Below are 67236 nucleotides of genomic sequence, written 5' to 3'. Positions count from 1 at the left end.
GCGGACCGGGGACATCTTTAGAGGTAGTTGCTGGTTCTGGCGGCTCTTCTCCGTTGTCCGCTAAAGCCTTTACCAGGTAGCGTGCAGCCATACTGCTGCCACGCTGTTCCGTGTCCTTCTCCATCACGCTTCCAGGGCTTTCTCTACAGTGCCTCCCGCACTTTCCCGCCAGCCATCTCTGGGGCGGATCCGTCCTGGTGACGGGCATCTTTTGTTAGCATTACAGTCTCTGGAGGGGGTGGATCCAGCTTTCCCGCCGGTTCTTGAACTCCACCCATAGCAACACATCTTCCTCCTTTATCCGCCTCGAGGAGCAGCAATGGTGGCCATTACACAAATCAATTTCACACAGTCCCTTATAATCCATGGCGCACAGGACCCATTCCAATGGGTCGGTCCATCCTGTTTGTGACGCCAAGTTGGAGCGCCCCAACAAGGCATTGGGGTACTCGGTACCGGGTCCGGTCGGATATTAAAGGGGATGTCACGGTGGCTGCGACCTGGTCCGTGGCCCTGGGCTTCCAATAAAAGGGGAATTGTAAATAAGTCTGTTGTGACGTCACCTGTGGTGTTCGGTCAATTGTGGGATCGACGCTGCATTAAAGGGGTCCTCTGGGGGATGTTGTTGCAGAAATGATGGTAACGCTTCCCACAGGTGAAGCAAGGTCCCCAGAAGTTCTGAAGTGTATGGCGATGAAGGTGTAGGCAGGTAAAATGAGTAAAGGACACAAGTTGTAAGTCTTTACCTGGTTTACTGTAGTTAGCAAGCCACAGTCCAGGGTACCAGGCATGGGTGATGGTATGGCCCGGCCGCTCGGAGGCAATTGAAGATTCCCTTTTCCCAGTCGAGGTCCGTGAGCCTTTCCAACTAGCGCTTGCTGTATATGAAGTCCCTGCTGCCTGAAGCTTTCTGCAGAGTCCTCCATTCCCCCTGTCCTGAGACAGGTACCTGCATGACGGGCAGCTTGAGCCTTTTTATAGGGACTCTATCATGCCCCGGGCTCCTCAGGTGCTGCTGCGTCTCAGGTGTGGTGTGGGTCAATCCAATAAAGTTCTCAGCCCTCCAGTTCTGCCAAGTGTCCTACAGTTCCACTAAGGCCTCGGGCTCCCGGTACTGCGTGTTGCGGCTGCGACCACAAAACGTGGCCGAGCCGACACCTCCACGTCGCCAGACCATGACGACGTGGGAGAGCGTCCCAAAAAGGAACGCAATGTGGACCCACTGGACCACAGAGTAACCTGGACCTACCCAGACTAGGGAACGGTAGCGAGCAGGGTCTGTGGCAGCTGAGCATGTGAACAAGATGTAGATATGCAGAACTAGACTACACCGCACAACTTCAGGTATGAAGAAACAAAGTTTACTTAAATGATAGCACAGTACATAACAAAACATAATGATGTCAGGATCCCGATTCCACATGACAAGGAAGGGTACACGACTCAGACGTCAGACGATGCCAGGAGTCATCACGGGTTGATGCAGTCCAGGGTCATCTGGCACGGGCATACTAGGACGGCCAATCTCTCAGGCCTCAGACATAGCACAGGCTCAGCAGGAGAACATCAGACACCGATCCCAGAAGGACGTCATCTCAGGGTGGACCTCAGGATCACAGGCGGGACATCAGGATCACAGGCAGGACATCAGGATCACAGGCAGGACATCAGGAACACAGCCAGGACATCAGGAACACAGGCAGGACATCAGGAACACAGGCAGGACATCAGGAACACAGGCAGGACATCAGGAACACAGGCAGGACATCAGGAACACAGGCAGGACATCAGGACCACAGGCATAGATGGACGTCTGACGATGGCAGGAGTCATCACGGGTTGATGCAGTCCAGGGTCATCTGGCACGGGCATACAAGGACGGCCAATCTCTCAGGCCTCAGACATAGCACAGGCTCAGCAGGAGAACATCAGACACCGATCCCAGAAGGACGTCATCTCAGGGTGGACCTCAGGACACAGGCAGGACATCTGGAACACTGGCGTGGCAGCCCAGGTCATCGGCTGGGACACAGGCACGGCAGCCCAGGGAATAAGGACATCGGACAACGAAAGGACATCAGGAATACCGGAAAGACACCTGGGACACTGGCGTGGCAGCCCAGGTCATCGGCTGGGACACTGGCGTGGCAGCCCAGGTCATCGGCTGGGACACAGAGGGCACAGGACCAGGTAGCGGAGGTCATCAGGTTCATAACTTCGGCCGTCAGGCTCCGGACATCAGACCTAGGAAGGAACTCAAGCGTGATGGTGCTAGCTCCGCTGGACTGGAACTGGGCCAGACAGGGTTAGCACCGCATGGAAGACTGAGCACAGAATAGTAAGCGCTCAGCAAGAACACCGAACTCCATCTTTGAAAGATGAGCCCGGAAAGTTCAGTCACAGGGTGCGGGGTGCCAGACACAATAGGACTTAAAAAACATAACAGAGACAGGTTCAGACAGGATCAGGTACTGGATATTCAGCCTCCAGGATAGGCGGATCTGGGTACTCTGCCCCCAGAACAGGCGGGTAAACAAGACACAAACGGATCTGGATATACGGCCTCCAGGATAGGCGGATCTGGGTACTCGGCCCCCAGAACAGGCGAGAGACAGGCATCAGCTCTCCCAGAACATACTGCAGACAGAACGGGAGCTGGATACCTCACAAGGCAAGACACAGAAACACAATGCAATGCTCTGGCAACGCCCAGTAGCAAAGAGGAAGTTTATATAGGAGCTGCTCCTCAGCAATAGGCTGAGGAAGCAACACAGGTGCACACTCAAACCCTGATAAAAGCAGGGTAGGTGTGGCCGCGCGCACCCTAAGCACAAACAGAAACCATTATAGCACTGATAGCACAGGAACTGTGGCCTAGGGCACCTGGCAGCGGCTGCTAGCCTGGACACACGTGAGAAGCCATGCACCAGCTGCAGAGGACCTCGCAAGCCAAGGCTAGCTTCCAAGCGGCAGCCAGGGACCGCACATGCGAGTGGCCATGCAGCAGAGCAAAGTCATCACAGCACATGTACAGCTACGCAGCGGTGGCAGGGTACTGAGCAGCATCCATACAGGTAACACACAACAGTATCCCTGCACATTAGGGGGAGAGGAGAAAGGGTTAAAGCAGAGAAATGCAAAAGTAACGCCGAAGAAACGAGGTATAAACCCAGCGGCGTTACACTGCGCTTCGGCTCTGAGGGTGCCCGGTCACAGTTCCCTCTGAGCCCTGTTCCTCTCCTTCGCTCCTTTCCTCTGAAGCTCCACCACATACAACCCTTCAGGTCTTTTTCCTTCCAGAGGCTGCAGCTCCCTCGTGGCAGCCACTTCTCTCTGTCTGTTCTCTCAGACTTCCTTCTCCTTCAGTGTCTCTATCAGACTGCCTTGCTTGGTCTCCCTGGACCAACTGTCTCGCTCCTCCTCTGGGTCAGGATACATATAGCTTAGGGAAGCTCCCCTGAATCCGGGTCCTGAGCTCCCCCTCCTGGCCTGGATTTGGAATATGCTGCATGTGGGTGCCTTACCTGGTGAAGAGAACTCCATTGCCTCTGAGCATGATATTACCCTTCCCGAAGGGAAAGCAACATCACTGTAACAATCGGTTACCTGGGGTGTTACATGCAGTACCTGGCTGTTCCTATCCGGTACTAAATGAAGTATTTATCCCAGAAAATTATTGCAATTACACATTTTTTGTTATACACATTTTTATGTCCTTTGTGTGTATTGGAATAACAAATGAAAAAAGACAAATTATACATACAGGTACTCCTCTCAAAATTAGAAAATCATCAAAAAGTTAATTTATTTCAGTTCTTCAATACAAAAAAAGTGAAACTCATTTATTATATAGAGTCATTGGAAACAGTGTGATGTATTTCAAGTGTTTATTTCTGTTAATATTGATGATTATGGCTTACAGTCAATGAAAAGCTAAAAGTCATTATCTAAGTAAATTAGAATAACTAACAAAAAACACCTGCAAAGGCTTCCTAAGTGTTTAACAAGATCCCTTAGTTTGTTTCAGTAGGCTCCACAATCATGGGGAAAACTGCTGACTTGACAGATGTCCAGAAGGCAGTCACACATTCCACAAGGAGGGTAAGCCACAAAAGGTCACTGCTAAAGAAGCTGGTTGTTCACAGAGTGCTGTATCCAAGCGTATTAATGGAAAGTTGAGTGGAAGGAAAAAGTGTGGTACAAAAAGGTGCACAAGCAACTGGGATAACCGCAGCCTTGAAAGAATTGTTAAGAAAAGGCCAAAAATTTGAGGGAGATTCACAAGAAGTGGACTGCTGCTGGAGTCATTGCTTCAAGAGCCACCACACACAGACGTATCCAGGACATGAGCTACAAGACAACACCAGAAGAATCTTAGCTGGGCCAAGGAGAAAAAGAACTGGACTGTTGCTCAGTGGTGTCAGGTGTTGTTTTCAGATTAAAGTAAATTTTGCATTTCAGTTGGAAATCAAGATCCCAGAGTTTGGAGGAAGAGTGGAGAGGCACACAATCCAAGCTGCTTGAGGTCTAGTGTGAAGTTTCCACAATTACTGATGGTTTTGGGAGCCATGTCATCTGCTGGTGTAGGTCCACTGTTTTATTAAGACCAAAGTCAGCACAGCCGCCTACCAGGAAATTTTACAGCACTCCATGCTTCCCTCTGCCAAGCTTTTTGGAGATGGAAAATTCATTTTCCAGCAGGACTTGGCACCTCTCCACACTTTCAAAAGCACCAATACCTGGTTTAAAAACAACAGTATCACTGTGCTTGATTGACCAGCAAACTCGCCTAACCTTAGCCCCATAGAGAATCTACGGAGTATTGTCAAGAGGAAGATGAGAAATACAAGACCCAACAATACAGACAAGCCGAAGGCTGCTGTCAAAGCAACCTGGGCTTCCATAACACCTCAGCAGTGCCACAGGCTGATCGCCTCCATGCCACACCGCACTGATGCAGCAATTGATGCAAAAGGAGCCCCGAACAAGTATTGAGTGCATTTACTGAACAAACATTTCAGTAGGCCAACATAATGGATTTTAAAATCATTTTTCAAGCTTGTGTTATAAAGTATTCTAATTTACTGAGATAATGACTTTTGGGATTTCATTGGCTGTAAGCCATAATCATCAACAGAAACAGAAATGAACACTTGAAATAGGTCACTCTGTAATGAATCTATATAATATGAGATTCACTTTTTGTATTGAAGAACTGAAATAAATTAACTTGTTGATGATATTCTACTATTGTGAGAAGCACCTGTATGCCACTAAATGGTTTCATTGGGAGGCCTTTTTCTCCTCCCCATCATACGGAAATATATTGAGATGACCATGTTATGTGAACCCCTTTGCATCAGATAACGCTTACCACAAATATTAACCTTTATAACTCTGGGGTCCCTGACTCCTTGATATCATTAATTATATTTTCACAGCGTTTCCACTCCCAATGTTGTACTACTATACTCTTTTTCACAACTTGGATTATCTTATTTGTGATGTAACCTGCAGTTAAATATTGTACACAAGACACTGGATGTATGCAGCACACAATGGAGTCTTATTGTTCTAATTGTTTATTTATAGTGTGTGTCATAGAGAAAATGTAAAATCCATAAAGACATCTCCAGAGAGGGGGCATATCCCCCTCACAGTGAATATGTGGAATTAATTATAGCTGAGGAAGTGAGAAACTAATTATAATTGGGGAAGTGAGGGACCTGACACTTCCACCTCAATTGAATAGGCACCTCCTGCAGCGACCAGGTAAATACAGCAGGAGATTTGCCATCAAAACTTGATTTTGTTTATTCAGAGATGGGGAAGTACGCTTCCCAGGCTAGAGCTTCCTCTGATGAAAGCACTAGTACCCAGACTTTTTTGAACCAGTGGTCAGTGATGAATATTAGGGTTTGTGTAACGGGCTGGGTGGTGGAACCACTGTGCAAAAGCCCAAGGAAGACCTGGAGGGGCGTGACTAGGAGCCTCACCCAATCCAACCACAGATACGCAGCAGCTAACAACACCACAGACCGTGGAGAGACAAGGGAGGTGATCCAGGTGCTACTCCAGGACTAACCTTGGATAGATGGCAGCTGACCAATAGGAGCGGATAGCTGGAATGGCCTGGGGGAATGTCCAACAGATGCAGGCAGATAGAGAAGATGACAGGAACTGCAGGTGCAGACAGGACAGTCTGACGGAGATGAGCACTGATGGGTGCAGCTGGCTCTGCTGCCATTGAGGTGAGCACTGGCGGGTGCAGCTGGCTCTGCCACCATTGAGGTGAGCACTGGCAGGTGCATCTGGCTCTGCCGCCATTGAGGTGAGCACTGGTGGGTACAGCTGGCTCTGCTGCCATTAAGGTGAGCACTGGTGGGTGCAGCTGGCTCTGCTGCCATTGAGGTGAGCACTGGCAGGTGCAGCAGACTCAGCTACCGTTGAAGGAAGTACTGGCGGGTGCAGCAGACTGAGATGCTAGTACAGGGACCTGAGAATGGACAAGCATGTTAGGAACAAACTCACGACATTGCACAGGCACCTCCATGTTGGAGGAGGTGGTTCAAATAGCAAGAGACCTCTTAGCTATTGGCTGGGGACACTTTAGAGCAGTGTTCCCCAACTCCAGTCCTCAAGAGCCACCAACAGGTCATGTTTTCAGGATTTCCTTTGTATTTCACAGGTGATGGAATTCCTGCCTGTGAAGGTGATGCAATTATCACTTGGGCAATACTAAGGAAATCCTGAAAACATGACCTGTTGGTGGCTCTTGAGGACCAGAGTTGGGGAACACTGCTTTAGAGGAACGCGCGCGCGGCCCCATTAAGAAATAGGAAGTGTGCGCGCTCACACTCTAAGCACAGTGCCTGGAGACCTGCCAAGAGTGCGGGCACCCCGGGCAGCAGCAGACCCAAAAGGAGCAGGACGGAAGCCTTGGTGGTGAGTACGCTGATGTCTCTGCAGGGAGAGAGGGACTGCAGGTAGAGATACGGGCGCTACAGCACCGCCCCTTACGCCCCCTCTTTTTCAAACCTGTCAGAAATTTCTCCAGGAGGAGAGTGGGATGGATGTTCTCCCTGGGCTCCTAGGACCTCTCCTCAGGACCAAACCCCTTCCAATCCACAGAAAAGAAGAAAAATGCTAAATAAATTGGCGATAGTAATTTGCAAACACGAGAAACCGCTGAATAGCCTTAAGACCGTCTGGACCGGGCCACTTCATGACAGCGGATACCTTCTCGGGATCCATCTTCAGACTGGTCTCAGAAACGATGTACCCCAGAAACGGAAGGGAGGACTGTTCGAAGACGCACTTTTCATATTTGGCGTAGAGACGGTTAGTTCTTAACCTTGGTAGAACCTGGCAAACGTCCCTTCTGTGTGTTGGCAGATCAGGAGATACTACCAAGATGTCTTCCAGTTATACTATCACATACATATTGAGCAGGTCCCGAAAGATGTTGTTCACCAGTTCTTGGATGATGGCTGGAGCATTACAAAGTCCAAACGGCATAACGAGATACTCGTAATGACTATCGCGGGTGTTGAAGGCCATCTTCCACTTGTCTCCCTGGTGAATTCGAACCAGGTTGTATGCCCATCGTAGGTCAAGCTTCGTGAAGATTCTGGAACCCTTCAGGGGATCAAACAGCTCGGAGATCAGGGGTAGGGGGTACTTATTTTTTACTGTGATTTGGTTAAGGCTTTTGTAGTCAATGCTCCAGCCGGAGATGAGGATTTCTGGATAAATTCACTAGCGAGGTTCTCTTCTATATACTTAGCACATAGCGCAAGTCTCGGCCTGGGAAAGGGGGTAGCTCCGGCCTCGTGGAGGTGAGGTACCCAGCAGGAGGTCAATCGGGCAGTCATTCAGCCTATGAGGTGGCAAGGTCTCAGCCTCCTTCTTGTCGAAGACACCCATATACGTCCACTATGCCGCGCGTAGGCCAGGTAAATTAGCAGGAGAATTAGGAGACCTGACAGAACGAACGGGAGCAAGGCACATTTCATGACATCCTGAGCCCCAACGGAGTACTTCTCCAGACCTCCAGTCCAGAACAGGTTCGTGGTTTTGGAGCCACGGGAGACCTAGAAGTAGAGGATAAGAGAGACCAGACAGCATGTGAAGAGAAATCTTCTCCGAATGCAGCGTCCCCACCTGAAGATCCACGGGCTCCGTGATGAATTGGATGGTCTCGGGAAGAGGCTTTCCATCCACTGAAGAAATCACAAATGGAGCCGAAAGATGTAGGACCGGAATCTTAAACCGCTCGACCACAGCCTGTTGAACAAAGTTACCAGCGGAGCCAGAGTCCAGGTGGGCCAATTCAACAAAAGACCCTTTGCCGCAGGAGACAGATACACTCAGGGTCAACAATGGAGAGGTAGAAGACTTGCCCAGGGTAGCCTCTCCTACCGACTCTAGGCACTGGCGTTTCCCGGTCTTTTGAGGCAGGACCGAATAAGGTGTTCGGAGCTGCCGCAGTAGAAGCATGTCCCTTTGGCCTGACGATCCTCTTGGCGGCGCTTGGATACCTTCTCCTGGTCAATCTGCATAGGTTCAAGTGAAGAAGTCGCGGCAGGAACTTGCCTAATGATCAGTCGTTAGAAGGTGGGAGTCAAGTGTACCGATCTTCTCTCACGGTTCACCTCTTTTGTCCGTTCCTGGAACCTAATGTCAATTTGGTTTGCAAGAGACACCAGGTCATCCAGAGAGGTGGGTATCTCACTGCCTGCCAGTTCGTCCTTGATTCGCCCGGAGAGACCTTCCCAGAAGGTTGCCACCAGAGCCTCATTGCTCCAAGAGAGTTCTGAAGACAAGATACGGAAAAAGACGTATACTGGCCCATGGAGAGGTTACCTTGGCGTAACCGGAGCAGAGAAGAGGCTGCAGAAAAAAACACAACCGGGCTCATCGAAGGCTTCCAAGGAGGACTGTAGGTTCAACACTAACGGATCCCCTCTTTCCCACAGACGATTGAGTCATGCTAGGGCCTCACCAGATAGGTGTGACATGATGAAGGCCACTTTGGCTCGGTCCGAGGTGAACTGATGAGTCAGAAATTCAAAGTGCAGCATGCACTGGTTAATGAACCTCTGTCACTGGGTGGGATCTCCGCCAAAGCGTGGAGGAGCTAACAGATGTGGTCTGGAACCTGGTGCATAACTGGCTGCCTGGTGGGTCACCGTGGTGGTAACTGCCGCCTGAGAGGACATGGAAGCGGCCAGTACTGCCAGCGTATCGAGACGAGTATTCCCAGACCGTAGATAGGATAGTATCTTGTCCTGCTGATCCTTCTGGCGCGGACCTCCTGGTATAGGTCCGAGATGGAAGATGCCTTGGAGCCAGGGGATTCCATGGCCTGTGCAAACTGTAACAGGTTGGGTGGTGGAAGCACTGTGCCAAAGCCCAAGGAAGACCTGGAGGGGCGTGACTAGGAGCCTCACCCAATCTGACCACGGACACGCAGCAACTAATGACACCGCAAATGGTGGAGAGACAAGGGAGGTGATCCAGGTGCTACTCCAGGACTGACCTTGGGTAGATGGCGGCTGACTCCTAGGAGCGGATAACTGGAATGGCCCGGGGGAATGCCCAACAGATGCAGGCAGGTAGAGAAGATGACAGGAACCGCAGGCGCAGAGAGGACAGTCTGACAGCCACAACAAATTTTAGGCCACGCCTCTGACCACACCCATTTCACAACTAGTCACACCCATATCCACGCCCCAACCATACCCATTTAGCACTGCTGATCACACTGTTTCATAAACAATAATTATAAACAAAAAAATATGGCCACACAGTGCTCCATACTGTATAATGGCCACACAGTGCTCCATACTGTAGAATAGCCCCACATGATGCTGCATACAGTATAATGGCTACACATGATGCTCCATACTGTATAATTGCCACACATGATGCTCCATACAGTATAATGGCCCCGCATGATGCTCCATACTGTATAATGGCCACACATGATGCTCCATACTGTATAATGGCCACACATGATGCTCAATACTGTATAATGGCCCCACATGATGCTCAATACTGTATAATGGCCACACAGTGCTTCATACTGTATAATGGCCCCACATGATGCTCAATACTGTATAATGGCCACACAGTGCTCCATACTGTATAATGGCCCCACATGATGCTCAATACTGTATAATGGCCGCACAGTGCTCCATACTGTATAACGGCCACACATGATGCTCAATACTGTATAACGGCCACACAGTGCTCCATACTGTATATTGGCCCACATGATGCTCCATACTGTATAATGGCCCCACATGATGCTCAATACTGTATAATGGCCCCACATGATGCTCCAAACTGTATAATGGCCATACATGATGCTCAATACCGTATAATGGTCACACAGTGCTCCATACTGTATAATGGGTCCACAAGATTCTGGGTATGGCATAATGGCTCCACATGATGCTCCATACTGTATAATGGCCACACATGATGCTCAATACTGTATAATGGCCACACAGTGCTCCATACTGTATAATGGCTCCACATGATGCTGCGTACAGTATAATGGCAACAGTTACCCCACCCCATCATTGCCTTCTCCCCAACCCCCATCACTGCCTTCTCCATCACCATACACACACCTCTCACCATGCTCCTTTGCAGCAGCCAGCAGCTTCCTCTCCCGCGGCGCTGAATGATGTCATCCAGCCGCGCCGCTGACTGCTCCAGTACGCCACTGATAAAGACCTCTCTGTGCTTCCTGTGCCAGTCAGTGTCAAAGCGAGGATCAATATCTGCTCCGATCCGACATAGCTAGCGATCGCGCAAGCAGTTTAAAGCGGCAGTACATTTGGTCTGAGGCCATGCGGGAAAAGGAGGATCCCAGCAGGGACAGTGGGACAGAGTCTCAAAATTGGTTGGGAATTATGCACATGCAACTCCGCTCCATACACACATGGCTCCGCTCCGTACACCCGCGGCTCTGCTTGGCACACCTCGTACACACGCGGCTCTGCTCCCTACACACGCGGCCCCGATCCGTACACCTTGTACTCATGCGACTCCGCTCCATACACATGCAGCTCCGCTCCGTACACCTCGTACACACACGTCTCCGCTCCGTGCACCTCATGCACACCCGGCTCTGCTCCGTACACCTCGTACACACGCAGCTCCGATCTGTACACCTCGTACACCTCATACACACACGATTCAGCTCCATACACTTAGTACACACGCGGCTCCGATCTGTACACCTCGTACACACCCGGCTCCGCTCCGTACACCTTGTAAACACGCGGCTCCGCTCGGCACACCTCGTACACACGCGACTCCGCTCCGTACACACGCGGCTCCGATCCGTACACCTTGTACACATGCGGCTCCGCTCTGTGCACATGCAGCTCCGCTCCGTACACCTCATACACACACAGCTCCGCTCCGTACACCTCGTACACATCCGGCTCCGCTCCGTACACCTTGTTCACACGCGGCTCTGATCTGTACACCTCGTACACACCCGGCTCCGCTCCGTACACCTTGTACACACGCGGCTCCGCTCCGTACACACGCGGCTTCGCTCCATACACCTTTTTCACATGCGGCTCCGCTCCGTACACCTCGTACACACCCGGCTCCACTCCGTACACCTCGTTCACATGTGGCTCTGATCTGTACACCGTGTGCACCTCATACACACAGGGCTCCGCTCCATACACTTTGTACACACGCGGCTCCGATCCGTACACCTTGTACACACCCGGCTCCGCTCCGTACACCTCGTACACAGTTACCCCACCCCCATTATTGCCTTCTCCATCACCACACACACACCTCTCACCGTGCTCCCTTGCAGCAGCCGGCAGCTTCCTCTCCTGCGGCGCTGAATGATGTCATCCAGCCGCGCTGCTGACTGCTCACATCGCTGCAGCTCTGGTACGACACTGATAAAGACCTCTCTGTGTCTCCTGTGCCAGTCAGTGTCAGAGCGAGGAGCAATATCTGCTCCGATCCGACACAGCTAGCGATCGCGCAAGCAGTTTAAAACGGCGGTACATTTGGTCTGAGGCCATGCGGGAAAAGGAGGATCCTGGCCGGGACAGTGGGACAGAGTCTCAAAATTGGGACTGTCCTGCTGGATCCGGGATGGTTGGGAGTTATGCACATGTGACTCCGCTCCCTACACACACGGCTCCGTTCCAAACACCTTGTACACACGCAGCTCCGCTAGGCACACCTTGTACACACGCGGCTCCGTTCCGTACACCTCGTACACACGCAGCTCTGCTCCGTACACACACGGCTCTGATCCATACACCTTGTACACATGCAGCTCCAATCCGTACACCTCGTACATGGATCGCCCCCAGTAGGGCAGTGGGGTACTCGGTACCGGGTCCTTCGGTTTTCAGTGGGGATGTCACGGTGGCTGACCCAGTCCGTGGCCCTAGGAGCGTCCGTTATAAGTGGGGGAAAGGTCTTTAAAGGGATAATGTTCGTGACGCCACCTGTGGTATTCGGTCAGGGTGACCGACGCTGCTTAGGGGTCCGCTGGGGTGATGTGATGGCAGCTAGATGGTATACCTTCCCACAGGTGGTGTATCCCCAGGGCTTCCCAGAGTGTAGATGATGAATGGGGTGAGGCGCAGTGAAGAACGAGGACAGAGGGTTGCAGTCTCTTTACCTTTACTGAAGGCTTCAGCATCCACATTCCAGGGTACAGACCACAGGGTAGGCAGAGTCCGGCCAGTGTGAAGGCAAATCCAGAGTCCCCTTAGCCAGGTGGAAATCAGTAGCCTTCCTCTAGTGCCTGGGTGTTGTAGTACCTCCCTGCTGAGCTTCTCGGTAAGGTCCTCACAACTGATGTTGGTGTTCTAGATGTTAAGTCTCTTTCTCTCTGTCCCCCTGATGGTAAGGATAGGACAAACCCGTATGACTGATGACCTGAGGCTTTTTACAGAGACTTTATCACGCCCCGGCCCCCATAGTTGCCACTGTGCCTCCTGGGTATAAGGTCGGGCAACTAATATGGAACTACCTGTCCTGCCGGTCGCTGGAGCCAGGCCTGGAGACGATGACTCCCTCGGTGTTCTGGCTACCGGATCCTGCGCCTCAGAAAGGAGGCAGCCTTTTGCAGGGCAGAACTCCTTCTGGTTTCCTCTCCTTTTGCTATGACTTCGTTTCTCACTCGCTACAATACAATTCTTTTCCAATGTCTCTTTCCTAGGATGCTGCCGCACGTGGGGCAGGCGCAACTCCGTGGCCTTCTGTCTAGGCCTCTGACAGGATCCCACCCCTGTCAGGGACCCACTACCTGAGTGAAGCTCAGATAGCAGCTTACTGGGTAAAGCCCAGCTCGCTTCTGCCTAACTTGCTATCCAGCCCACCAGTTTTACCTAATTGTGAAGAGTGCCCTAATAAATAGGAGCATAGCTCCACCTGGCGGACTGGAGTATGAAGTGTGTTGTGTGGTTTGTGATACCTGGTAAAGAGATCTCCTTTATTGCCTTCAGAAGTAACATCACTCCCCCTGGTGGAAGAATAACATTACTGCAACGACCAGGACTCTGGGGCGCTGGATACACACACGGCTCTGCTCCATACACCTCGTACACACCCGGCTCCGCTACGTACACCTCATTCACACGTGGATCTGATGGATGGTGCTTTCCATGCCATGTTTCATCTTAATAGACAGGTAAAATCACGTTAAGAAACAAGATGACAATATCTAACTTCAGGGACTTCCAGGGGCGAAGCTATCCTGTAAGTTGGTGATCTCATAAAATACAAAAGACCCAGCACATCCCACAACCAGCACCCACATGAGCTAACCAAGGAGAGGTGTGTGGGCGTAACCTTGATCTAATGAAAAGCAGAATTTGGGTTTGATAATTTGTCAGTCCTGGAAGATACAGCTCGCTGTGGGTTCTGTCTATTCCTAAACAGTAAAGAAAAGATTAACCAGCTCACCCCAGCTAGGCATTCCAGGAGACATGAATCTGCAAGGAACCACTTGTAGCCATGGAAAAAAGGAGATGATCCAGCTTCCAAACTTTAGGTTAAAAATGTTCTTTGTTAAAGAACGCAATGGATGTTCGAAACGCGTAGCTGTGTCTACACTCATGATAGAATCTACCTTTTAACCTAATAAATTTTGCAACCTTGGAAGCTGGATCATCTCTTTTTTTTTCCATTTTTAAAGAGTGCCTCCCTCCGCTAAGCTCTGATACATTTCTTTGACATCAGCTTTAGTAATTCTCTTTCGTTATTCCTTTTTATTTTATGTAATTGTATCTATCGTATTGTTTTGTTTCCCTTTGAATACTTTTTAGAAACGCTGCCTACCTTTATGGATTACATGTATAAAATGTAAGAGCTCTGTTCCTCTTGTTCTGTAAACCACACCCTGAAGCCATACACTACCAGTAACGGGTGTCCAATCGGCATGCATAAACGATTGGTGGTGGCAGCTAGTGTTTCCTTTTTCTTATTGTAGAGTTGGCAGTGACCGTACTCGTGTGTGTGTGTATGTATGTATGTATGTATGTATGTATGTATGTATGTATGTATATATATATATATATATATATATATATATATATATATATATATATATGTATATATATATATATATATATATATATATATATATATATATTTTCCATAAGCTAGAATCGGAGGTGAATATGTCATACGCTTACTGTGAATTCCCCAATAACTGATCTAGTAATGGAAGCAGCCATGGCTATATAACTGTCCTGATGATTGGAGGCAGCGGAGTGGCATTTTTTGACAGACTGGTGACAGCGGTGGGGTCTGTAGGATTTTCCCAATATCATCCTTGCCAAACTGGTAACAGTGGGATCTGCACTATTCCCCCTGCTGTTATCTGTGACAGAGTGTTAAGGAGCATTTGTTCCATTGTATTTGACTTAATTACTTTTTTTCCTTTGTTTAATGCTGTATGCTATCTTCTGAAAATAAAGGACTCTGAAGAGGACTGTACACAAGAGATGTCTCACAGTCTGACAGATTTGGAGCTTCACTGCAAGGAACAGTGGGCAAAGATTACCAATTCTAGATGTGCCATGCTGATATACTCCTACCTAAAAAGCTTGAATGCTGTTATAAATTCAAATGGAACTTACAAAGTATTAGTATAAGGGCTCATACTCAACTGCGAGAAACTCGGATGAGTCTCGCACGTCAATACCCTGCACTGCACCCGGCACTCAGATCGGAGCATGTGGCCGCATAGGAAAACACGCAGCCGCACGCTCCGCTCCTGAGTGCCGGCAGCAACGCCGGGTATTGACGTGCGAGACTCATCCAAGTTTCTCGCAGGTGAGTATGAGCCCTAAGGGTGTGAACATTTATGCAACCACATTATTTTACAATTTTTCTTTTTCCAGTAGATGAGATTTCAGTTTATTTTACAGTAATTATACAGTTTATGGGTAACATTAAAGGTGGAAAAGTTCTAAAATTATTTCGCTTGGTTTGATTTTTATTTCAGTGACCAAAACGTAGCATTTTAACAGGGTTGTGCAGACCTTTTATATCCACTGTACCAGAGTTATATGGAAATTAGAAGATAGAAGCTGGATAAAGTGCGTCTGTTTTGCCCTTGGGGTTACCAGCTGTCTCTGACAGGTGGAGGTCCAGCCTGTTCCTTCTAGATTGCAGGAGCATTAAAGCAAATACGTCAAAAGACATTGCTGCAAAATTAGGACCCTCACAGCCTGCCATCAAAAGATGGGGCAAAAGGGTTGCATGTCCACAGGTATGTAAAAAATGTAGGATAGATGTGGTACCTGCATCTATTGATGTCTCCTCATGGCCTCCAATTTTTTTTGCAGGAAAAGTTTAAGTTGTCATTCGCACTATTTGGAGGTTTTTGATCGTAGTTTTTATTTTAGTGTAACAGTCATTTCAGGAGAACTTCAACAAAATGTTCATATCTGCCTTTGGCTCCTCCTCACTCCCCTCTCCATTCAGTTTTATGGGTCCCAATTATCATCCCCCATCTCAGTAATGGGAAAATGTGTATTCACTGAAGACAGATTTAACTTGTGAACAGTGGTATAACTAAAGACCGATAGGCATTTTTTCTTCTATACACTTTCTTTACTTATGTTATTAGCCAGATACATGTTATAAATCATGCAAATTAATCATTTTTCTCATTTGCATGCTGTTAGAAAACAAGACATTGAAGAATCTTCACATTCACTTGCATATTGAGGCTTCCTGAAGAAATAAAGTAAATTTTCTCCCGGTAGCTGTGCTTTCAGTGCAGCAGCCAGCTTTAGAACACTACTAACCTGTAGATTGACCCTATAGCTTCAGGTTAATAGCTTTTGGGGACATGCCAAGTTCCTTTTAAACCCCAGGGCAAACACCCTAGGTTTTCAAGCAGAGCACACTTCTTTTATTGTGTCTTTTTTTACATTATTTCTGTCTAGGTTTTTTTCTTACTTTTTATAATAGGGAGAGGACCACTGTGAAGAATGGACCTGTCAATGTTTTGATGGACAGCTCAGCCTTCCAATATGAGTCTGAGAGATGCTGAGATTCTTACAGGTATTCCCTGTTCCAGGTGAATAGCCAGCCACTTAGGCTACTTTCACACTAGCGTCGTGCACTGCACGTCGCTATGCGTCGTTTTGTAGAAAAAACACATCCTGCAAAAGTGCGTGCAGGATGCGTTTTTTCTCCATTGACTTGCATTAGCGACGCAGTGCGACGCATTGCCACATGTCGCAACCGTCGTGTGACGGTTGCGTCGTGTTGCGTCGGACCGTCGCCACCAAAAAACGTTGCATGTAACGTTTTTTGGTGCGTCTTGTCCAGCATTTCCGTCCGCGCATGCGCGGCCGGAACTCCGCCCCCTCCTCCCAGCACCTCACAATGGGGCAGCGGATGTGTTGAAAAACAGCATCCGCTGCCCCCGTTGTGCGGCGCTTCCACAGTATGCGTCGGTGCGCCGCAACGTCGCATAGCGACGTGCAGTGCACGACGCAAGTGTGAAAGTAGCCTTAGCCAAGCTGTCAGTCCCAGATCTCTGCCAGACTTAGCATCTGCTCAGTGGTTTGCCTTGTATTTCTGTACTCTGTTTATTGATCTACTGCTGCCTGACCTTGGACCTCATTCTGACCATCCATTTGCCTAGCCTCTTTACTTTGGTCTGCTGTCTTCATGGTATTCTGACCTCGGACCGTGACTTGACTTCGCCTTTGTCTTTCCTGTTTAATCTATAGGTGTTCTCTTGGTATCTGACCCCAGAACGTTTCATTACCCTGCCTCACTACCTGACCGTGAGTAGTGACTAGCATCACAGAACCAGTTACTTCTTTTAAATGCTTTATGTCTTTGGAAATCTGAAGTAGTTAAAGAGAAGATCAAAAGACTGAACATACAAACACCAAGTTGTTTTTACAGAGCAATGCATATGTTTATTACTTTTAGTTTTCTTTAGCACTTCTTTGTATGGGTTACAGAGCGGACCCGCATGAAAAAGACATCATGATACTTCAGAAACTTTGTTATACCATGCCTGATGAAGAGACCCAAGTAGTCTTGAAAGCTTGCTTTGTAACATCACTTACGGTATTTTATTTTTGTAGCCATTAAAAATTATCACAACTACAAGATTATTATTTTGTTTCGCCCACTGAGAACAATTAGCTGCTGTTAGGAAAACTGTGGGTATCAGAAGGGAGCTGAGGCAATGTGGATTTGGAAGCTCAGATTTCACTAGATTTTATTTGGGATAGGGAGGTGGTGGGTGGGGTGTGCATGTTGCTTTTGAAAAGCCTTTGAGCTACCTGTGATGTGGAAACCCCCTATTTTCCCCGTTGACAGATTACACACTTGTGTGAGGACTTGTTTTTTTGCAGGATGAGTTGACGTTGTTGGCACCATTCTGGGGTTCATAACATTTTTTATTGCTTTTAAGGCTAGGTTCACATTAATCAGGTGCTCTACGATTAGCACTTACATCAGGGTTTTTGTCTAAATCCCTAAAAAAACAGGATTAAGATGAAACCCCAAAACTGAACAATTCTATATAATGATGTAGATTAAATCACTTTGAACTCTTATCTGGCATCTGATCCGATGGTATCCAGCTTGCAACTATGCTCAAACACACTTTTGGGTGCTTAAAAGATGATTCATAAGACAAAAACCATTGGAACAGTCGAAAATCTCTCTATCTGCCTCATTAGAGCAGGGCCACCACAATCCAAAACAAACGACAACACAAAACTATCAATATATTTATACAATTCCAGGAGAAAAATAATCCCTTAAATTCTATAATGCAAGGCTCCAAGAAATGATGTCTCAGTATTAAAATATTTCATCAATTAATTTTACAAGGGCTCAGAAGGATATATAAAAACATTAATATAAATGTGATACTCGTTCATGCCTGCGGCTCTCGCTGGGACCGAAAGGGATAAACACACCTTGTTGTTTATTACCAAGACCTTGCCCTGAGACCCAGGAAGAGAAAACCGCAGACTGTTATGATCCTTAGTGGTTGAGGATCACAAATTACTCCAGCTAAGTAACAAACATAGGACAAGCTCTTGGGAGGTGGCAAACTGGACTGACCGCAAATCTGAACCTATCCGAACACACTAGAAGTAGCCGGTGAACGTGCCTAAAAATCCTAGACGTCTCGAGCCAGCCAGAGGAACTAACTACCCCTAGAGAGAAAGAAAGACCTCTCTTGCCTCCAGAGAAATAATCCCCAAAGATATAGAAGCCCCCAACAAATAATAACGGTGAGGTAAGAGGAAGGCACATACACAGGGGTGAAAACAGATTCAGCAAATGAGGCCCACTAATACTAGAAAGCAGAAAATAGTAAAGGGGTCTGTGCGGTCAGTAAAAAACCCTTACAAAATATCCACACTGAGATTTCAAGAACCCCCGCACCAACTAACGGTGTGGGGGGAGAAACTCAGTCCCCTAGAGCAACCAGCAAGCGAGGAGATCACATCTTAGCAAGCTGGACAAGAAACATGATGAATGCTGATAAAAAATGAACGGACAAAAACTTAGCTTGTCTTGGAGAGACTGGGAGCAAGGTAATCACAAGGAATCTGAAGAGCACTGAATACATTGATAGCAGGCAAGGAACTGAGTATCCAGGTGAGCTAAATAGGAAACCAACCAAGGATAACGAACCAGCTGATGCAGCCAACCTGCAGAAAGACAACACTACACAGTACCGCTTGTGACCACTAGAGGGAGCCTAAAAATAGAGTTCACAACAATACCCCCCCTTGAGGAGGGGTCACCCAACCCTCATCAAGACCCCCAGGGCGATCAGGATGAGCAGCGTGGAAGGCACGAACCAAATCGGCCGCATGAACATCAGAGGCGACAACCCAGGAATTATCCTCCTGACCATAGCCCTTCCACTTCACCAAATACTGAAGCCTCTGTCTAGAGATACGAGAATCCAAAATCTTCTCCACCATGTACTCCAATTCTCCCTCGACCAGCACCGGAGCAGGAGGCTCAACAGAAGGAACCACAGGTACCACATACCTCCGCAACAAAGACCTATGGAACACATTATGAATGGCAAACGATGCTGGGAGATCCAAACGAAAAGACACCGGGTTAAGGATTTCCAAGGAGAGGAGACCTTCATAGGAACATACCGAGAAGACAGCCACACCAAATCCCCAACACGAAGTCGGGGACCCACACCGCGGCGGCGGTTGGCAAAGCGCTGAGCCTTCTCCTGTGACAACCTCAAATTGTCCACCACATGGTTCCAAATCTGCTGCAACCTATCCACCACAGAATCCACCCCAGGACAGTCAGAAGACTCAACCTGACCCGAGGAAAAACGAGGATGGAAACCAGAATTGCAGAAAAAAGGCGAAACCAAAGTAGCAGAACTAGCCCGATTATTAAGGGCAAACTCGGCCAATGGCAAAAAAGTCACCCAATCATCCTGATCAGCAGAAACAAAACATCTCAAATAAGTTTCCAACGTCTGATTAGTTCGCTCGGTTTGGCCATTAGTCTGAGGATGGAAGGCCGATGAAAAAGATAAATCAATGCCCATCTTAGCACAAAAAGTCCGCCAAAACCTGGACACAAACTGGGATCCTCTATCAGACACAATATTTTCAGGAATGCCGTGCAAGCGAACCACATTCTGAAAAAATAGAGGAACCAAATCGGAGGAGGAAGGCAACTTAGGCAAGGGCACCAAATGGACCATCTTGGAAAAACGATCACACACCACCCAGATGACAGACATTTTCTGAGATACTGGAAGATCCGAAATAAAATCCATGGAAATGTGCGTCCAATGCCTTTTCGGGACAGGCAAAGGCAAAAGCAAACCGCTGGCACGAGAACAGCAAGGCTTAGCCCGAGCACAATCCCACAAGACTGCACAAAGGAACGCACATCCCGCGACAAGGAAGGCCACCAGAAGGACCTAGCCACCAAATCTCTGGTACCAAAAATCCCAGGATGACCCGCCAACACCGAAGAATGAACCTCGGAAATAACTCTGCTGGTCCATCTATCCGGGACAAACAGTCTCTCTGGTGGACAACGGTCAGGTCTATCCGCCTGAAATTTCTGCAGCACTCGTCGCAAATCTGGGGAAATGGCAGACAAAATCACTCCCTCTCTGAGAATACCAGCCGGCTCAGAAACTCCCGGAGAGTCAGGCACAAAACTCCTAGAAAGTGCATCAGCCTTCACGTTCTTCGAACCAGGCAGGTATGAGACCACGAAATTGAAACGGGAGAAAAACAGCGACCAACGAGCCTGTCTAGGATTCAGGCGCTTGGCAGATTCGAGGTAAATCAGGTTTTTGTGATCAGTCAAGACCACCACACGATGTTTAGCTCCTTCGAGCCAATGTCGCCACTCCTCAAATGCCCACTTCATAGCCAACAACTCCCGATTACCAACATCATAATTCCGCTCGGCAGGTGAAAACTTTCTTGAAAAGAAAGCACATGGCTTCATCACAGAGCCATCAGAGCTTCTCTGCGACAAAACAGCCCCTGCTCCAATCTCAGAAGCATCAACCTTGACCTGGAAGGGGAGAGAGACATCTGGTTGACATAAGACTGGAGCTGAAGAAAACCGGTGCTTTAGTTCCCGAAAGGCCTCCACGGCCGCAGGAGACCAATTAGTCACATCAGAACCCTTCTTGGTCAAATCCGTCAAAGGTTTAACCACGCTAGAAAAATTAGCGATGAAACGACGGTAAAAATTAGCAAAACCCAAGAACTTCTGAAGACTCTTAACAGACGTAGGCTGAGTCCAGTCATGAATAGCCTGGACCTTGACTGGGTCCATCTCCACAGTAGAAGGAGAAAAAATAAAACCCAAAAAGGAGACCTTCTGTACTCCGAAGAGGCATTTTGAGCCCTTCACAAATAAAGCATTAGCACGCAGGACCTGAAACACCATCCTGACCTGCTTCACATGGGACTCCCAATCATCAGAAAAGACCAAAATGTCATCCAGATAAACAATCATAAATTTATCCAGATATTCTCGGAAGATGTCATGCATGAAGGACTGAAACACAGAAGGAGCATTAGAGAGTCCAAAAGGCATCACTAAGTACTCAAAATGGCCTTCGGGCGTATTAAATGCTGTTTTCCATTCATCTCCCTGCTTAATGCGCACAAGGTTATACGCACCACGGAGATCTATCTTAGTGAACCAACTGGCCCCCTTAATCCGAGCAAACAAATCAGACAATAGTGGCAAGGGATACTGAAATTTGACTGTGATTTTATTCAGAAGACGATAATCTATACAAGGTCTCAAAGAACCGTCCTTCTTGGCCACAAAAAAAAATCCTGCACCAAGAGGGGAAGAGGATGGGCGAATATGTCCCTTCTCCAAAGACTCCTTTATATAACTCCGCATCGCGGCATGCTCTGGTATAGACAAATTAAAAAGTCGTCCCTTAGGGAATTTACTACCAGGAATTAAATCCCAGTCACAATCCCTATGAGGGGGCAGGGCACTGGAATTGGGCTCATCAAATACATCCTGGTAGTCAGACAAAAACTCAGGGACCTCAGAAGGAGTGGAAGAAGCAATAGACACCAACGGAGTATCGCCATGAATTCCCTGACAACCCCAACTTGACACAGACATAGCTTTCCAATCTAAAACTGGATTATGAGCCTGCAGCCATGGCAGACCCAAGACGACAACATCATGCAAATTATGCAGAACAAGAAAGCGAATCACCTCCTGATGTACGGGAGTCATGCACATGGTCATTTGCGTCCAATACTGAGGCTTATTCTCAGCCAATGGCGTAGCATCAATTCCCCTCAGAGGAATAGGAAATTCCAAAGGCTCCAGGACAAAACCACAGCGCCTGGCAAACGACAAATCCATCAGATTCAGGGCAGCACCCGAATCCACAAAAGCCATAACCGGGTAGGACGACAAAGAACAAATCAAAGTACCGTATTTTCCGGCGTATAAGACGACTTTTTAACCCCTAAAAATTGTCCCAAAAGTCGGGGGTCGTCTTATACGCCAGGTACGGCATGTGCAGGGAGCGATCCTGGATGTTCCCAGGGTCTGAAGGAGAGGAGACTCTCCTTCAGGCCCTGGGATCCATATTCATGTTAAAAATAAAGAATAAAAATAAAAAATATGTACATACTCACCCTTCCGAGAAGCCTGGCTCTCACCGGTGTAAGCGTCTGCCTCCGTTCCTAAGAATTGCAGCGTGGAGGACCTTCGATGACGTCACGGTCAGGTGACTGGTCACATGAGCGGTCACGGACCAATCACAGGCCAGTCACCTGACCATGACATCATCGAGGGTCCTTCATGCTGCATTTCTTAGGAACGGAGGCAGATGCTTACACCGGTAAGAGCCAGGCTTCTCGGAAGGGTGAGTATATACATATTTTTTATTTTTATTCTTTATTTTTAACATGAATATGGATCCCAGGGCCTGAAGGAGAGTCTCCTCTCCTTCAGACCCTGGGAACCACACGCTGTATAAGATGACTGGGCATATAAGATGACCCCAGTCTTATACAGCGGGCATATCCCAAATTCCATATTTTATATGGAAAAGTTGGGGGTCGTCTTATACGCCCAGTCGTCTTATACACCAGAAAATACGGTAACAGACAAAATAAACTTAGGCTGTATCGTACCAATGGTGACAAGTTTAGCGATTTTTTTTAAACGTTTAGAGCATGCTGAGATAACATGAGTAGAATCACCACAGTAAAAGCACAACCCATTTTGACGTCTATGACTTTGTCGCTCAATTCTGGTCAGAGTTCGGTCACATTGCATAGACTCAGGTCTCTGTTCAGAAAATACCGCCAAAGGATGAGCAGATTTGCACTCCCGCAAACGCCGATCAACCTGAATGGCTAAAGCCATAGAATCACTCAGACTTGTAGGGGTGGGGAACCCCACCATAACATTCTTAACGGCCTCAGAAAGACCTTCTCTGAAATTTGCAGCCAGGGCACACTCATTCCATTGAGTAAGCACCGACCATTTCCGAAATTTTTGACAATACACCTCTGCTTCATCCTGACCTTGAGAGATAGCCAGCAACGCTTTTTCTGCCTGATTCTCAAGATTAGGCTCCTCATAAAGCAGTCCAAGAGCCAGAAAAAACGCATCTACATTAAGCAATGCAGGATCTCCTGGCGCCAGAGAGAAAGCCCAATCTTGAGGGTCGCCACGCAACAAGGAGATAACAATTTTAACTTGCTGAGCGGAATCACCAGAGGAACGAGGTCTCAGAGACAGAAATAACTTACAATTATTCTTAAAATTCTGAAACCTAGATCTATCTCCAGAAAACAACTCAGGAATGGGTATCTTTGGTTCTGACATAGGGCTATGAATAACAAAATCCTGAATACTTTGCACCCGTGCAGTAAGATGATCCACACTAGAAGTCAGAGTCTGAACATTCATGTCTGCAGCTGAGCTCAAAACCACCCAGAGTTCAAGGGGATGAAAGAAGCTAAACAGACTGCAGCAAAGGAAAAAAAAAAAATGTACTCAGGTCTTCTTTTTATCCCACTTCTGCGATGCATTAAACACTTTTTTGGCCTGCTATACTGTTATGATCCTTAGTGGTTGAGGATCACGAATTACGCCAGCTAAGTAACAAACATAGGACAAGCTCTAGGGAGGTGGCAAACTGGACTGACCGCAAATCTGAACCTATCCGAACACACTAGAAGTAGCCGGTGAACGTGCCTAAAAATCCTAGACGTCTCGAGCCAGCCAGAGGAACTAACTACCCCTAGAGAGAAAGAAAGACCTCTCTTGCCTCCAGAGAAATAATCCCCAAAGATATAGAAGCCCCCAACAAATAATAACGGTGAGGTAAGAGGAAGGCACATACACAGGGGTGAAAACAGATTCAGCAAATGAGGCCCACTAATACTAGATAGCAGAAAATAGTAAAGGGGTCTGTGCGGTCAGTAAAAAACCCTTACAAAATATCCACACTGAGATTTCAAGAACCCCCACACCAACTAACGGTTTGGGGGGAGAAACTCAGTCCCCTAGAGCAACCAGCAAGCGAGGAGATCACATCTTAGCAAGCTGGACAAGAAACATGATGAATGCTGATAATCAAAAAATGAACGGACAAAAACTTAGCTTGTCTTGGAGAGGCTGGGAGCAAGGTAATCACAAGGAATCTGAAGAGCACTGAATACATTGATAGCAGGCAAGGAACTGAGTATCCAGGTGAGCTAAATAGGAAACCAACCAAGGATAACGAACCAGCTGATGCAGCTAACCTGCAGAAAGACAACACTACACAGTACCGCTTGTGACCACTAGAGGGAGCCTAAAAATAGAGTTCACAACAGCAGACACTAGACTCAACATCACCTACACCTCACCACACTTCCAGTTCTTGTCATGGAACGTGGATGGCCTTAACACCCCTCTTAAACACAACCAAGTATTACCGTAAATTCACCTGAGACGATTCTTGCCAGATGTGGTCTTTCTTCAAGAGACACGTTGGAGGGCTGACAAGCCTGGTAAATTATGAGCACCCTGGATAGGCGATTGCTATGCTGCCTTGCATACTTCATCATCACGCAGAGTAGTCATTCTTATTAAGAAGGGCCTGCCATGTTCCATTTAAGATTCTATTAGCGACAGAGTAGATATTTGATTCTGAAAGTGGAAATAACTGGCAAAATATACTTCTTTGTCAATCTCTATGCTTCCAACCACAACCAGCAATATTTCTATGCATCGATTCTCCAGATCCTACCTTAGGCCGCTCCTACCTCCTCTCCACAGTCCTCAGTAGCCACCGCTTCCCTCCACTTCATGGAACAGCTTTCACTTTTTACCCAACGTCATGATTCCCACATCCACCCAATACTGATCTTAGGCTACGTTCACATTTGCGTTGCGTCGGGCGCAGCCACGGCGACGCATGCGTCATGCGCCCCTATATTTAACATGGGGGGCGCATGGACATGCGTTGTGTTGCGTTTTGTGATGCGTTTTTTTGGCGCAAGCATCAGGGCGCAGAGGACGCAGCATGTTGCATTTTTTTTGCACTAAAAAAATGAACGCATGCGTCACAAAACGCTGCGTTTTGCATGCGTTGCGTCGCAGACGCAGCACACAACAACGCAAATGTGAACGTAGCCTTAGATCATGCTCCTATTTCACTATTCCTGACTTTAACGGTTCCAGTCCTCCGGGCGCAACATTGGTGGTTTCTGTCCTACCTGGCCGAATCAGATAATTTCAAAGCCTTAAATTACACTGAAATGACTTCCTAGATGATAATATCGCCCATACTGATGATATCCCTCTGATTTGGGCCACTTCTAAGGCTGCTACGAGAGGCCGTATCATCAGTTATGTCATGTAGGAGGAAAGCACACAAAAAGAAATTCAACACTTTACATACCTCCCTTCTTCAGACTCAAACGATGCTTGCCTTGTCCCCATTCCCTGATGCACAACAAGCTTATTCTATGGCCAAACACCTCCTGGACTCTTTTTATACATTCCCAAACACACTGGCAGGTCCAATTAACCCAAATTTTATCACTGGGGAAATAAGACGGGCAAATTATTAGCTACCCTAACTAAATACAAGTAACCCTAAAAGCCAATTAACCCCTTCATGACCAAGCCTATTTTGACCTTAATGACCTGGCCATTTTTTGCAATTCTGACCAGTGTCCCTTTATGAGGTAATAACTCAGGAACGCTTCAATGGACCCTAACGCTTCTGAGAATGTTTTTTCGTGACATATTGGGCTTCCTGTTAGTGGTAAATTTAGGTCGATAATTTTTGCATTTGTGAAAAAAACGGAAATTTGGTGAAAATTTTGAAAATGCCGCAATTTTCAAATTTGAAATTTTTATTCTGTTAAACCAGAGAGTTATGTGACACAAAATAGTTAATAAATTACATTTCCCACATCTACTTTACATCAGCACAATTTTGGAAACAACATTTTTTTTTTGTTACGATGTTATAAGGGTTAAAATTTGACCAGCGATTTCTCATTTTTACAACAAAATTTACAAAACCATTTTTTAGGGACCACCTCACATTTGAAGTCAGTTTGAGGGGTCTATATGGTTGAAAATACCCAAAAGTGACACCATTCTAAAAACTGCACCCCTCAAGGTGCTCAAAACCACATTCAAGAAGCTTATTAACCCTTCAGGTGTTTCACAGCAGCAGAAGTAACATGGAAGGAAAAAATGAACATTTAACTTTTTAGTCACAAAAACGATCTTTTAGCAACAATTTTTTTTTATTTTCCCAAGTGTAAAAGGAGAAACTGGACCACGAAAGTTGTTGTCCAATTTGTCCTGAGTACTCCGATACCCCATATGTGGGGTAAACCACTGTTTGGCGCACGACAGGGCTCGGAAGGGAAGGAGTGCCATTTGATTTTTTGAATGAAAAATTGGCTCCAATCTTTAGCGGACACCATGTCGTGTTTGGAGAGCCCCTGTGTGCCTAAAGATTGGAGCTCCCCCACAAGTGACCCCATTTTGGAAACTAGACCCCCCAAGGAAGTTATCTAGATGCATAGTGAGCACTTTAACCCCTTTCTGACCTCGGACGTACTATCCGGCGGTGAGCCCGCATCAAAGCCGGGACATGTCAGCTGTTTTGAACAGCTGACATGTGCCCGTAATAGGCGCGGGCAGAATCGCGATCTGCCTGCGCCTATTAACTAGTTAAATGCCGCTGTCAAACGCAGAGAGCGGCATTTAACTACCGCTTCCGGCTGGGCGGCCGGAAATGATCGCATCGCTGACCCCCGTCACATGATCGGAGGTCGGCGATGCTTCAGAATAGTAACCATAGAGGTCCTTGAGACCTCTATGGTTACGGATCCCCGGCAGCTGTGAGCGCCACCCTGTGGTCGGCGCTCACAGCACACCTGCAATTCTGCTACATAGCAGCGAACATCAGATCGCTGCTATGTAGCAGAGCCGATCATGCTGTGCCTGCTTCTAGCCTCCCATGGAGGCTATTGAAGCATGGCAAAAGTAAAAAATAAAAAGTGAAAAAAATAAAAAAAATATAAAAGTTTTAATCACCCCCCTTTCGCCCCAATCAAAATAAATCAATTAAAAAAAAATCAAAACTACACGTTTGGTATCGCTGCGTTCAGAATCGCCCGATCTATCAATAAAAAAAAAGCATTAACCTGATCCCTAAACGGCGTAGCGATAAAAAAATTTGAAACTCCAGAATTACGTTTTTTTGGTCGACGCGACATTGCATTAAAATGCAATAACGGGCGATCAAAAGAACGTATCTGCACCGAAATGGTATAATTAAAAACGCCAGCTAGGCACGCAAAAAATAAGCCCCCAACCAACCCCAGATCATGAAAAATGGAGACGCTACGGGTATCGGAAAATGGCGCAATTTTTTTTTTTTAGCAAAATTTGGAATTTTTTTTCACCACTTAGATAAAAAATAACCTAGTCATGTTAGGTGTCTATGAACTCGTTGTGACCTGGAGAATCATAATGGCAGGTCAGTTTTAGCATTTAGTGAACCTAGCAAAAAAGCCAAACAAAAAACAAGTGTGGGACTGCACTTTTTTTGCAATTTCACTGCACTGGAATTTTTTTCCCGTTTTCTAGTACACGACATGCTAAAACCAATGATGTCGTTCAAAAGTACAACTCGTCCCGCAAAAAATAAGCCCTCACATGGCCAAATTGATGGAAAAATAAAAAAGGTATGGCTCTGGGAAGGAGGGGAGTGAAAAACGAACACGGAAAAACAGAAAATCCCAAGGTCATGAAGGTGTTAAACCCTCAGATGCTTCACAAATTGATCCGTAAAAATGAAAAAGTACTTTTTTTTTTTTTCACAAAAATTTTCTTTTAGCCTCAATTATTTCATTTTCACATGGGCAACAGGATAAAATGGATCCTAAAATCTGTTGGGCAATTTCTCATGAGTACACGATACCTCATATGTGGGGGTAAACCACTGTTTGGGCGCACGGCAGAGCTCGGAAGGGAAGGAGCGCCATTTGACTTTTTGAATGGAAACTTAGCTCCAATCGTTAGCGGACACCATGTCGCGTTTGGAGAGCCCTTGTGTGCCTAAACATTGGAGCTCCCCTACAAGTGACCCCATTTTGGAAACTAGACCTCCAAAGGAACTAATCTAGATGTTTGGTGAGCACTTTGAACCCCCAAGTGTTTCACAGAAGTTTATAACGCAGAGCCGTTAAAAAAAAAATCATTTTTCTTCCCTCAAAATTATTTTTTAGCTGACAATTTGATACCCCATATGTGGGGGTAAACCACTGGCACACGTCGGGGCTCGGAAGGGAGGGAGCACCATTTGACTTTTTGAACGCAAGATTGGCTGGAATCAACCGTGGCGCCATGTCGCGTTTGGAGACCCCCTGATGTGCCTAAACAGTGGAAACCCCTCAATTCTAACTCCAAGACTAACCCCAACACACCCCTAACCCTAATCCCAACTCTAACCATGACCCTAATCACAACGCTAACCCCAATCCCAACCCTAACCCCAACACACCCCTAACCATAACCGTAACCACAAGCCTAACTCTAACCCCAACACACCCCTAACCCTAATATTAACCCTAATTCCAACCCTAACCCTAAGGCTATGTGCTCACGTTGCGGATTTGTGTGCGGATTTTTCCTCCGACACCGTTTTTGAAAAATCCGCAGGTAAAACGCACTGCGTTTTACCTGCGGATTTAGTGTTTTTTTGTGCGGATTTCACCTGCGGATTCCTATACAGGAACAGGTGTAAAACGCTGCAGAATCCACACAAAGAATTGTCATGCTGTGGTAAATACCGAGCGGTATTTTCCGCACCATGGGCACAGCGGATTTGGTTTTCCATAGGTTTACATGGTATTGTAAACGTGTTGGAAAACTGCTATGAATCTGCAGCGGCCAACCCGCTGCGGATCCGCAGCCAAATCCGCACCGTGTGCACATAGCTTAATTCTATCCCCAATTCCAACCCTAAATTTAACCCTAACCCTAGTTGCAACCCTTACCCTAATTGCAACCCTAACCCCAATTCTAACCCTAAAGGTACCTTAACACTCAGCAACTTTACAACGAGAACGACAACGATCCGTGACGTTGCAGCGTCCTGGTTAGCGATCTCGTTGTGTTTGACACGCAGCAGCGATCTGGATCCCGCTGTGATATCGCTGGTCGGAGCTAGAAGTCCCGAACTTTATTTGGTCGTCAGGTCGGCGTGTACCGTCGTGTTTGACAGCAAAAGCAACGATGCCAGCAATGTTTTACATGGAGCTAACGACCTGTGAGAACGATAAGTGAGTCACTGTTACGTCACAGGATCGCTCCTGCATCGTTCTGGAGCTGCTGTGTTTGACGTCTCTACAGCGACCTAAACAGTGACACTGCAGCGATCGGCTCGTTGTCTATATCGCTGCAGCGTCGCTGAGTGTGACGGTACCTTATCCCTAGTGGAAAAATAAATATATTTTTATTTTATTATGTTCCCTACTTATGGGGGTGATAAGGGGGGGGGGGGGGTTACCTGTCAATGGACTACTTGCTAATTAAAATACTTGGGAGTACAGTTGACAAGACATCGCATCCTATCCAAATTTTGCGCCTAAAGAGGAGAAACGGATCAACTATTTATACCGCTCATTTATCTGGGAGGGAAAAAAAATCCCCGTATAGCCTTTAAATTACTCCAACAGCTGAAGAGAAATGGGGGGATAAACTTCTTTGATATTAGACACTATAACCTAGCATCCCTATTCCAGGTGCTGGTGGATTGGCTGGGAGGGACATCATGCTATACCCAATACGACCTGGAGTGCTGCCCTCTTACACCTCTTATACTGAATTACTGGCTGAGATAAGGATACCGTCACACATTGAAATTTCCATCGCTACGACGGTACGATTCGTGACGTTCTAGCGATATCGTTACGATATCGCTGTGTCTGACACGCTACTGCGATCAGACACCCTGCTGAGAATCGTACGTCGTAGCAGATCGTTTGGAACTTTCTTTCGTCGCTTGATCACCCGCTGACATCGCTGGATCGTTGTGTGTGACAGCGATCCAGCGATGTCTTCGCTTGTAACCAGGGTAAACATCGGGTAACTAAGCGCAGGGCCGCGCTTAGTAACCCGATGTTTACCCTGGTTACCAGCGTAAACGTAAAAAAACAAACAGTACATACTCACCCGTCGGTGTCCTTCAGGTCCCTTGCCGTCTGCTTCCTGCTCTGAGTGCCGGCCGGAAAGTGAGAGCAGATCACAGCGGTGCTGCGCTCTGCTCTCACTGTACGGCTGCACTCAGAGCAGGAAGCAGACGGCAAGGGACCTGAAGGACACCGACGGGTGAGTATGTACTGTTTGTTTTTTTACGTTTACGCTGGTAACCAGGGTAAACATCGGGTTACTAAGCGCGGCCCTGCGCTTAGTTACCCGATGTTTACCCTGGTTACCCGGGGACTTCGGCATCGCTCCAGCGCCATGATTGCACCGTGTGACCGCAGTCTACGACGCTGGAGCGATGATTATACGACGCTGCGACGTCACGAATCGTGCCGTCGCAGCGATGAAAATTTCAATGTGTGACGGTACCCTAAGAGCAAACCCACTCCTGGTGTCTACATGGAAGGCATGACAGAAAATAGGATTACAGTTTTATCTCTCTCCCCGGGTGTCTCCTCTTTTCCCACCTGTTGAGAACCCCTAATTTCGACATGGACATTCTCACCCTGTCTTTTTTCGGGGGCACTCTCAAGGTATAATATCTTTTAAACACCTGGTCCACTTAGTGGAATAGAGGAGATACAGTCTAAATACCCTACTGCCATATTCCCTTCTTTCCAATACCTACAAGCTAAGAGTTACGTAACAAAAATACCAGCACATCTTCCTGAGCAGGAGTGGAGACCATGCCTGCTTAGATGGTTCACTAAATCAAATTCCTTATCTGGCCAAATAGCCACCAATTACTGTATAATTTCATCCATGTTGCCCTGGATTATGAGCAATCCCAATTTCAGGTAACAAAATAGCAGATCAAGAACCCCACCTTGTCCTGTGGCGCCATTCTGAAAACTTTAGTTCAAGCCCACAAATTCCTCCCTTCAGCCCGTCTTCTAAAAATCTGTCATAGATATTATTTAACTCAGTAAAAAGGTAATCGAATAGGGCTATACACAACCTCTAGGTGTTTTAAGTGCTACTCCCCCAAAGCCAATTTGTTTCACTGCCTGTGGACCTGCCCGGTCATTCGACCCTTCTGGGTCAGAGTGCAACAATTCACCACCACGCTCCTGATGAGCCTCTATGGGCCATCTTTGGATATTTAAAGCCAGATAAATACACAAGCTCTCCAGTGGCCCGTACTCTACATTTGGTGGTGGCAGCTGGTATTAAAGCCATTCTGCAGGTATGGATTCACGACCAGGCTCCTCATTTCAAGATCTTTCTAGACAAACTGTCGTTTCTACTTCAGATGGATTGGGCTGAGGCCTCCTTACATAAAGAGGGAAGGGTGCAGTCCTTTTTTTGAAACTTGGGAAAGTTTCATCTCCATACTTCCAGAACGCATTCAGGGTGACATTAGAACTTGTTTTCAACCAACAGTGTGGTATCAAGAGCAACTACTAGTACGAGAAGCGTCTATATAGAAATATTTTTAGGAGACCCACAGAGTAGAGATGCTTCTGTGTGTTACGGGTTAACGCTGGTGTCGGTGGGTCCTGCACAACTCTCAAAGAGTTTACGTTTTAGTTTATTTTCCTTCTAAATCAATGTAATTATACCTGAATAGTTATTTTGCTACCCACCATCTCATAACAGCATAGCATGCATATGATAATAGGCTTTGGTCAATTTTTGTCATCAGTATGTATCCTTCAGGTAATATTTGCACTGATGCATGTATGCAATATATTCAATAAAAACAGTCAAAAAAAAAAAAAAGTGATACTCGCCCTAATCGATTCCCCTGCCCTATGATTGAGCCCCTTGAAAATTTTATTCTTATCCATGGAACACCACCTTTAAGATTTGATGGGTAATACCAGCAGTTACTGGAACAAACATGTCTTACAGAAGTACTGCAGTGTGTGAACAAGGGACTCAGAAATGAGTTGCCTTAGTTATTGAAAATAGCAGCTTTAAGACTGGATGGAGTAAAGCCGGGAGTGGATCCGAAAAGGTAGAAAACTACAAATTACAGACATTTACTGCTTCTCTTTCTTTTTTCTACTCATGTTCTGGACTCAAAAGTTATGATAAATGGTGCATATACACAAAAAGCAAAAAAAAAAAACAACTTTAGACAGAATTAACACACCAGTTTTGTTAAACAATGTTTTATTCTTCACTGAACCTGGGTAATATTCAGACAAGCATTCTTTTCTTAAATGTACATCTTTAAAGTCAATTTGAAAGTGAAATTCAAAACCAATTGGCAAGCAAGTCCTAACATAAGAACCATCGTTGAAAACCTGCTGTGCGAGACGTTTAGCCCAAGGTTGAAAAGATTCTTTAAACATGGAAACCCATAAGAAAACTTAACTTATTTATACAAAACTGTTCTGTTGCTTGCAAAGATTCCTTCTGCGTCCAGAGTAAGAATGACAAAGGAGACAAAAACAAAATAAAAAAACAAGTAATTTACATAATTCACTAAATAATCCCGATCTGCACCGACACCAGAAGCCTTATTAATCCCATTATCAAACCGACAAACAGTTGACAACTTTGTTTTTTTACCCGCAAAACAAAATGGTGTAGATTTCGAAGTGTAACTACATTGAAACAAAGCCTAAAAAGTGTCATCAAAACTAAAGAAAAATGTAAAGCGTCGGGAGCAAAAATATGACATCAGCGTATGACCCCAAACTTCCTAGTATATAGCAGTTTTATTTCAGCCGAGACATATAATGTAAAGAAACGTATAATGCTTCCCCCCGAAAAACAAGTAGAAAATTACCAAGGAGGTGAGATAACTATTAGACAAATAATGAAAGATCAGTGATGAGCAAATGTGCTCGTAAAAGGTGTTATCCAACCATGCTCGGGGCCTAACCGAGTGACTTTGGTGAGCTCGAATAATACTTTGGAGTCCCCGTGCCTAATATGCAATCACCGGATGTGTTGCGGCTGTCAAACAGAAGCGAGACATGCAGCTGTACGATCTTCAAGATACTTTTTGAGCACGCCAAAGACCCTCGGTTAGGACTAGAGCATGCTCAGATAACATCTTATCCGAGAACGTTTACTCATCACTACTGAAGGTTTTTATTGCCGCAGCTGAATGATTTACATCTGTTAGCCAGCATAAGTACACATGGGGGTTGCTAGGGAATCCCCACATGTAATCAAGCTGGCTAACAGATGTAAATCATCCAGCTGCGGCGAAGAAAACTAAATCTCCGAGCACTAAAAAATACTCGGAGGACACCCGAGCATGCTCAGGAAATCTCGAGTAACGAGTATACTCGCTCATCACTACTGAAGATCCATTCTACAACATGGCGGCATGTTCATCTCGGTTCATTTGCTCAATCAGGTTTTTATGAGGTCAAACATACAACCTGTGGATAGTGGCATGAAAGTGTGATCTACTAAATACAAGTCGTTCTTTTAAATTTGTTAGTTCCTCGCCATCATCCTCTTCCCAGATATTTCATGATCACTATACTCTCCGATAGCAGTTTATAAGATGTAATACCTATGCACTGATGATCATTTGCTGGCTGGTTGATTATGGTAGGATTTGTGGATAATCTGATATCCCCTCCATCCATAGAAATAACATTGGGACTTATCACTCTTGGCCATACTTGTCCATAGCTAGCTTTAATGTTGGGTAATCGCTAAGAATGAATAAAATAGAATACACCAACATCAGCAAAGCAGAAGAATAATAACTTGCCACAAGGTTTCTGACAATTTACTGATGGATGAAGACCATTAAAAAGTCTTGTCTCATTACTAAAATACCTTATACCTGGAAAACTTTGTATCAGAAGGTCACATTTCCTGTCCACCAGGCAAAGAAAACCCTAAAATTGCCTTCTTTGCATAGTAGGGAATGAGAAGAAAGCAAATTTCTGCAACTATAGGCTGGGGATTTAAAGCAAGAGAGAAAAATAAAAACCAGCGCAAGTTATTAATGGTCTCGGAGAGGCTAGAAAAAGAATGCATGGCTGCTTAATATTACAGTGCCGCATTGTCCATGAGTGGCGTCCAGTACTGCAGCGCAGGTTGAGGCTAGGGCTACACGGTGATGTGCTGCGAGACACTGAAATCGCTGTGTTGCATTGAGACGTGGCACCCAAGTCATTTACTTGTTCCGTTGAAGGTTGCACGCAACTCACTTGCCATAGACTTCAATGTAAACCACATGTGACTGTGACTTATGTTCGATTTGGCCTTTATTTTTACAGAAAAAAAAAAAATCACAGCTCTAAAATGCAACGTGCCTGAAAAATGCTGTTGTGCAATACGTGTTGGTGGGATAGCCCTAGCCTAAGGTTCACCTGCAATACCACACACAACCTGCTGACAGGTGGGGTGATGTTTTCAGAAAAAAAAAAAAAATAGTCCTGCGTTTCTAAACCACGAAACCCCTTTCAATGTTTGTTATGGACAATTGAGCATGTCTAGGCATCTAATCTAGAAACAAAGCTTTTACCAGTGTACGACTCTCTTGCAGGCAGAACTTGCTAGATAATAGTGAGGAGCGAGTATGCTCGGATAAGGTGTTATCTGAGCATGCTCAGGTGCTAATAGAGGATCTTCGGCATGTTCGAGTCCCCGCAGCTGTTCGACAGCCACAACACATGCTGGGAGTCCCAGTCTGTTATGTAATCCCTGCATGTGTTGTGACTGTCGAAGAGCCCCTAGACATGAGCTGCGGGGACTCGAACATGCCGAAGACACTGTTGTGTGAGTGTGCTCGAATAACACCTCATCTGAGCATGCTCGCTCATCACCAATAATGAATTATTAGAAAACACATTGGACAGAGCACGACAATTTTCACAGGAATTCAGGAGAATGACATTTGCTCAGGACAGATGTTATAGATTACATCTCTGTGGCTTATTTTGAGCCATCTCATCCATGAACCTCTTTGGCTCTTAGTCTTCATTATAACAAAATGCAAGAGTAAAGTGGTAAAAAAAGAAAAACAGAACTAGATATACTTCCAATCCGGACGGTAACACAACACAGATCGGGTTCTAGGATCTTCCCAAAATGTCACTTAAGTTTCATATCAAGGGGACTTTCCTGAAGGTAACAAATGCAGCAGGAGGTTTATTTGTGCTACAATGAGCATTTCCCCAAAACAAAAATTGCAAAATTAAATTTTAAAGTTGGTCTGGCCAAGATAACAAGAAAGGGAGGTTCTGGGGGAAAATTTATATTATTTTTTGGGACCAAAAAAACAACAAAAAACACAACAGGTGCAGCTTCCTAAACAACTCGTCGTACTTCGAAAAATCTCTTCAGATAGTAGATTTGTCCAAGTGTCATAGCAACAAGTACAAGGGCTTCAAAAAATGACCAAAGCACCACCCTGCTGTTCGTGTTGTCATTGACTGCGGAGAGAAGAGAAGAATTAGTGCAAATTGGACAAGATACGTATGAAACACGCATTAAAGGGGTTGTCTACTACTGGTCAACCCTTTTTTAATCGCTCCACTGTGTAAAATAAAATAAATGTATACATATACCCAGACAAGTGCCATTCCTCCGATGGCAGCGCCGCATCCCCAGATGGTCAGTCTTCCGTCAGAAAGGAATAAACAGTGTTCTGCTGCTCTGACAAAATACGGAAGGCTATAGCGGATCAGAAACTAACTGACTGCAGCAGTCACGGGACAATGTCTATGTTCAAGGGAATCCGTCAGCAGGTTCTTCCTACCTTATCTGAGAGCAGCCTGATGTAGGCAAAGAGAAGCTGAATCCAATGATGTATCACTTAGATTACTGGGTGCAGCTGTTCTCAGTCAAAGCTTTTAGATTTAGAAAAAAGCAGAGCTGAGAAAGCTAACCCCGCCCACCCCCGGCTCTTCATGCACAAAGTCCATAGACAGTGAGCTGCTTATTACAGGAGGGGGCGGTGCCAGACTAGTCCAGCAATGTTAATCTCTTAGTGATAAATCATTCACAGTTAGTAAAGAACAGTAAGCACTTTGACAAGTGACACATCCTTGAATTCTGTGTTTCAGCCTCCATCTCCTGTGGTCTTCAGATTACAAAGCAAAAAACTGCGGACCGATTCCCTTTAACTGACCACCTGGTATTCAGGTAATCAAAGATGTGGATAACTTGCACTAATGCTGATGTGTCCACAAATAATTCCAATATGCAGTGTAGAAGGCAACACAACAGCACAATTTATTCTCATACCATTTCAAAGTTCTCAGACTTCTTGAGGAGCAAACAAAGATTGTACATAGTAGCAAGGAACAGACTTAAATAACTCGTACTTAACTAGTACAGAAAGTTTTGCTTACAGAGAAATGTCATATTAAAAATTGCTAATTGCTATGATTAAAGTGTATTGGAGAAAAATAATAAAGGGAATGTGCAAAATAATGTTTTGGAAAAAAAAAAATCCATCGAAAGAAATTGAAAAACATTTATTCTGAAAGGTGACTGTAAAAACTGAATGGAATATGCACAGGGAAAGGGAAAAAGCCTTCATTAGGCTGAAGACACAGGAAGGGAAAGTTCCCAGATGAACTCTCTGCTGAGCGTGAGAAAGGTATTCTGACCACCGGGAACATGGCGCCAACATTGGGGAAAAGGCAATCGTCTGGGAGGTAAGTACAGAAATTCTTTATGATATGCTGCAGTGGAGCCATTAATAAATAGGGTGGTGTCATTGATAGCATCCTGATAGCCCTTGTCTATAAGATCTAAACCCTACACAGCCCATGTCTATATTTATTTCATAGTTAGAAAAATTCACAGTTTAATGTTTTTACTCACTTGTGACAAAGAGAAAAGCACAATTTCTAATAATATGTATGGACATAGACTAACATCACTTCAGGAATACGAGGACTCACTTGCTCTGTGTATTCTTTCCCGCACTTCCATGTATTCTTGCTCGTGCTTCACCGCTGTCATGGCCACGGCCAGTTCATTGATCATCTCCTCCAGCTTGTTCTGGTGCGCTGAACAACACGTGAACAAACAAGTCGTCACATATCATGGGAAAAATCACACAGTGAACGCATGGCATGGGAGAAATGCACTGACAGACCACAGTAACAGTAACTTATCCAGAGTAGAAATATACCAGGAGCACACAAGGAAAACTCAGTAATTCCGCAACACACAAAGCATGGCAATAATAAAGCACACGGGTCATTTATTAGTGACACACTCACATAATACATCCTTCGTAGCTCTGCTAGTGTGCCTTCCTTCCATAACTCCGATCACAAATTATAGCCCCCACCGGATTACCTTGGCCCTGGTTCATCATTCCCAACAGAGACAGACTGCAAATAGCAGGCATTCTAATAGTGTGATGGTCAGGCATGCGCTCTGATGCATCATTTAAAGGGTATCTATCAATCTGAAAGCAGCATGATGTAGGGGCAGAGACCCTGATGCCAGCGATGTCTCACTTACTGGGCTGTTTGCTGCAGTTTGGATTAAAAACTATTATCTAATGCAGATGCACAACTGTGCTTGGCCTTCCTGGCAGCAGGTGTACTAGTCCTTTAGTTATAGTCTCCTGTTGATAAACCGTGTATATATATATATATATCAAGCCCAGTAGGTGACATCTCTGGAATTGGGGTCTCTGCCTGCCCATCATGCCGCTCTCAGATTGGTAGCAAACACCTGGAGCCATTGCCTGCACCCTATGGCACCGACTGCACAGTGACTGGCTGTTCTTCCACAGCTACATAGACACTGGACAGCAAGGCACGGGTCCTACCGCTGCTTCACTATGATGTATCCTAGTCGTGGACTTGGAGCTAGGAGGAACAGGGTATTAGGGCCCCCGTTCCTTCCAGTTTTAGGAGAAAAATGCTTTAAAACAAAATATCCATTAAACAGAAGTATGCCATCCCCAAAACTCAATTTAAACTATTTATATGGTCCTATAGGTGACGGCCACTGGCTACTGTGTGATCCTGTGTGCAGCGAGCAGGATGGCAGACAGGGAGGAGTGCGCGCCTGCACGGACACCGTGTGCACCTACCCCGTATCGTCTGTGCAGACATGTAGGGCTGCGGATACAATTCAGGCAGCTCCCCACCGCCTGGATATTTATGCCCTGCACTGGAAAACACCTTCAATAAAAGTTACAATTTCCTCACTTCCCTTCCGACAGACCAATTCAAATGAAAATACCAGCAACCACCTCTAACATGAGATAAGTATATAAGAACGTTGAGCTTAAAGGGACTGTCAGCACAAAATGACTGTTCAAACCAAGCACAGGCACTAGGCGCATCATGGTGTGGGCAAACATTTAACTACACCTTCTCACCTACTTGTTTTCCCCCTACACCTCTGCTCTGGCTTGATAGAGGGAGAACAAAAAGGTGGGAAGAATTGGCCCCGCCATGATGCACCGAGCGCCTGTGCTTGGTTTGAACAGTCATTCTGTGCTGTCAGAGTTCTTCTATAAAGAAGCAAAGATTTTTCTACCATAGTAAGTGGTGGCAAATAGCTAAGGTAAGTCAGTATTTCCTGATTGGTAGGGGCCTGACTAATCTATATGATAAAGTTGTACCCTGCCTCCGGTGATGACGCTTCATTTTATGTGACCCCTGCAGCTAATCACAGGCTGCAGCGGTCACATTCAATGAGACATCATTGGAGGCGACCGGGCTGTACAGAGGCTAGCAGGCAAATTGCAAAGAAACCTAGAAGTGCAAGTTGAGGGAAGTGGAATATTTTTATTTCTTAGATTTTATCTGTAGCTGCAAGTTCACAAACAAATCAGCCCCAAAATCTGTGCGATTTCGAGCGGATCTTCAGTGTTGGTGTCTCTGAGGTCTCCCATGTGAACATACCCCCACTCAAGACTAGCTGGAAAACGGGAGTGGTTTCCCAATAGGAAAAATATCACTCACAACTAACAGTAATATTGAGCTTCGACTTAAAACAAATCACAGCAAACAGCATGCCAACCGGGGTCAGCACAATGCTAGTTAGGCGCGTGCCAGCCACACCAGGCCCATCACTATCCGCGCCAACTCACACCACGGCCATGGCAACATAGAGATTAGGGTTAGGTGACAAGAAATGACTGTATAGTAGTGTTAATGTGCATGTTGTCAGGCGACTCATCAGACAGCAGAAGACATACCGTCCCAAGTATCTCCTCCACCTGGGGGAATTGGAAAGATGAGAACACATGAAGGGAACGATGGAAGGTTTTTTTTGTTTTTTTAATAACTACTGTCACTTGGAGCAGACATATCTGTCTTGATGGACTAATTCTTAAAGAATTCCTGTAATTTACCGAAAATAATTGCGTTTAATACTTAAAAAAAAAAAGGTTGCGTTGCTCCATTGCAGATTTTCACTTCAGAACCAAGGAAGCTGAGGGAATTTTCCAAGGTAGTAATCTCATTTTTTCTTTCCTTAGGGAATGTGTCCACGTTCAGTATTACATCCGGATTAGCTGTGGATTGAACGCTGCGTACAGCCACAGTGTCCAACCCGCAGCGTCCAGATGTTACAGCATAGTGGAGGGGATTTTATGAAATCCCGTCTCCACTATGTGTGCGAACACGCATCCAGCGGCCCTGGGTTTACGGACATGCGGCACGTCTTTTTAGAACGCAGCATGTCTGTTTACCTTGGTAAATCACAGGGCCCTATGTATGGGGTGCGGGGATTCCGGATGTTTGCAATGAACACATCCGGAATCACCGCATGTACAGAAGGGGGCGACGCTTTGGTCGGAGCGGGTTTTCCGCTCCGTCCAAAGAGCCGTCATTACGGACCGTGGACACGCACCCTTAGGCTCCTTTCACACAGTGCCATCATGCACATTTGTTGGTCCCGTCAGTGCTTGCATCTAGATCCCCCACAAAATGGGATTTGGATGTATGCGGCCATGGGCTCATAGACTATAATGGTGCTGACATAGTCAAAGTGTGTTCTGACAGGCACAATTTTCAGGCGTCTACTGTAGGCGGACACTCAGACATAGTGACTGTGCCCGAAAATGATGCGCTGACGTGGGCAAAAACGCCGTGTGACAGGAGCCTTAGCAAGGGACAGGTCCTCTTTAAGACCGGAGTATTTTCACGATGATTCACCCTGGTGACTCCATAAAGATGATATTACTGGCAGACGAAAGCAGTGAAAGCCTCAGTGATCATATCTCTAGAGAAAACCTGTTTGCCAGAAATAGGGACAGAATGGGTTGGATCCTTTGACGCTTCTTTGGCAGTTGCAAATTCTTCTAAATCTTGTGCCTATGGATAAACTTAAGGTTTTTGCTATGTAATCTGACAGCAGCATAATGTAGGGTTAGAGACCCTGATTCCAGCAATGTCACTTAGTTTAATGAGTGCAGCATTTGTGATAATCAGTTTTCTCTGACACAGAATATAGCGGAGCTCAGAATGTTGAGCTGGGCATCACCAGCCCACACCAGTGCTTAGCAGCTTTCTGTGTACATTGCATATTGATATAATGCTGCTAATCAGTGGTGGGTACGTGGTTGGACCAGGGGGCACTAGACATCTAGTCCTCTTGTGATAATCTCCTGATAATAAAACACTAACTGTACTGAAACAGCAGAACACAGCCTAGCAAGTGACACATTGCTGGAATCAAAGTTTTAGCCTCAGCATCAAGGTGCTCTCATATTACATGGCACAAAGGTACTGACAGCTTCTCTGGACTTGTTCTGAGCCCTCAATGGTTAATAAAGAACACTATACATATATATGAAGTAACTCACCCTCTGTCTCCATGTCCTGGCCCTTTGGGGCTTCTCCTATGTCAATAGTGAACATCACTATCTTCGGAGTCATGGTTGACATTCTGTTACTGAAGCAGAATTTGTACGTTCCATCCATGTGTGCCGCAAAGGTGTACTTCCCACTGGACTCCCGGTCTCCTTTATAGATGCCTTTATTGTCAGGACCAGTGATCTGAAACAGAAAAGGCAGCGTGTACTGAGAAATCCAGTCAAAATGATCCTCCAATATGGCAGATACGCAGCGAGATCACAGAGGTGACGCCGGCAACCCTGGACCCCCACCGACTCCGAGAACACGACAGCAAAAACCCTGTTCCCGCTGCTCATAGATTTATTATCGTTCTTGGCCTCTAAACATCCACCATCCTATAATAGTGGACGGTAACAGCATCTAAAGATGCCCCTGTACAGTCTGCCCCAAAAGCTGAATTCATGCCACAATGGAGATTACTTTCTTGACTGACAAACCAAGGTCCGTGCTCCACCAACACCACAGTTCTACCAGGACTTGTGGGATGTCAAACAACGGGGCGTCTGGGAACCGGAATGGGGGATTTTTTTCCCCCCAGATTACTCTTTGCAGGTACCTTATACACAGTTCCGTTTTAACCCCTTCATAACCAATGTCTGATATATCCGTCACGAGCGGTGTGTTATTTCCCGCACCTTGACAGGTATGATTATCTTGCGAGTGCTGTACTCTATGGATGCTGAAGCCACCTTATCGTGCATGTGAGACCACTGGCATCTGGACGGCCTAACTGAATGACATTGGTCCGAGTGCTGGCCGGGTGAGCTCACGTTTTTTCACGGTCACGTTTCCGTAAATGAGAACTAATAGGTAGGAAAAGCCTTATTTTTGCAGTATATAAGAACATCAATAATGAGACACTGATCAAAATCTGATCCAACACCCTGAGGGAAATGGGTCTGTCCAGACGAGGCCTCACCCAGTGTGAGGGGATTACACAGGTGCAGAGGAGGAATACTACTATTGCCTGGGGATGGATGGCGCTAAGCTGTTATTCTTGGGTCAGATTCAAGCAACGACTCGCAAACTGAGTGGGCTGTGTTCACACATTGTGGATTTGCGGAGAACACTTTCCACAGCAAATCAGCAGGAGAGTCCGAAGTCTCACACAAAGCTAAAAGAATCAAAATCATCTCTTCAGGTGATTCCTCCGGTCCCAGCAGGGCTTCCGTGATGCATCCCGGTTGTCTTTGGTGACGTTCTGTCCCATGTCACAGCGGCAGAACGTTCCAACAGGAGGATGAATGTGGAGAGTGCAGCATGGAAGCCTTGGTAAAAAAAATATATATAATTGCCATTGGAGACATCTTTTTTTTTTACTTTGATTGTAAAAATATTAATCATTTTTGCTGGTACTGTATTCATTGGGATGGTGCATCCAAAAAGCCACAATGTCGGCATATATCCTCAGGGCGACTACACAACTTAACCAGTGGCCAAACACCGGCCCTGAGGGCCGTCTCTGCCAACCCCACATTCACCTTCTACTGAACATATGTTACCAATGTGGAGAAAGCAGTGAGCAGCAGTATAACTACCTGGAGCGTAAGAGAGAGTACTGGAGAACTTACTGGTTTGGGAATATATGTATTGGGCACATGGTAGGGTGCGGCATCTGACCACTGTCCCACATAGCGGACTATCCACATATTTGCTATGCACCTGGATACTGTATATAGCTTTTCACTGCCTGTTCTGCACTTTAATTATAGTTTAGGTGTGAACCAGGGTCTTTAGGGATACTGACGTTGAGCGGGGGGAACCATATCACAATTATTAGGGTGCCAACCTCCGCAGCAAGGAAGGGTAAAGCTCTTCAGGGAATATTAGGGATTTGCTGCTAAAACTTTATATGGACCCGGTATATTCTATCTATTGATTATCACACCTCTATAAGTTTTTATTTTTAGAGTATGTTCTTTTTTTGAGAGTATTTTGTCATTTTCAAAAATAATAATTAAAAGCTATATTTTAGGGGTCTATTTTTGTTGTTGTAGTACCCTCGTTTTTTGCAATGCAATCCACGCCATTTACCTGTATTGCGCTGCAATGTAGCAACACCAAGTGACCATTGGATGCGCAACAGCCATCACAGCCAAAGTCGCCATGTGACACTAGCCTAGAGCATAGCCAATTGAAATTTAACGGGGTCCAGCCTGCTTTCTACCATCATCAACTGTTCCAAGGGGTGGCGTGAGAAGCCCCCATATACACAAGATCATCAGGTCATCTGCTAGTCCCCTGGAATCTATGGGTTTGGACAACTAAGACCCTGTTCACACATTAGTTTTCTTGCCATCAGTCACAAAACGTCAAATTTTGAAAAAAACGAATCCGGGAACTAATGCCGCCGAATCCGTTTTTTTTTCTCATAGACTTGTATTAGCGATGGATGGCCTCACGTTTCATCCGTCGTTCGCCGGATCCGTCGAAAATTGTTTGTCCGGCGGCCGGAGACAACGGACAAAGTATTGTTTTTTGTGTACGTCAAAAAAAAACAGTCAGCGACAGATCCGTCACCGTCCGTCGTTTGCTAGAATGGAAGCCTACGGCGCCGGGTCCGTCAAATGACGGAATCCGGCAACGGATTCCGTTCTTTTTAACTGAGCATGCTCCGATCCAATTAGCCAGATCAGCTAGTCGGATCCGTCCAAAAAACGGTTCTATCGCATCAGTTTTTCACAATCTGCGACGGATCCGTTGAGCCAACGGATTGTGACTGACGGCAAAAAACTGATGTGTGAAAGGGGCCTTACAACTTTTTGCAATGTTCATCATGGCCTACATGTGTCACTGATTTTAAAATGGGCGGCATACTGGGCGGTATAGTTGCTGAGGCAAAAGTACAACACTGAAAGAGTCAGGTGGCCGTCATCTGCAGGGGTCTCCCACTCCAGGAATGTGGTCTAATCACAATCTTCTAGGAAGTGTCAGAAAATCTCCTGCGTGAGGATTTACAGGTTAGATAGTCAATAAAGCAATTCTGTCACCAGATTTCACAATATAAACGTTATATTGATCCTTAAACTTGATGAAACTGGTGTACTTTTGGCGAAAATCCATGTCAAAATGGCTGTATAATCCTGATATTATAATCAGCATTTTATAAGTCCAACCCTAGCTCCTCGGATCTAAGAGATCCATTTAGTAATTTATATAAGTTGCATTGTGTAAACTGGTGACAGATCACCTTTAACCCCTAGGCAACATCTGCTCCATATAACAAGCAGTTGCCAGCTGTGCTACACAGTAGACACCCAAGTGTAATTGCTGCGATCCTTACAGAAGTTTAACCTAAGTGGACTAGTTAGACATGTAATACAGCAGAAAAACACTTAAAGGGACTCTGTCACCTGAATTTGGAGGGAACAATTTTCAGCCATAGGGGCGGGGTTTTCGGGTGTTTGATTCACCCTTTCCTTACCCGCTGGCTGCAATATTGGATTGAAGTTAATTCTCTGTCCTCCGTAGTACATGCCTGTACAAGGCAATCTTGCCTTACGCAGGCGTGTACTATGGAGGACAGAGAATGAACTTCAATCCAATATTGCAGCCAGCATGCAGCCAGCGGGTAAGGAAAGGGTGAATCAAACACCCGAAAACCCCGCCCCTATGGCTGAAAATTGTTCCCTCCAAATTCAGGTGACAGAGTCCCTTTAAGTAGAAGGGCACCAGGCCCCGACGCGTAACCACACCTCTTACATATCTCACTCAGTCCAATATTGCTATAGCAATGGTGAGTATCGTAAAACTTAACTTTTACTAATAATAAATAAAGCCAAACAAAATGTCATACTCATGTTAAAAACACATGTATGTATGTGTATGTATATATATATATATATTATATTATATATATATATATATATATATATATATATATATATATATATATATATATATATATATATATATATATATACACACACACACACACACACAGTACAGACCAAAAGTTTGGACACACCTTCTCATTTAAAGATTTTTCTGTATTTTCATGACTATGAAAATTGTACATTCACACTAAAGGCATCAAAACTATGAATTAACACATGTGGAACTGCTTTGCACACTCTTGGCATTCTCTTGATGAGCTTCAAGAGGTACTCACCGGGAATGGTCTTCCAACAATCTTGAAGGAGTTCCCAGAGATGCTTAGCACTTGTTGGCCCTTTTGCCTTCACTCTGCAGTCCAGCTCACCCCAAACCATCTCGACTGGGTTCAGGTCTGGCGACTGTGGAGGCCAGGTCATCTGGCGTAGCACCCCATCACTCTCCTTCTTGGTCAAATAGCCCTTACACAGCCTGGAGGTGTGTTTGGAATCATTGTTCTGCTGAAAAATAAATGATGGTCCAACTAAACGCAAACCGGATGGAATAACATGCCACTGCAAGATGCTGTGGTGGCCATGCTGGTTCAGTATGCCTTCAATTTTGAATAAATCCCCAACAGTGTCACCAGCAAAGCACCCCCACACCATCACACCTCCTCCTCCATGCTTCTCGGTGGGAACCAGGCATGTAGAGTCCATCCGTTTACCTTTTCTGCATCGCACAAAGACAAGGTGGTTGGAACCAAAGATCTCAAATTTAAACTCATCAGACCAAAGCACAGATTTCCACTGGTCTAATGTAAATTCCTTGCGTTCTTTAGCCCAAACAAGTCTCTTCTGCTTCTTGCCTGTCCTTAGCAGTGGTTTCCTAGCAGCTATTTTACCATGAAGGCCTGCTGCACAAAGTCTCCTCTTAACAGTTGTTGTAGAGATGTGTCTGCTGCTAGAACTCTGTGTGGCATTGACCTGGTCTCTAATCTGAGCTGCTGTTAAACTGCGATTTCTGAGGCTGGTGACTTGGATAAACTTATCCTCAGAAGTAGAGGTGACTCTTGGTCTTCCTTTCCTGGGGCGGTCCTCATGTGAACCAGTTTCTTTGTAGCGCTTGATGGTTTTTGCCACTGCACTTGGGGACACTTTCAAAGTTTTCCCAATTTTTCGAACTGACTGATCTTTATTTCTTAAAGTAATGATGGCCACTCGTTTTTCTTTACTTAGCTGCTTTTTTCTTGCCATAATACAAATTCTAACAGTCTATTCAGTAGGACTATCAGCTGTGTATCCACCAGACTTCTGCACAACACAACTGATGGTCCCATCCCCATTTATAAGGCAAGAAATCCCACTTATTTAACCTGACAGGGCACATCTGTGAAGTGAAAACCATTCCCGGTGACTACCTCTTGAAGCTCATCAAGAGAATGCCAAGAGTGTGCAAAGCAGTCATCAAAGCAAAAGGTGGCTACTTTGAAGAGCCTAGAATATAAGACATAATTTCAGTTGTTTCACACTTTTTTGTTAAGTATATAATTCCACATGTGTTAATTCATAGTTTTGATGCCTTCAGTGTGAATGTACAATTTTCATACTCATGAAAATACAGAAAAATCTTTAAATGAGGTGTGTCCAAACTTTTGGTCTGTACATATGTACATATATATATATATATATATATATATATATATATACACACATATACACACATAGGTGCTTCTCACAAAATTAGATCATCAAAAAGTTAATTTATTTCAGTTCGTTAATACGAAAAGTGAAACATATTACTTGTGCACGGTTTCTTCCTTGTGGTGTGCTGTATTTTGGTATCTGGTGTAGTGTTTCTTGAGTGGTGTTCCCTATGTGGTGTCTCCCCTCTCTGCTGTCTACTTAACCCTATGTGGTCTCTTGTAAGCTGTTGTGACTATAATTGGAGGTGGTACATTGTGTGATTGTCCGTTCCCAAAGTGGACTAATATTTTTAGTTATTTTTTTGTTCATTACTAGTGATGAGTGAGTGTACTTGTTGCTCGAGTGGTCTCCGAGTATTTTTTAGTGCTCGGTGATTTAGTTTTCATCCCCGCAGCTGAATGATTTACATCTGTTAGCCAGCCTGAGTACATGTGGGGGTTGCCTGGTTGCTAGGGAATCCCCACATGTACTCAGCCTGGCTAATAGCTGTAAATCATTCAGCTGCGGGGATGAAAACTAAAAAATGCACTAAAAAATACTCGAAGGTCACCCGAGCAACAAGTACATTCGCTCATTACTATTCATTACAGTTAAAATGGCAAATCCAGAAGCAGTGCCTCAGTGGTATGAACTATGTACATTCCGGCAGTAGACAGTATTTTTGTGTCTCAGATAGTAGACAAAATTGATACACAGTATAGGACTGTGGAGAAGATTGTGCTGCATGAGTTAATAAATCGTTAGTAAGCATGCGCGGGTACACTGCGTAGTTATGGCCGTTACTGGGAACAGCAGTGACGTATACCTGTCACTTGCGCAGTTCGTGGCCGTAAGGCTGTTACTGCGGCTGCACAAGTAAAATAGACATCACCGCTATTCCCCACGCGGGCGCAGTAACAGCTGCTTCGTTACCGCACATGTGCGGGTAGAGCGCGCAGTTGTGGCTGTTACTGCGCATGCGCGGGAATAGCGGAGTTGTGTATGTCACTTGCGCAGGCGCATTTCGTGGCCTGCGCAAGTGACACTGCCGCAGTGCCTTATGGGATTCGGGGACAGCGGCCGGAAGTCCCAACTGGTGATTATATATGTAGATATAGAGTCATTACAGACAGAGTGAGCTATTTCAAGTGTTTATTTCTGTTAATGTTGGTGATTATGGCTTACAGCCAATGAAAACTCAAAAGTCATTATCTCAGTAAATTAGAATACTTCATAACACCAGCTTTAAAAATGATTTTAAAATCCAAAATGTTGGCGTGATTGTGGAAACTTCACACTAGAGCTCAAGCAGCTTGGGTTGTGTGCCTCTCTACTCGTCCTCCAGACTCTGAGACCTTGATTTCCAAATGAAATGCAAAATGTATTTTCCTTGTGGAGTGTCAGTGATGGCCTTCTGGACATCTGTCAAGTCAGCAGTCTTCCCCATGATTGTGGAGCCTACTGAAACAGACTAAGGGACCTTTTTAGGAAGCCTTTGCAGCTGCATCGGGGACCACTTACACCAGTAAAAAGGTCTACACCTAGGACCGAAAGGTCACCACATGGGCTAATAAAAAACACCTTTCAACTGCATTATGGAGTGCTGCTTCAACAGTTTTTGACATATATACATATCACAACCTAGCGCCATATGAGGTATATATGGATCTATATCACAGCCTGGCACCATGTGCGGTATATATGGATCTATATCACAGCCTGGCACCATGCGCGGTATATATGGATCTATATCACAGCCTGGCACCATGCGCGGTATATATGGATCTATATCACAGCCTGGCACCATGCGCGGTATATATGGATCTATATCACAGCCTGGCACCATGTGTGGTATATATGGATCTATATCACAGCCTGGCACCATGTGTGGTATATATGGATCTATATCACAGCCTGGCACCATGCGCGGTATATATGGATCTATATCACAGCCTGGAACCATGCGCGGTATATATGGATCTATATCACAGCCTGGCACCATGCGTGGTATATATGGATCTATATCACAGCCTGGAACCATGCGCGGTATATATGGATCTATATCACAGCCTGGCACCATGCGTGGTATATATGGATCTATATCACAGCCTGGCACCATGCGCGGTATATATGGATCTATATCACAGCCTGGCACCATGTGTGGTATATATGGATCTATATCACAGCCTGGCACCATGCGTGGTATATATGGATCTATATCACAGCCTGGAACCATGCGCGGTATATATGGATCTATATCACAGCCTGGAACCATGCGCGGTATATATGGATCTATATCACAGCCTGGCACCATGTGTGGTATATATGGATCCATATCACAGCCTGGCATCATGTGTGGTATATATGGATCCATATCACAGCCTGGCATCATGTGTGGTATATATGGATCTATATCACAGCCTGGCACCATGCGCGGTATATATGGATCTATATCACAGCCTGGAACCATGCGCGGTATATATGGATCTATATCACAGCCTGGCACCATGTGTGGTATATATGGATCCATATCACAGCCTGGCATCATGTGTGGTATATATGGATCTATATCACAGCCTGGCACCATGTGAGGTGTGTACCATATATATCACAGCCTGGCACCATGTGAGGTGTGTACCATATATATCACAGCCTGGCACCATGTGTGGTGTGTGCCATATATATATATCACAGCCTGGCACCATGTGAGGTATATATGGATCTATATCACAGCCTGGCACCATGTGAGGTATATATGGATCTATATCCCAGCCTGGCACCATGTGAGGGGTGTGCCATATATATATCACAGCCTGGCACCATGTGAGGTATATATGGATCTATATCCCAGCCTGGCACCATGTGAGGGGTGTGCCATATATATATATATCCCAGCCTGGCACCATGTCCACCCCAGCAGCAGGGCGGCTCCGGCACACTGGATTCTTGGCGATGCTGAGTGTCCGGTGCTCGGACATCCCGGGACCTGGCGCCATTGAGGAGGGCTCTGCTTGCCCCATACTCACCTCTACATCGATGTCCAGGAATCCCCCCTCCGCCACCTCGAAGATCAGGCCCATCTTGGTGCCGGACGTTACATGCTCAAAGTAACATTCTTCAGCGTGGGCATCGATGCTCACAAAGTAACCCGAGGCCGTGGCGGAGAAGAAGGCGACCAGGGCCACGAGCTCCGATACGGTAAACATGGTGGTCAGTGTCGGGGAAACAAGCGAGCACAGGCCGGGAACCTTGCGGCGGAGTCTGGGCCTCACTGAGAAAGAGGCGTCACCGCTGTAGGCTGCCGGGGAGCTAGCAGCTAGTGCCACGTAACGGCTGTACGGAGGCCCGGCAGGGACACTCTGACATCCGGGCAATGGAAACGTAGCGTAGACCTGGCAGCACTAGCAAACGCGCTGTCACGTCCAGCTGTCAGAAGCCGTGACGGCCATTTTAATTAAGGGCACAGAACCGACAGAGACCGACTACATCGCTTCCAGATAAAGCCATTGTTACACCTCATTCCTCTCTAGAGCTGCCTGGCTCAGCAACATACATTAATGGCAGCTTTCGAACTATTTGATCACTTCCTGATGCACTCAGAATTCTCTACAGCCTATTTTTTCTTAAAGGGATTTTCCACTACTGAACAGGCCTTGCTAAATTCAATGCCTCATCTAATATATAAAGCTGAATGTGTGTGCGTGCGTGCGTGCGTGTGTCCGGGATTGGCATCTGCACCGTCGCAGCTACAGCCACAAAATGTTGCAGTGTCACACGTCTGGACCCCGAGAGCGTCATAGGCTATGTTGTGAGGTGAAATTTTAACCCCGCGCGTTCCAAATCACCAAACAATTTTGCCCCTATCTACATAATGGGGAAGAAGTGAAAGGAAAAGTGTTGGAGGCAAATTGACAGCTGCCAGATGTGAACAAGGGGGACTTAAAGAGTGAGAGCGATGGCGCCAAAGAGTATATACCGTACAGTTGCTAAGGTGGGGCATGGGATACTCACCACACACGGGGATATGAACACACACACAAAATGCGCCACACACTACCACGTGCTCTAACACATATACCACCCTCAGCGCACATTTCACCACACATACACCAACCTCGCCACATAAAAGTCGAAACACAAAATTCGCAGCTCAAAACTCACCACGTGCAAAACTCGCCACATGCAAACTAGGCTCACGCAAGACTCGCCACACGTGCAAAACTCACCTCATGGAAAACTCGCCACACACAAAACTTGCACACGCGGAAAAATTGCCACATGCACAAAAGTTGCAACACATGCTAAAGTTGCCTCACACAAAACTTGCACATACTCAAAACGCACCACACATAAAACTCGCCACGCGCAAAACTCGCCATGCGCAAAACTTGCTGCACACAACTTGCTACACTAACCTGTCACATGCAACTCGACACACAAAAAGTTGCTACACGCATGTCGCCACACAAAACTCATTTCACAAAAAGTCGCTACATGCATGTCGCCACACGCAACTCAACACACACAACTTGACACATGAAACTCGCCCTAAAACACACACAAGTCTGGTATTATCCTTCAAAAATAAAAATCTGATTAATAAGCAGACAAACTGCAAGAGCAACAAATGTACCATATAGGAAATAAGGCAGCTGTCAGTCACATGACCTGTCTATTATGTGTATGTGTGAGCTAATATATACTGCCAGGGGGGAGGGCTTCCTGTTGGCTTGGGATTTATCAGGCTGCCAATAGCAACCAATCACAGCTCAGCTTCTATTTTGCTACAGGTAATTAATCTGAGCTCTGATTGGTTAATATAGGCAACAAAAGGCATTCTCAGTATAATAAAGCTTGTGTGAGGTAATAGCATGTCAGTTAGGGAGTGTTGGTGGAAAGGCCGATGTCAGTCACATTACCTCTATGTGAGAGGATATAGAAACTGCCAGTTACAGACTATTTTTACCACAATAATGCCTCATAAGAAAAGGAATTCCATGGCATGAATGTCAGCTGATACGAAAAGAAAAGCTGCATTACGGGCCAATGAAAATGTGAAGACCGAGAAACAAGGCTGACACACATGAGAACAGCAGCTGCTTCCCCAAGAGCCAATGAACTTTCTGAGCAGAGGGAAGTGAGGCTTGCAGACAAGAGAACTTAGTTAAAGAAGTTGTCCACTACAATAATTTTTTTTTTCATAAAACTTGCTATTATGTGCCACTGAAAACATCCACTGTCTTTATTTTAGCAATATTACCTTTTATCATGCTGTAGCAACACATCTTCAGTGCTGGATCCAGCTCTCATGGGGTTAATCGACAACTTCCTTTCTCCTGAGTTATTGTGCTCTAATACTACAAGTTCCATGATGCATTGCACTGCCACTAAGCCTGAACCTACCACACCCACTCCAAAACACACCCCAACCCCTCCCTCCTCTATCTTCAAAAAGATTTGTGATGTCATTTCTGTCCAACCTCCTCTTTTACATTTGTCCAACCCACACTCCATTACAGATAGATAGATAGATAGATAGATAGATAGATAGATAGATAGATAGATAGATAGATAGATACAGATATATCTATGTCTATTTCCATAGATATGTCCATATCCATGTTTCTAAATCCTTTCACCCCTGGAGCTTTTTTCGTTTATCGCTCCCCTTCTTTCCAGAGCCATAATTTTTCCGTCAATATGGCCATGTGAGGGCTTATCTTTTGCGGGACAAGTTCTACTTTTGAACGACACCATTGGTTTTACCATGTCGTGTAACAGAAAATGTGAAAAAAAGTCAAAGTGCGATGAAATTGCAAAAAAAGTGCAATCCCACACTTGCTTTTTGCTTCGCTTTTTTGGTAGGTTCACTAAATGCTAAGGCTGTGTGCACACCTTGCGGATTTGATTGCAGATCCGCAGGGTTTTTTGCTGCACAGAATTGCATCAAATCCGCATTGTAGTGCTCAACCAATGTAAGTCTATGGGAGCCGCAGACTTGTTGTGCACATGCTGCGGAAAAAGCTGCACCGCAACGCAGCTTTTTTTTCTGCAGCATGTCAGTTCTTTTGTGCCGAACTGCAGCGTTTCTGCACCCATAGACTTTCATTGAGTCGGGCACATCCGCAGCAAAACCGCAGATGTAAAAAAGATCTGCAGTTTAGATGCGGATGTGGGTCCGAGAAACGCTGCAGTTCGGGAGGAGGGAAGTGTGTGGGCGGTGATGGTGTGCGTGTATGTGTGTGCGGACGGGGTCTGCGGGCTGTTCGGATGTGTGCGGCGCTGTGCGGGTCTGTTCAGGTGTGTGCGGGGTCTGCGGGCTGTTTGGATGTGTGCGGGACTGTTTGGATGTGTGCGGCGCTGTGCGGGACTGTTCGGGTGTGTGCGGGACTGTTCAGGTGTGTGCGGGGGGTCTTTTGGGGGGTGTGTGCAGGCATCATCCGATGGGACTACAAGTACGCAGCATCCAATCTGCAGCTAATTCGGATGTAATCCGGACAGTGGACACACACCCTACACTATCCATACATCTATCAATAGATATATCTATCCAGATATATCTATAGATAGATATAGGAATAGATAGATGTATGCATCTATAGATCTATCTATATGTAGATCTGTCTATCCATTTCATCTATCATCTATATGTCTATCTATCTGTGTGTAATTGAGTGTGGGTTGGACAAATGTAAAAGAGGAGGTTGGACAATAATGACATCACAAATCTTTTTTTTGTTCAGTAATACATCTTTATTTAGCTTTCAAAAACGCATACAAAAACGCACAAAAAACACGCAAAAACCGCACCAAAAAATTAAAAAATGCATCAAAAGCGGGCAAAAACTGCACCAAAAACTGCATCAAAAACGCATCAAAACTGCACCAAAAACTGCATCAAAACCACACCAACAACAGCATCAAAACCGCACCAAAAACTGCATCAAAACCGCACCAAAACCTGCATCAAAACTGCACCAACAATAGCATCAAAACCGCACCAAAAACTGCATCAAAACCGCACCAAAAACTGCATCATAAATGCACCAAAAACTGCATCAAAACTGCACCAAATACTGCATCATAACCGCACCAAAAACTGCATCAAAACCGCACCAAATACTGCATCAAAACTGCACCAAAAACTGCATCAAAACTTCACCAAAAACTGCATAAAAAAGCATTAAAAACCTAAATCAAAACCACGCAAAAAAACGCACCAAATACTGCAGCAAAAACTGAATCAAAACCGCGCAAAAAACGCACCAAAAACTGCACCAAGAACTGCATCAAAACCGCACCAAAAACTGCATCAAAACTGCTCCAAATATTGCATCAAAAACGCACCAAAAATGCATCAAAACCGCACCAAGAACTGCATCAAAAACTGCATCAAAACAGCACCAAATACAGCATCAAAACCGCACCAAAAACTGCATCAAAACCGCACCAAAAACTGCATCATAACCGCACCAAAAACTGCATCAAAACCGCACCAAATACTGCATCAAAACTGCACCAAAAACTGCATCAAAACTTCACCAAAAACTGCATCAAAAAAGCATCAAAAACCTGAATCAAAACCACGCAAAAAAACGCACCAAATACTGCAGCAAAAACTGAATCAAAACCGCGCAAAAACCACACCAAAAATCGCACCAAGAACTGCATCAAAACCACACAAAAAAAACGCATCAGAACCGCGCAAAAACCATGAAAAAAACGTGAAAAAAATGCATCAAAAACGCAGCTGCGTTTTCTGCAAGGAGATGCAGATTTTGTGCAGAAAATTCTGCACCCAAATCTGCAATGTGTGCACACAGCATAAAACTGACCTGCCATTATGATTCTCCAGGTCATTACGAGTTCATAGACACCAAACACGTCTAGGTTATTTTTTTATCTAAGTGGTAAAAAAATTTTCAAAACTTTGCTAAAAAGAAATAAAATAATTGCGCCATTTTCCGATACCCGTAGCATCTATATTTTCTGAGATATTGGGTCGGGTGAGGACTAATTTTTTGCGCGCCGAGCTGACGTTTTTAATGATACCACTTTTGTGCAGATACGTTCTTTTGATCGCCCATTATTGCATTTTAATGCAATGTCGCGGCGACCAAAAAATCAAATTTTGGCTTTTGATTTTTTTTTCTCGCTATGCCGTTTAGCGATCATCTACATTTTTTTTCGTTGTATTGAAAACAGCTGACATGTTGCGGCTTTGAAGTGGGCTCACCGCTGAAGCCCACCTCAAAGCGGAGGATACTGCCAGCTGACGTACTATTCCGTCAGCTGGCAGAAAGGGGTTAATGAGCAATATGTTTCTGTTACAAAAAAAAATGAAAAAAAAAATGGCGGGGGCTCCCGCGAAATTTGAAATTTTCTGCACCAGAGGGGGAAAGCCGACGGCCGGGGGCCAATATTTGTAGCCTGCTATGAATATCAGCCTGCAGCTGTCTGCGTAGCCTTTACTGGCTATTACAATAGGGGGACCCCCCCAAAAAAATGACATGGGGGTCCCCCTATATTTCATGGCCAGAAAGGCTACGCAGACAGCTGCGGGCTGATATTCATAGCCTAGAGAGGGGCCATGGATATTGCCCCCCCCCCCCGGCTACAAATACCAGTCCGCAGCCGCCACAGAAATGGCGCATCTATAAGATGCGCCAATTCCGGCACTTAGCCCCTCTCTTCCCACTCCCGTGTAGCGGTGGGATATGGGCTAATAAGGGGTTAATGTCACCTTGCTATTGTGAGGTGACATTAAGCCGGGTTAATATCGGAGAGGCGTCAATAAGAAGCCTATCCGTTATTAATCCAATAGTAATAAAGGGTTAATAAAACACACACATTAGAAAAAAAGTATTTTAATATTCTTCATTTAACCATACTTACCATACTTCAGCGCCTGCAAAAAACGTAAAATAATAAACCATATACTACCTGTCCGCCGTAGTCCAATTAATAACGAGTGTCCCACGACGATCTCCCCTATAGAACAGTGACATCGGGTGATGTCACTGCTCTATAGGACCTTCAGTGACACACTGACCGGAGACAATGGCTCCTGCAGTGCATCACTGAGAGGTTACTATAGTTCACTGGTCTCACTTTATGGCAAAAAGCTGCGTGGGAACTTTCTCACACAGCAATGCCAAAAGTGAGACTAGGGACTATTTTCTCACAGGGGCGTAGGAATACATTGTGGGGAATACATTGTGGAAGGATACCTTGCATCATTGTATTCCTGGAGCCCCTGGAGAGCGGTCACTTCAGCTGATGCTCCTGCTCTCCACGGGAGATCGACGAGGGACACTCGTTTTAATTGGATTTCTGTGGATCAGGGAGTATAGTGTTTGTTTATTATTTTAATATTTTTTACAGGTGACACTGGCTTCGGGAAACAAAGTGTCAAGTGATGGTGAGTATGTACTCTATGTTTTATGTACTGTATGTCTGTATGTATGTTGTATGTATGTACTGTATGTATGTACTCTATGTGGCATGTTGCATGTCGTATGTCGCATGTCCCATGCCGTCGCATGTTGCATGTCACATGTTACATGCACATGTTGCATGTCGTCACATGTTGCATGTCACATGTTGTCACATGTCACATGCCGTCGCATGTCTTTGCATGTCGCATTTTGCATGTCGTCGAATGTTGCATGTCACATGTCGCATGTTGTCACATGTCGCATGCCGTCGCATGTCGTTGCATGTCGCATGTTGTCGCATATCACGTCGCATGTTGTCACATGTTGCATGTTGTCGCATGTCGTCGCATGTCACATGTCACATGTTGTCACATGTCACATGCCGTCACATGTCGCATGTTGCATGTCGTGGCATGTTACATGTCGCATGTCGCCACATGTTGCGTGTTACATGTTGCATGTCACATGGTGTATGTTGTATGTCTGTTGTATGTATTGTATATGTGTATGTGGTTTTTTTTAATACATTCAACACATTAGCCGGATGATGGGACTACTACTGTCCCATCATTGGCTAATGTGTCACTCACTGTCACTGTAGCAGGCATCGTCCAATGGGACTTGTAGTCCCATCGGACGATGCCTGCACACAGAGACACACAGCAATGACGCCCGCCCGCCGCAGACCCCAGCATGGCCAGCTGACCCACCGCACCGCCCGGCGCAGCCCCACGGCACATCGCGGCGCCGACACATCCCGGCGCAGGCACCGAAAGATACCGGCACCACGGCACATCTCGGCGCCGACACATCCTGGCGCAGGCACCACGGCACATCCCGGCGCCAGCACTACGGCAAATACCGGTGCGGCACCACGGCAAATCCCGGCGCGGCACCACGGCATATCCCGCAGACTCCTCCGCGCCCGCCTATCCCAGAACACAGCATTCACATCCCTGCCTACTACCTAGCCCCGCCCGCCCCCAGCACAGCCCCGCAGGCAGCCCCCAGCGCCGCCCACAGCCCAGTCACTCTTGATGAGTGACTGTGAGGCTGGGTCACGCCTGCTCATGACGTCACGTCAATTTCCAGAGTCTGGAAATATGCGGCGGCTGCAGCCTGGGGGTCACGTGACCCGGACTCAGCCGCCAGCATAGCGCCGCTCACAGGCGAATACGACAACGGGAGGTAATTACACAATTCATTAGGGGGCCCCGGGGGAATACATTGGGGGGTAAATTGAAAGTAGTGGACAACCCCTTTAAATCTGTGTGGAATATCTCTGGTGTTGAAATATATGTTGTGAAATGCTTCTATTAGCTTAGTTTTTGCCTTTTAATAATTACATTTCTATTTGTTTTGTGGTTTTTGTGTGCAGAATAAATTTTTGTTAACACATTCTATTTTGCTAACAGCAGTTATTAACCCGTGCGAATTCGGGTAGTACAGCTAGTATAACATAAAAACAATGTATACCCCCCTCCTGCGCTGGCACTGTTCCTGCGATGTCTGCGTAGCTATTCCCGGCAGGCTCCCCCAGCTCAGACGCTCCCCCAGCTCCCCCGCCTTCCAGCGTTGTTATTTGCGGCTGCTTCATTCCAAACGCTGGCAAGGAAACCTGTATATTACGGCAACGCTGGAAGGCGGGGGACCGGGGGAGCGTCTGAACAGCGCAGTGCGCATGCCCAGGAACCCCAGCCCCGCACTGTGCATAATGAATAACACAGTGCGGGGCGGGGATTCAGCAACAGGGTGGCCACACTGCCCGCACAGGCACAGTCAGGCACCCTGGATCTGAGCTATGAAGGACAATGAAGACTGCGCCTGCCCCAGGCAGGCACGCACAGCGCAGGCACCGGATTTAAGAAGAAACAGCGCTCAGGGGGCGGCGACCACATCCGCAGAAGAGAAGAGTGACGGCCGTTGGGAGATTCACCGAGGAAGCTTCGGACCGCCTCCAGGTCTAAGGACAGGTTATTTTGTACAAATTTTAAAACGCTTTATTGAGGGAATAACTGAATCAAAAACTAAAAGAGCCACCTTGTTAGACTGCAGCATTACTGCTGCACAAGGTGGCTCTTTTAGTTTAGAACGGCTGGAGGGGGGTGACAGTGGCCATTTAACTTGTACTGAATTTATTGTCTGTACATGTCCCCGCTTAAAGGGACTCTGTCACCTGAATTTGTAGGGAACAATTTTCAGTCATATGGGCGCGGTTTTCAGGTGTTTGATTCACCCTTTCCTTACCCGCTGGCTGCAATATTGGATTGAAGTTCATTCTCTGTCCTCCATAGTACACGCCTGCGTAAGGCAAGATTGCCTTGTGCAGGCATGTACTACGGAGGGCAGAGAATGAACTTCAATCCAATATTGCAGCCAGCATGCAGCCAGCGGGTAAGGAAAGGGTGAATCAAACACCCAAAAACCCCGCCCATATGACTGAAAATTGTTCCCTCCAAATTCAGGTGACAGAGTCCCTTTAATTGTAAAGTGCTGCGGAATATGTTGGCGCTATATAAATAAAAAATTATTATTATAATTATTAACTGCATGCTCTACCCGCACATGCGCTCACTTCTGATGGGATGGCATCGGGCCTATTTCTAGCAAGATATGTTTCCAAGTTAGAACCAGAAAAAGTGTGACGTCACTGAACGCAGTGTCTGTTGTGAATTCTGCTCTTGGGCTCCCTCTGGTGGTTATAAGTGGTAGCGCTGCTGTCTCTGGATCGCAGCATTCATCAGGTGTGTCCACTTTTTTGCAAATTCTGACTGGGCTATTTAGTCTTGCTTGACCCTTTAGTCAGTGCCAGTTGTCCATTGTTTCTGGAGGATTCACATCACTGCCTGGTCTCTCCTGCTTTGCTGTTCATTTCAACAAAGATAAGTTCTGGCCTTGATTTTTGCTGTCCACATGCTGTGGGCCTTATTGTTCAGCTCTTTTCCATGTTTTTGTCTTGTCCAGCTTGGTCTGTATAAGGATTTGTTTAGCCAAGCTGGTATCTCTGGAGATGCAGATATACCCTCCATATCTTTAGTTAGATGTGGAGATTTTGTATTTTCTGTGGTGGATATTTTCTAGTGTTTTAATACTGACCGCATAGTACTCTGTCCTATCCTTTCTATTTAGCTAGAAGTGGCCTCCTTTGCTAAATTCTGATTTCAGTCTGTGTATGTTTTTTCCCTCTCCTCTCACAGTCAATATTTGTGGGGGGGCTGTCTATCCTTTGGGGATTTTCTCTGAGGCAAGATAGTTTTCCCTTTTCTATCTCTAGGGGTAATTAGTCCTCCGGCTTTGTCGAGATGTCTAGGGAGTGAAAGGTACATTCCATGGCTACTTCTAGTTGCGGTGTTAAGTTCAGGGTCTGCGGTCAGTACAGGTACCACCTTCTCCAGAGTACGTCTCATGCTGCTCTTAGGCCACCAGATCATAACAAGTGTCCTCATAAAACATGACTGGGGTGAAAAACTGCAGTGGTTTGAATATGTTTGGTTTATTTTATTATTGTATTCAATTTCACGTGCTTAGGTTGACTATGAAACTAGGTTTTAAAAGATTATTAGAAAGACATCTGTAGTGTTCTGTCCCCTGTAAGATGGCCGCCGGATGAGTCATTACGGCTATTAGCATGTATAGTGCTGAGAGAGTTATTTGGGCCGTTCCAGGGCCGTGTTTTATGAGCAGTCATAAGAGATGGGTGGGAATGACCGCTCACATATCCCAATCCCCAGGGGCGTGGTTTGGCTAATAAAATGGAGGCCAAATGTCTCATTCAGTGTCTGTGGCTGGAGGTGTGGAGACCTTCAGTGCGTCCGTACGTGGGTGCGCGCTAAAGACACTGACCTGAGCGGGTGGACCTGCAGTACTATATGGACTGCTTATTTTTCTGTTTGCTTTTTCTCTTTGTGCCGGAAAAGGCTGTTCGTTTGTTTTGGCTATCCAGAGCGATTTATACAGTTTTTAATGAACTAGCCTGGACATTTCAACCATACTGCTTCCTGTGCCTACCTCAACCGCAGCCGAGTGAGTGCAGACTCCTACAATTGGTGCTATAAGCACGGGCACGAATCCCAAGAGGCAGTGTGACTGCAGATACTGCATGTGCTGTATACTTCTAGACACATTCCAACTAGACGTACACAGGATCTACGTCTAGTTTTAGCTAAAAAAAGGAAACTTAGGTGTTATACCCCAGGTCACATAGCCGCCCATTGCCCCACAACCACCAAGCCAATGGACTGCAGCACAGGATAGTGTGGCACCCCAGGAGTTCGGGTACCACAGTAGTGCTGCGTTCCTCTCAGGGAGGGTAGTGCTATGCCTGGAAACAAGAGGGATCTCTTTGGCAGGTAAATCACACACACACAACACCTTCTGAATTAAGGCCAGGAGGGGGAGCTCAAAACCCTGTTTTAGGGGAACTTCCCTGAATAAAGATCCTGGTCTGGAGGAGGAGCTAGATCAGTTGAGAGTGAAGAGAGACAGGAAAGGAGCAGAGGAGAGATTTGAGAGCTCAAGGAGGCTGTGAGTAGGCCTCCGAGGAGCCAGAGTGCAGAGCCCGGGTACCGGGAGCCAGAGGCTGTGGGGAGCTACAAGCCCCATAGCAGAACCGGAGGGCACAGAACTACACGTGTACTGCCCAAATTAAGTCTGTGGTACAGCAGCATTCTGGAGCCTGGAGTCACCGTGCAGAGACCCCAGAAGGAACAGTTCAAGCTGCCTATCATACGGGCACTGTCCCAGGACAGAAAAAGGACCAGAACCTTGTTAGGACACTTCAGGCAGCAAGGGACTATAGCGAGCGCAAAGTGGAGGGCTCGCAACCTGACTTGCCAAGGGGATTTCACTTGTTTGTGGGCTGCCTGGACTTCTTATGCACCTGTTGCCGGTACCCTGGACTATTGCCTGTTACAACTTCAGTAAACCAAGTAAAGACTGCAGCGCTGTGTCCTTTACTCATTTACCCCCCATACACCATCATTGCCATACACTGGGAGCCCTGGGGACCCTGCTTCACCTGTGGGAAGTGTTACCATCATTGCTGCAACAAGATCCCCCAGAGGACCCCTTAAAAGCAGCGTCGGTCCCCCTATTAACCGAACACCACAGGTGGCATCACGACAGACTTTATCACAATTCCCTTTAAAGACCGTTCCCCTTTTACAGTGAGTCCCAGGGCAACGGACCGGGTCGCAGCCACCGTGACATCCCCTTTAATAGCGACCGGACTCAGTGCCGAGTACCCCGCCTGGTGGGCGACTCAATAGCGCTGCTCGTATTTTGCATATCCTGCCTGCAGTGCTGTCCCCCAAACGGGAGAGGGCCCGCAGGCATGTCCCGTGTCAGTGAATGGAGTGCAAATGATTGGTCTGTAGGACTCAGGTAGTTTGGTAACCCTAGTGAGGGCCACCATTCCTCATCGGCTGATACCTGGGAAGAAGGATGGCATCCGCTGTATCCATGGTGACGCTAAGAACTACCGCGTGGTCATAAACACAAACTGTGGCACCGAGTCCCATGAGGTAGGCGTAGTCTAGGACCTATTGCACCCTATTATAATAGGACTTTGCATTATTTTGGGACTAGTGGGGAAAGGGAGGACATCTGGTTGCCTGGACAATGGCCAGATTGCTCGTACAGAAACCTCATCACAGGCTGCAGCTGACAGGTTTCCGTTTTGTGTGCTTGTTGGCGATGAGTATGAGGCAGAATCCACTGAGGCCAACGTCCCTGAGCTGGAGGTGTCCGGGGACAACTTTGGAAGCGCCCAAATCAGATACTTAAAGGGCCACTGTCACCCCCCCCCCCAGCCGTTATAAACTAAAAGAGCCACCTTGTGCAGCAGTAATGCTGCAGTCTAGCAAGGTGGCTCTTTTAGTTTTTGATTCATTTATTACCTCAATAAAGCGTTTTAAAAATTGGCCACAAATACCAGATATTGTACCGGGAGGCGGTCCGAATCGTCCTCTATCAATCTCCCAACTGCCGTCACTCTTCTCTTCAGGGGCGATGGTCGCCGCCCCCTGAGCGCTGTTGCTTCTTAAATCCGGCGCCTGCGCTGTGCGTGCCTGCCTGGGGCCCGCACTGTGTTATTCATTATGCACAGTGCAGGGCTGGGGTTCCTGGGCATGCGCACTGCGCTTGTCAGACGCTCCCCCGGTCCCCCGCCTTCCAGCATTGCCGGAATATACAGGTTTCATTGCCGACGTTTTGAACAGCCACAAAGAACAACGCTGGAAGGCGGGGGACCGGGGGAGCGTCTGACAAGCGCAGTGCGCATGCCCAGGAACCCCAGCCCCGCACTGTGCATAATGAATAACACAGTGCGGGGATTCAGGAACAGGGTGGCCGCACTGCCCGCACAGGCGCAGTCAGGCACCCTGCGTCTGAGCTGTGACTGACAATGAAGACTGCGCCTGCCCCAGGCAGGCACGCACAGCGCAGGCGCCGGATTTAAGAAGCAACAGCGCGAAGGGGGCGGCAACCATCGCCCCTGAAGAGAAGAGTGACGGCAGTTGGGAGATTGATAGAGGACGATTCGGACCGCCTCCCGGTACAATATCTGGTATTTGTGGCCAATTTTTAAAATGCTTTATTGAGGTAATAAATGAATCAAAAACTAAAAGAGCCACCTTGTTAGACTGCAGCATTACTGCTGCACAAGGTGGCTCTTTTAGTTTATAACGGCTGGGGGGGGTAACATAGTAACATAGTAACATAGTTAGTAAGGCCGAAAAAAGACATTTGTCCATCCAGTTCAGCCTATATTCCTATATTCCATCATAATAAATCCCCAGATCTACATCCTTCTACAGAACCTAATAATTGTATGATACAATATTGTTCTGCTCCAGGAACACATCCAGGCCTCTCTTGAACTCCTCGACTGAGTTCGCCATCACCACCTCCTCAGGCAAGCAATTCCAGATTCTCACTGCCCTAACAGTAAAGAATCCTCTTCTGTGTTGGTGGAAAAGCCTTCTCTCCTCCAGACGCAAAGAATGCCCCCTTGTGCCCGTCACCTTCCTTGGTATAAACAGATCCTCAGCGAGATATTTGTATTGTCCCCTTATATACTTAAACATGGTTATTAGATCGCCCCTCAGTCGTCTTTTTTCTAGACTAAATAATCCTAATTTCGCTAATCTATCTGGGTATTGTAGTTCTCCCATCCCCTTTATTAACTTTGTTGCCCTCCTTTGTACTCTCTCTAGTTCCATTATATCCTTCCTGAGCACCGGTGCCCAAAACTGGACACAGTACTCCATGTGCGGTCTAACTAGGGATTTGTACAGAGGCAGTATAATGCTCTCATCATGTGTATCCAGACCTCTTTTAATGCACCCCATGATCCTGTTTGCCTTGGCAGCTGCTGCCTGGCACTGGCTGCTCCAGGTAAGTTTATCATTAACTAGGATCCCCAAGTCCTTCTCCCTGTCAGATTTACCCAGTGGTTTCCCGTTCAGTGTGTAATGGTGATATTGATTCCTTCTTCCCATGTGTATAACCTTACATTTATCATTGTTAAACCTCATCTGCCACCTTTCAGCCCAAGTTTCCAACTTATCCAGATCCATCTGTAGCAGAATACTATCTTCTCTTGTATTAACTGCTTTACATAGTTTTGTATCATCTGCAAATATCAATATTTTACTGTGTAAACCTTCTACCAGATCATTAATGAATATGTTGAAGAGAACAGGTCCCAATACCGACCCCTGCGGTACCCCACTGGTCACAGCGACCCAGTTAGAGACTATACCATTTATAACCACCCTCTGCTTTCTATCACTAAGCCAGTTACTAACCCATTTACACACATTTTCCCCCAGACCAAGCATTCTCATTTTGTGTACCAACCTCTTGTGCGGCACGGTATCAAACGCTTTGGAAAAATCGAGATATACCACATCCAATGACTCACCGTGGTCCAGCCTATAGCTTACACCTCTTCATAAAAACTGATTAGATTGGTTTGACAGGAGCGATTTCTCATAAACCCATGCTGATATGGAGTTAAACAGTTATTCTCATTGAGATAATCCAGAATAACATCCTTCAGAAACCCTTCAAATATTTTACCAACAGTAGAGGTTAGACTTACTGGCCTATAATTTCCAGGTTCACTTTTAGAGCCCTTTTTGAATATTGGCACCACATTTGCTATGCGCCAGTCCTGCGGAACAGACCCCGTCGCTATAGAGTCCCTAAAAATAAGAAATAATGGTTTATCTATTACATTACTTAGTTCTCTTAGTACTCGTGGGTGTATGCCATCCGGACCCGGAGATTTATCTATTTTAATCTTATTTAGCCGGTTTCGCACCTCTTCTTGGGTTAGATTGGTGACCCTTAATATAGGGTTTTCATTGTTTCTTGGGATTTCACCTAGCATTTCATTTTCCACCGTGAATACCGTGGAGAAGAAGGTGTTTAATATGTTAGCCTTTTCCTCATCATCTACAACCATTCTTTCCTCACTATTTTTTAAGGGGCCTACATTTTCAGTTTTTATTCTTTTACTATTGATATAGTTGAAGAACAGTTTGGGATTAGTTTTACTCTCCTTAGCAATGTGCTTCTCTGTTTCCTTTTTGGCAGCTTTAATTAGTTTTTTAGATAAAGTATTTTTCTCCCTATAGTTTTTTAGAGCTTCAATGGTGCCATCCTGCTTTAGTAGTGCAAATGCTTTCTTTTTACTGTTAATTGCCTGTCTTACTTCTTTGTTTAGCCACATTGGGTTTTTCCTATTTCTAGTCCTTTTATTCCCACAAGGTATAAACCGCTTACAGTGCCTATTTAGGATGTTCTTAAACATTTTCCATTTATTATCTGTATTCTTATTTCTGAGGATATTGTCCCAGTCTACCAGATGTGACAGTGACAGTGGCCCTTTAACTCTAAATGGGGTGTTTGATAATGTGACAGTACTTAATGGTGTTGCTCAAGAGCCGGTAGCTGACACCCGATAGGCATATTTTGCCGTGAATGGGGAGTTAATATTGGGTCACCAAGCTGAAAGGGATAGTAATAGAGCAGTTACTAGTACCAGGTCCGTACAGATGCAAGTATTAGATATCGCCCATAGCCATGTGCTAGGTGGTCATCTAGGGGTAGGAAAAACCCAGGAACGGATCCTCGAGAAGTTCTACTGGCCCGATTGTCACCGTGATATTGTGATTTTCTGTAGGTCCTGTCATACCTGCCAGCTGACCTCCCCGGTGGTGAGTTTTTGCAGCGGAAATGGGCCAAAAACACTATGCAATCCTTATGTAAGCTAATTCAATGACAATCCTGAAGTGTTGTGCAAATGATCAGTAAATTTCCTTTGAGCATTGGCAGTGCGATTTTTTTTCTGCAGCATGTCAATTCTTTGTGCATTTCTGCAGCGTTTTTCACCCATTTACTTCAATTGAGTCAGTCAAGTACGAAGCAAAAACGCAGGTATAAAAATGTTTGTGGATTTCCTGAGTTTTTGTGTGTGTGTTTACCTGCTTCCTATGGTGTTTTCCACACTGTCATCTGTGTGAAAGCATAGGAAACACCAGCTCAGAGGTTCTTATCGGCGGTAATGTCGGTCAGAGCGATGCGAGGTCATGCTGTCAGATGTCAGCGTGACCCCACAGCTGTGACTGTGACCCGCAGCGGTGGCTCGCAGTAAAAAGCTCACTGAAGGTCAGCAGGCGTGGGCTGATGAGACTACAGCTCCCATCGGGCTACGTCTGCTGTCACTGATAACAGTAACAACAGGACCGCTGATGGGAGATGTAGTCTCATCATCAGCCGGCGCCTGTGCTCACAATTAAAAAAAAAAAGTAAAATAATTCCATACATTTCAAATAAAAATACTATTATACTCACCTAACACCAAATCCCCAAGGCCCTCGTCTACTAGAAAAAAAAATAAAAAATAATAAACCAACATATACTCACCTGTACTCCATAGTCCACGTAATACTGAGTGTCCCACGGCGATCTCACGTGTAGAACAGTCACATCGGGGATGTGACTGCTCTACCCGGCCTCTGCCAATACACTGAAAGGAGGTAATCGCTCCTGCAGTGCATCACTGAGAGAGAGTTCACCAGAGTTCATGAGCTGATCAGCTCAGGTGCTCTCACTTACGGCACTGCTGGGTGAGAATTTTCTCAGGGCAGCTCAGTGATACACTGCGGGAGCGATTACCTCCTGTCAGTGTATCACCGGCTGTCTTTGAGAGCAGTCATCAGGATCGTCGTGGGACATTATGAATTACCTTCTCCGTGGACATGTGAGGAATATTGTGCTTTATTATTTTATTTTTGTTGCAGGAGACGTTGGCGTCGGTGGATTAGGCTTTTGGTGAGTATGGTTTAATTAAGATTCATTAAAAGAGTCTGTGTCATTATTTCAAATAAAAGGACTTTATTCTGGGTGTGTGTTTTTTTTATACAATATCACTATAGGGTTACCAATGGATAGGTGTCTAATAGACTCCTCTCCATTACTAATCTGTGGGCTTGATGTCACCTGACAATGTAAAGATGACATCAACCCCACAAATATGAACCCACTGCTACAGGGCAAATGGGAAGAGCAAGGCTAAGCGCCAGATTTGGGGCATCTTATAGATGCGCCTTTTCTGGGGTGACTGAGAGCTGATGTTTTTAGTCTGGGAGGGGGTCAATATCCATGGTCCCTTCATAGGCTATTAATATCAACCCTCAGCTGTCTGCCTAGCCTTTACTGGTTACA

The 67236-nt window shown here is 46.0% G+C and overlaps 1 protein-coding gene across 1 annotated transcript; it reads right to left on the bottom strand.

Moving 5' to 3' along the window:
- Nucleotides 1-32902: 32902 nt before the first annotated feature.
- Nucleotides 32903-50535, bottom strand: TMED2 (transmembrane p24 trafficking protein 2). The gene is made up of 4 exons (XM_077293216.1): nucleotides 50092-50535; nucleotides 41516-41708; nucleotides 37638-37745; nucleotides 32903-36158 (listed from the first exon to the last, which is right to left on the bottom strand). Exons 1-4 carry the CDS (start codon nucleotides 50269-50271, stop codon nucleotides 36034-36036), a joined length of 606 nt encoding a protein of 201 aa, XP_077149331.1. The 5' UTR covers nucleotides 50272-50535; the 3' UTR covers nucleotides 32903-36033.
- Nucleotides 50536-67236: the final 16701 nt, after the last annotated feature.

This window comes from Ranitomeya variabilis, chromosome 1 (assembly GCF_051348905.1).
Source record: "Ranitomeya variabilis isolate aRanVar5 chromosome 1, aRanVar5.hap1, whole genome shotgun sequence".
Taxonomy (NCBI): Eukaryota; Metazoa; Chordata; class Amphibia; order Anura; family Dendrobatidae; genus Ranitomeya; species Ranitomeya variabilis.
The sequence above is the reverse complement of the archived record's forward strand: the minus strand, read 5'-3'. Positions and strand labels throughout refer to the sequence as shown.

What these genes read in the sequence shown, in the direction of transcription:
- TMED2 (XM_077293216.1), bottom strand. Translation starts at nt 50,271, where the DNA reads ATGTTTACCGTATCGGAGCTCGTGGCCCTGGTCGCCTTCTTCTCCGCC. An exon ending in TCCTGGACATCGATGTAGAG is followed by an intron (nt 41,709 to 50,091) that starts GTGAGTATGGGG and finishes TTTCTGTTTCAG; the next exon opens with ATCACTGGTCCTGACAATAA. An exon ending in CCAGGACATGGAGACAGAGG is followed by an intron (nt 37,746 to 41,515) that starts GTGAGTTACTTC and finishes CGTGTTGTTCAG; the next exon opens with CGCACCAGAACAAGCTGGAG.